Genomic DNA, 72,089 nt, shown 5'->3' on the forward strand with positions numbered 1-72,089 from the left:
AAAAATTTGCATGGTTCGTGTAAACTAAAAGTTTTAGAACCAACCAAATAAGGACTAAACTTATCTAAAGCATAAATGACAGCTAAGAATTTTTTAGTAGTTGTATAATTCCGTTGAGCATCGTTTAATGTTTTACTAGCATAATAAATAACTGTGGACTTATTATCTAGTTTCGTCCCAAGACAAACACCAACCGCATAGTCACTAGCATCACACATGAGTTCGAAAGGTTTAGACCAATCGAGGAGGCTGTATAATAGGTGCAGTGGTTAGCATGGCTTTTAAGGTTTCAAAAGCCTGTTTACAGTTAAAATTAAAATCAAAGATTGCATCCTTCAAAGCGGGGTTAGTTAAAGGCCTAGCTATTTTCGAAAAATCTTTAATGAAGCGCCTATAAAACCCCCAGATGGCCTAGAAAGGCTCTAATCTCGCGGACGGTCCACCGTGGTTTAGGTAGAATCGCTATCTTATCTAGTTTGGCTTTATCTACTTCGATGCCATCACTAGATACAATATGACCTAGTACTATGCCCTTTTGACCATGAAATGACACTTTTCCCAATTTAAAACGAGGCTCTTTTCTTCACACCGTGTCAAGACCTTAGACGGGTTAGACAAGCATTGCAGTAAAGGAGTCTCCATAGATAGAAAAATCATCCATGAACACTTCCATAAAGCTCTACCATGTCACTAAATATATGAAGCATACATCATTTGGAAGGTACGGGGGCATTACAAAGGCCAAAAGGCATGGATTTATAGGCATATGTTCCGAAGGGACATGTGAAGGTTGTCTTTTCTTGGTCATCAATATCAATAATAATCTGAAAATAGCGAGTAGCCATCCGTAAAACAATAAAAGGCATGACCAGACTAGACGCGTTCTAGCATCCGATCTATAAATGGTAAGGGGAAAGTGATCCTTTCGTGTCATAGCATTTAAAGCGTCAGAATCAATACTGATTCTCCATTTCATAGGACCTTGAGTGACAACATAGTCACCCTTCCCGCTACGCACCATGGTAACTCCCCGATTTCTTAGGAACTACATGAATGGGACTTACCCATTCGCTATCGGAGATTGGGTATATAATACCCGCGATCAGTAATCGCAAGACTTCTTCCCTAACCACCTCTTTCATGGCGGGGTTCAAAACGGCCGAGGTTCGCGAGCGAGAAGTCTTCGCGTTATCCTCCAAATGGATACGATGAGTGCAAACATTAGGGTCAATTCCCTTTAATGTCGGCTAGGGACCAACCAATCGCAGACCGATGTTCCCTAATCACCCTTATTAAACATGTCTCTTCATCCTTAGTTAACGCAGAGAAGATATAATTATCGGGTGACTACCATCCGGATCAAGTTGAATATATTTTAACTCCGGGGAAAGAGGTTTAAGCACTGGTGTGGACGGAATGTCCATTGATGTTTCATAAGTGTCCTTATCTTGCGTAATGAAGACTTGCTTAGGTAGCAAGTCTTCGTGAATCGATATATGGAGCAACCGCCAATTCTAATTGGTGTGGACTCCGGGATGGTGTTGACTTCCTCTAAGTAGGAGTCATTTACAAAATCTGAAGTTCCAAAAGAAAGGAATTTGTATATATTGTTTTCAGAAAACGTGTTGTTAAAATAATCTTGAGCTAAACTCGATCATGCTAACCTCCCCATCTGACCGAATCGGTAACTGTTTCATCATTTTAAAACATTTACCTCGGCACGTAAAAGATGGCAAAAAAGATAAGCGACAATTTATAAAGCGCATTGGCGGTTGCCAAGAAGGGCGCCCTAAGATGATGGGATCTGAGTCATTAGCGACTTCGTATCGAGGATAACAAAATCAGCGGGATAGTAGAATCCTCGAACCTTAACAAAGCACGTTTTCCACTACACCTTTAGGATACTTAATTGACATGTCGCTAATTGCAACGTTATTTTTGTAGGTTGCATTTCTGTAGACCTATTTGTTTATACAAGTAATACGGGAGTAAGTTAACACCCCCCGTGTCTAATAAAGGCGTCGTCGTAGTGGGAATCTCTAAGGTGCATTTTACGATGGGGCGACCCGGGGGTCCTTGTACTTAACAATTCCGTTATTTTCGGATAAAGTGGGAACTGCTTGGGTTAAAAAGCGTCTTTAGGTATGTTGGTTTTCGCCTAGTAGTGCACAACTCTTTAAGAAACTTAGCGTGGTTAGGTAGCTTTTTAATAGCCGAGAAAAGGAAGGTTTATCGTTAGATTCTTGAAAACGCGTTTCTAATTTCCTCAAAGTTTGTATCCACGGTTAGCATAGCTAATTTTTTGAGGAACGGTGGTTTAAGCTCTATATTTAGTGATATGGCTCTACTGGCGCGGTAACCTTGGCTTTCGGTTTCTTTGGTTGTGATTTAACTAGTACCTCTACCGTGGTAGGCTCCTCGATTTCTATTGCGGTATCTAGTTCGATATCCGGTGTAGGAGGAATGCTTGATGGGGTAACTATAAGTAGTTACTTTGTTATCAACCACTCTTCCGAACGGAGAGTGGTGATGGCATTTAGGTCACCTACGCATTGTAGTTTCGTTACTAGAATTACCGTTTACCTCAAAGGCTGTGTTTCTTTGTTTTAGGGTTTGATATTGCTTGTCCCGAAACACGCCTTTTGGTTGGGCTTTTCGCTTGGGCTAAGCTTGTTGTATGCCATGATTTATGGATTGTAAAATCTGTTGGTTGGTTTGATTGAGTCATTGTGCGGAAAAGTTGTTGGGTAACTTGTATAAAGGCGTCGATACGATCCGGTTGTGTAGGTGTAGTAGTCACGGGTGGTGCGACTAGAACTATCTCGTTGATTATTTATGGGTGGGTTGTGATAGTTATTATTATTAACCTAAACGATACCTCTATTGGTATTATAATTATTATAATTATTCGACCTTGTGCTTGACCTTGTCGGTGGTTAAGCTTTGGTTGTTATAATTATTATAATTCCCTTGACCTTGTCCTTGTCCTTGCCTAGGTGGAGCTTGGTTATAATTATTTGCTTGCCTAACGTTTTGATTATTGTACCTGGAGGTGTTACTTGTTGATTATTTCTCCAAGTGAAGTTGGGATGTTGTCTCCGCGGGCGTTAGGAATAGGATAGTTATTAATAGAGTAAACATTATCTTGTTCGGTGGTTGTTGTTCATAAGCTAGAGGACAATAATCGTCGGGGTGCTCTGGACTCAAACGAAATTACATGGGTTGGAGTTTACATTCATGACGAGGGATAGGCTTTTGTTGAGCGAAAATAGCTATTTTTAGTTAGAGATTGAGTAAATTTTAAGTTCGGATCGGTTTTCTTCTCAAACATACCCCGACTTTCTTGTTGAAGAAGAACTAACTTTGGGGGATATCATCACTACCCCCAATTATTATTCCGTTTAGTTTGGTCTTCTAAAATTTGTAAGCCTCAGGGCTCCTTTACTTAGGAAACTACCCCCATTCATTATGTCAAGGACTTCTTTATGGTGGTGTAGAAGACCTTTGAAAAAGGCGCGAACTAACGTGTCTTTCGCTAAGTTATGATGTGGACACTCTATAAGGAGATCGGTGAAGCGATTCCATGCCTCGTAAAATGATTCATGAGGATTACGCCGGAAAAATGAATCTTGGAAAGCATCTCATCCATCTTTAGGGGTGGTAAAAATGTTCCATAAACGGTGAACAAGTTTAGCCCACGAGTCCACGAGAATTAGGGCTTGGGCGGTTAACCAAGGCGCCTTTATCGGCTAATGTGAAAGGGAATACCCTCGGTTTAATTTGTTCGCACCTACCGTAGGATGATGGAATGTTGTAAGGACTTGTTCAATCCTACGCGTAATGGCGATAAGGTTTTCATGATCTAACCCATGAAAAGCGGGTAACAAATTAAATATGTTTGGGGATTCAAAAATCCCCGGTGGTCCGCTAGAGCGATGCAAGATTTAGGGCTATCGCTCAAGGCTTTGTAAAAGTCGGAGAGAGGTCTCTCTTTCTTGACCATTATGTCGGGTATGGTGTGTGTGATAGTAGCTAGAGGTGTCGTGGGTGGTGTACTAGATAGACTTGTTTGTTGCCGTGTAATTACGTTTGTTGTTTTGTTCGACCGGACCTTTAATCTCATGCAAGACTAAGTTGAGCTTAACTAAAGATGCAACACTCCAAACAATTACGATATACTAGTAGAAAACCTCTAACGGAAATGCGAGGTATGGAAGAAAGGAATACGATAGCGTCCTTGCTTCGGCTTATGAATAGCGTCTTGTGTAATGCGTGTTAGGTGTATATAAGAGATTAGAACACCGAAAAACTTGACAACTCGAAGTTGAATCAAACCCGAGGAAATACGGAATTTCAGCTAAAGGGGCTGGCGCTCGATCGAAGCGAAGTCGGCCTTCGGTGTAAAGTCGAAGTTCCGTGTTTGGCGGGCTGGTCGCTCTCTCCTTGAAGCGATGGCGCTTCGGTGGTAGATGAAATTCGGTAACTTAGCTGGTGGCTTATCCTGAAGCGTGCTGGCGCTCGTGTATTTTCTCGTGGAATTTGTCAAAGCTGAAATGGGCAACCACAATATGAAACAAACAAGGGTGGGTGGGTTTAATGGGACTTAAAATGACTACTTCTACTATGAAAACAATGCTAAAGTGTAACTAAGATGGTTTTAGCCATTTGATATCGTGAAATGAATAGTTTACCTACTGAAATGAGCGATGAATTCAAAACGTAAGTAAACTAAAACTATTCTTTTACACTCAATTATCAAAGCTTCTACTCGATCACATTGCACTAAGTGGAGTAGGAAGTTCGTTCCACTCCTAGTCCTTTAGCATGGATTGTTTTCTAAGTCTAAGAAATCAGTCTTAAGTCTAATGAGAGCTTTACGAAATGTTATGCTAACAAGACGCGTTAATTTAAATAACAAGATATAATATAAACTAAAGTTAATCTACGGAAGCTACGGGAATACGATTGTTTGAATCTAGATAAAGAAATAGAGGGGAATTAAATCCACCTCGAATCCAACTTAATAACCTAGTATAGATTGTCGTATCTCGATTCTTACGTTTTTCGGCGGCAAGAATTTCGAGTCTAATCCCTAGTGTTCATGGCATTCCTACGGATACTAACTAGCATGTGAGGTCGTCCACCCATTCTCATGGGCTTAAACACGACCTTCTAAAGTGGAATAGATTCTACAACCAATTCTATACTAACCACTAAGTTTTCATCAAGGCTTCATCAACCCCTCTAATGGAGGTTTTAGCCTTGAGTCATCAAACTAACATTTTCCATTGAATCTAAACTAAACATAATGTAAGAAATTGAGATTTACTTAATTAAACAACAATGAATCTAATTTAATGGCTGGAATGGAATAAGATCAAGAATTTAAATTAGATCTAGAATGGAAATGACAAAATTCGAAATTGACAACTAACTATTTTATTTATCTAATCACTCAAGAACAATGATTCAAAGATTTAATCTAAAAACAAGAATTGAAATAGAACTAAAACTTAATTAATTAATAAAACTAGATCTAGAATTCTATATATTAATTTAGGTCTAACTAGCTACTATTAACAAAGAGCTAAGCTTTTGTTTTTATACATCCAGATCTAAAAATCGTGCATGGGCTTGGAGCCATGTTTTGGGCGGAGAATCGTGCCCAAAACCCAATTCTTTCAAATTCAAAAAGGCCTCTTCAGCTGCAGTTGGCTTCTACAGACTTTTCGTCCACTTCTGCTCCTCTGATTGGGTCAAGGCTTGGACCATTGGAAAGCTCTTTCCGAGCCGGTCGTTTTGACATAAAGTAGGCCCAATTCGAGGTCCGAGTCCAAAGATATGGCATTCGGAAGTTCTCTGACTTTTTGCTCCTTTATCTCGCTAAAGTGGCACATTTCTGCACATAATGGACTTTGAAGCCCGAAATGCATAAAACACGTAATCAGTATTAACTCTTACTTATTATTCACATAATTGGTCTAACAAAGATGATTATTAAGGGGTTAAAACTACTGTTTTGGGCTCTTATCAATAATCCCATATAGTCTTCTTTGAGAATTGTATTTTTTTTCATTGTGTAGTATTGCAATCAATTATACTCTAATTTGATAGATATATCAATTTTTTTCTGTGCAAGTGTAATTGCATAATGTTGTAGTGGAGATTCACTTTTGATGATTGTGCTTCCGTTACAATTTCCATCGTCATCTAGACTATCCATGTAGTTGACCTGTAATAATTTTTTATTTAATTTTCTCAAACATAAAATGAATCAGAAGAGTAGGTGTAAACCAATAAAATAAAATATGAAAAATAAACAAAACAGCTTTGAGAAGGAAAATTCTATGTAGAAAATGTGATTGATCACAATTAAAAAAATAAAAAAATAAAAAATGATGGCATTATTTTGAAGTACTGCTCTTTTGTCGCTCCCTTTTTCTCTTCCTTCTTCCTTACTATGTTCCTTTATCGTTTGTTTCTTTGTTTTCAAATAGCTCATTGATTTTCAGAGTTGCTTTGTTTGTCCCTTGTTTAATGTATTCAAAGCGGATACTTGATAGTCCTTGTGTTGTTTATCTTGACTGTTGTACCTATAAAATTGAATGTATAAATTTGAATCCATATTGTAAATTTAAAAAATAAATTTTATTACCTTGAATTTCCTCAATATAGTATATGTTTCTACCAGACGGAATGATCTTTTTCTTTTTCCATATCTGAACATTTGAAAATATAATAATTGTTCGAGTCACAATTGAAGAGGTATTGAAAATATTAACATGTTTGAGAAGTTATTAATGAATATTTTTTTTACAAATAAACATGTAATATGTAAAATTAAATATCACAAACCTTATTATTGTTGTTCCAAACATATTGCGTTGGAAAGTGAACATACGAATATCCATCAATTTCATTGTCACTTTGATAATCTATTTTCTTTGCAATTATTTTTCAGCCTAAAAAGGAGTCCGAATTTAATAATAAGTACAAACGGATTAAAAATAAATCTATAAATAAGAAACAAATTTTGTTTGCAATAATAAATTAATCATAAATGTTGTATGAATTATCAATTATTTTCGTCAATGCATAAATCTATAACATATTGCTTCCTCTTCCTCGAGTCTTTTATCCCTTGACGGAGGTTTATCATTTCTTCTTGTTGTAGTTTTTCTTTCACCCATAATGATAGTATTAGTTTACGTAGTTCTGAGATTTCATTTTGTTGTTCTTCAATCTCTTGGCGTTTTTCATTGTAGTTGAAGTCTTCAATGTCAAAAAGGTTTTTGTCTTTTAGGTAATTGATTGCACTCCATGCTGCTGAGTTTTCAGACTTTTCTTTTGTTGTTGATGGAATTCCAGATATGGTTTCTGTTTTGGAGTCATCAAATATGGTAACCTGAGATATATATAGATTGTCTTCAAATTTTGAGGTGTAAGTTGCTTCTTCTATGTGAAGTGAATCAAGTATTTCCTCAAGCATTTTTTTTTGTGACGTAGAGTATTTATATTCGTAATCCATATCCTGCAATATTTAATAATAATAAATATCAAAAAAATATATATCAAGGGTGAAGTTATGATATTTAATATATGGTTCTTTAAATTTATGCACTTTACTAATTATGGTTACACCCTTACGATAAGACACAGACTTTTAATGTTAGCTAATGATAATTTACATTAATGTGTGATAAAAATGTATCAAGCGAAAGTAGTACCATAAGTTATATATAGTTTGATAGGGAGTAGGAGTATTTGACATATCATGTATAGAAAAGCCATGACATTAATGTGAGAGAGACATAACAGATTGTTCTCTTCTTGAACTTTAGTTGTGTCTATAAAAAAATGACATTCCCAATTGACAAACATGAAAGAATCAATCAACTAATTTTCTTAATTTAATATGATCTATTACTTTATAAATTTTGTAAATAAGAGGAAAATGTTGTACCTGTACGATTGCTTTACTGGAATAGAATTCAGAAACTATCAAAATATTTTGATAAATTGTAGAATTTATTATATGTATAGTAGTTGCGTTTTCTAATAATACCTTTGTTTGTAGGAGAGAAGGTTTGGAGATTAGTGGAGTACGGTGTTTGTTTGTGATTTATAGTTTTTTTGGATAAAGATTCGTAGGTATTGAGATAGTAATAGAGTTTTAAGATTTCTAAGTCTCTCAGTCTTGTGTTAGTTTTAGACTTTTAATTGTATAAGACTTTTAATTGTCTAAGAACTGAAGATAAGAGGATTATGATAGCTTTCAAAGGCTAGAGGTGGACAAATTCGAAATGCGTTAGATAAGGAGCTGTTGAGGCATTTTTTATGATGTAATCTTTTCATAATAACAATACGAATGCTGTAATTGTTCTTACAGAGTAGGCATTTTTAAAACCTTTCAGTAATATATGTGTGATTAAAGTTGAATGAGTTAACTTAGCTTGAACTCCTTTCGTGTCCAGGGCTGACTTGGACCTTGATATTCTTATTTGGCTGATTCAATTGACTTTAGTGAAAATTAAAGAACAACCCAAGCAACTGGGTGTTAAAAAACAGGATCGAGTCATATTAATCTGCTAGGGAAGACATAAATTTAGATTTTGTCCATTAACAGGGACTGAACAGGTAGAACCTTTGGACAATCTCATAAATTTCTTTCTAAATTGAATAAAGTATTTTATATCATAATCTCTTCCACGGCAGCATATATATATCAGTTACTTACATCTATACAATATCTTAAAATCAAATGAGAGTATAAAACGGTATTTTTTTATTTCTCAAGTTACATACCAGTGTGACTTTGATATTCCATTAGTTGTGGATGTTTTCTTCTATGCTCTTTTAACATTTTTTTCTCTATGGTTGCTCTTTGTATTTGCAGACATCATAATTCTTCTATGACGCATAAGGTTAGAACCTTCAATATATTCGCATAAGGTTAGACCCTTCAATATATTATTTTGTTAGAATATTTATAAAGTGTGTAAAATAAAAATTAACACTTCGTACCATTATTCCTTTTCAGTGCAAGAATACATCGCCTATTGTACCGAGCAATTCTGGAGGTATATATTTTTTCTTCATCCATAAGGTAAACCTGAACAACTCTTCCTCTCTTTGGCTAAAGCTTTAACTCTTCTTATAGCTGCTGCTCTTATTCACTGCAGCTGATAATGATTTAGAAATTGTCTTCTTGGACAGCACTTACTTGATTGTATCAGCAACCTTTGGGTCGTATAGGAAGTGCATTTGCATCGGAGTTGGGAACAATGCAGGTTTTGGAGCAGACTGATACATTGAGAGTTCTTGGTACTGACCCAGTGGATTACCTTGTCACGCCGAGAGTGTTTCACGTTTGGGTTGTCTTCCAGTGCCCTTCTTGGTGATGGGTTTTATCAGTGCTATTATTAAGTTGTAGGTGTTTGGGGGAATTATTTATATTGTCAGCTGTGCTTGGGGTGTTAAAACTCTTGGAGGTGCTAAGGGCGTTGGGGAGTTTACTACTTCGGCATGCACTTTGTTTATCGTAAGATATGTGACACTATAGGATTTGTAATTGTGTAAGAACTGAGTTAGCTTTAGAGTTTTAACTGTATAAGACTTCTTAAATTTATCCTTGGACATTTGAGTTGAATTTCTATGCAAGTAAGATAACATTATTTAATTTGTGTGTATTTAATTTAATCTTAACATTTGTAGTAAATTCCTAGTTTCGTCAAGATAAAACAGGATCATATTCCTAGATCCTACATCTGCGATGATATAGGTGCTGCAAGATAATGTCTAGATAATTATGGGGTGCAAGTATAAAGCTCAGCCCCATCAGTTGTTGTGGATAATATATAGGTGCTACAAGACAACATTTAGATAGTTTTGGGGCGTTAAGTATTGAGTTCGGCAAATCAGTTGTGAATATCTTTTGCTCCAATTTCAGAAGATTTAGAGTTCCTAAGATTCATTTCATCTTGAAATTCATCATCAGTTTCACTTTCTATTTAAAAGTGAACCTAACCAACTAACATCATAATAGAAATTACTGAGATATTAATCATCCTAGTTACAATTTAATCACGTATAGTTCGAACTGAAACAGGATAACAAATTAAGAAACGCACATCAAATAATTCGAATTAAGCATAACTATTACCAAAGTTTAGTACCACTTCAGAGAGGGAATCCAGTCATAGAGCTAGCAGACCCTCAAAAACGTCATTTCATTTTTACAATAAAGCTTAGTAATATATGGTAAGAAAGATTTAAAATATATTAATCACTTGTCTAGCAACCAATTCAATTCCTAACTGCATCGTATGAGACACTGAAGTGAAACTGACCAAAGCTTCAACTTGTATTTGTTGCGTTCCATGTTCTGGTTTCAAGAATCCAATCCCTTCCTTCTCGTCGTACCGTCTTCTTCTTTTCTGAGGCAATGGTTTCGCCGACAAAATACGCAACTCCGAATTGCTATCAATCTCCAACACCTAAGGCAATCCATCACCACACCCTTTGGACATACCAACATCAATTCGAATCGCCTTGTTATCGCAAACACCATTAATTCCCGTCTCTTGAATGGTACGACCCATTATCATTCTCTTCGCACCCCGTATAGTTTCCAGTACATGTTGTAAAGCCGAACGATCCAGCGGACTGATCGAGAAAATTTCCTCGACCAAATGACCGAATCACCCCCTTTAACAAATCCCGGAGCTACCCTCCTTTCTGACCCATTAATCCAATCACGACGATTAAAGTCGCAAACATCCATTGGCCTACCAAGAAGATTAAATTCCCACTTGAGCTGGGTGGTGTTGATATTTCTCTCCGTGCAAGAAACTTTTCCTCCATTGCTAGAGATAAAGGTGATGTCGTTGACCTTTCGGGTAACGGGGAAAGGCGAAGTGGACTTGAGGCCAGTGAATGGTGCAACCATGCTAGTTTGAGCAGGGGTGGCACAGTTATTGATGGATGCAAGTGGCATGCAACAGCTGCTGATGAGACCTCTCTCCTCATTTACCACGATGAATCCCTACAAATGCAGTCACATGTAAATATCCAACCAACTAAGGATCTGCCACAAAATTAAACAAATGGATCAGTTGCATAACAAAACAATAAGCATAAACAGAGGCTCAAATAAAGTGGTGAGATTCAATATTCATGTAGGCATGCTCAAAGTATGAATCCTTCGCAACATCTGAATGTCCACGGGTCAAGAAGAGTATTTTGAACCTTTTTAGCAATTCATAGTATGATTTGAGAAAGTCAAGCAAGTCCAAAGAAAAATTCTTAACAAAAGGCAGTAATTGAAACTATTAATTGCAACAAATTGGATCCATATTTGTTTTCCCTACAAAATCTACTCCAGAGTCCAGATGGATGCTCGGTGGAGGATAATTAGTATCCAAAAGTAAATGTAAGGCACGCATACGGTTAGTGACCATCCCTTGATTGGCATCCACTTTGGAACATTGATATTTCCTCATAGATGATGTAGCAGAGCCAATCATACTTTGCCGCCAATGCTCTCAACTTGAACATGTTATAGCTATAAGCATCAGGTTCGCAACCTCTACCCACCATCGAGTTGAAACTTTTAGCGCGTCTTCAACTTGACCTCGCAAGCAATACCGATCCATCGGTAGTATATGTGGATCGTGTCAAGTACCACATTTTTATGTACCATCAGCTTGAATAAGTCAATGGCATCTTCCATACTTTCTCTGCACACAACATCTATTAACATATTATACAATTGCAAATCTGCTGAGATTCCTCTACTAATCATATCATTGAACAAATCATTTGCTAATCTCCGTTGATTAGTGATATATATATGAAAACATCAGGTTCATCGCCTCTTTGAGACATCAATTCAAACAGCTCTAACGCCTCAATAAGTGACAACCAAAGGAGTTGAACCAACAAAAAAATAGAAATCCAATACACCCCCAATAATCTTATAAGTCAGTGAATTTCCTCTATAGACAACATCCATTCCATTACTATTAAGTAACAAAACTGCATGTACAGAACCTTCTCCACCCACATTTCTAAGGTCCATGTAAACAGGATGCGAACCATATAAATCAGTGTTAATAACACAAAAGATCACTCGCAAGGATGAAAGACTTGATGTCGTTTGTAGTCAATTTGAAACGCATTGCACAAATTTACTTACATTCACAAACAACAGTGTTGGGCAGTAAAAGAACAAAAGGAAGAAAAAACCAAAAATAATTGAAAAGTTCACCCTGTATGCTCAGAGCACAATTTAAATTCAGAATAGGCTGATTGTGTTCCACATCTGCAGGCTGCAACAAGAGAGCCAGTAATGGGAGATTAGTTTATTCATTAGTAACATTAGCATATAACACTACGCCCACCTCTAATCAATTACTGCAGAATGAACATACCTCTTGTTGCAATGGCATGACGATGAATGGTTGGATCAGACCACGCAAGTGGACCAAGGAAACCTTAACACAGTTCACCTGGGTCGCTCATAATGGATATGTCAAAGATCTTCTGGTCTAGTCCCATGCTTCCAATGAACATTCACAAAAGCCAAAAGGGAATCTACATCTCTGTTCTCTGATGGGTACTTGATGGCTTGGGAGGAATGAAATGGAGTTTAGCAACTAAAGAAGTTCATGATCTTCCCATTGCTCTGTTGTAACATACCGAGGGTAAGCCTTCTTGGCCTCTTCAAGCTCAGCCAAGACTTGTGATGCATCAGTACATCCGAACATGGGGAGCTTCTCTTCTTCGATCTCTTTTTGACATTTAAAGAAATTGAAATTATCGCCTATAGCTCGTCGTGAGAATCCTCATCTTCTCCTTCTCCCGATCCATTTTCTGACCCACGGATCTCGGTAAACGGCGATGATGATTGGGTTACATACGACTTCTACCTCCTTGAGCTTCTCATCATAATCATCCTTTTTTGGTGGTTTTCATCGAGCCACTTTCGAGAGCCTCCTTGACAGCCTCTCAATCTTTTCCTTCTCAGATTCAAGCTTGTCCGCAAGCTTATCCTTGTCGTTGATTTGGTTCTTCATGTTGTAGATATAAGTCTCCAAACTGTTTCGGGCATCAATCTTTTCCTTGACTTTCTTATCTTCCTCTGCAAATTCCTCTGCTTCTTGAACCATACGGTAAATCTCCTCCTGACTCAGACGACCCTTGTCGTTAGTGATGGTAATTTTCTCTGATTTGCCACCGGCCTTGTCCTCAGCCTTAACGTTCAGGACACCATTGGCATCAACCTCAAATGTCACTTCAATCTGTGGAGTTCCCCTGTTCAAATGAAAGGAAACTATTAATAGGTCATCATAGTACCTTGGTGTGTTACTGTACTCACGGGACACAAATCCTTTCTACAAACAGACAAAATTAAACAAATTTGTAAAAAGCTATCAAAGTTAATTAGCCTCATCCAGCTTACTGCAAAGAAAAAAAAATTATAAATAAGTATATACCAAGTCGAATTCCAAACAGGGAACCCAATTGTTCTAATAATTCCAGGCAGTTAACCGAAAAGCTGATATTCAAATGGCTAGAAACCTCATACCTTCTTGAGCCTTGCGTTCCCTTCTTCCATACATGATACCTTGTTCTCCAAAACTCATTTGTGTAAGCCTGTCAATAGAATTCAGCACGGTGACAATATTATCAAGCAACAATACAAAAACAAAGATCAACCTATATTCATTGCCATACTTTAAAACAGGTTAAGTGCATCATCAACTCTATTCTCCTTACAAAGGCGGTCAAGAATCATATTATAAATTTTCAAATCGGGCTTAATATAATCCTCCTTTTCCATTGTACTCATAACCTTAAGTGCAAGCATCGGCATTCATAGTTTTACAAATCCCATTTATCATAACACCATAAGTAACTTTGTCCCGCGTAAAACCATACCCAAAGATTTTTTCGAAACAAACTCACGACTTCTTCTACTTTACCTTGTAAAAAAACACGTGAAGTAAAGTACTAAAAGTAACACCATCTAGCTCTAGCCCAAGTTTTAAAACAACACCAAGTATCGAAAAACCGTAATCTACTCTCCCAACATGACAATAAACATTAATCAAGATACTATCGTAACAAATACTTTAATTAATGAAAGAACAAGATACAATAACGTTTCATTTTAATCACAGTTCCTAATAACTTATTAAATGGATAAATTGTAGGCAAAGATCGCAACAATAGTGTCTTTTTTCTGCAAAACCCACTACTTGGTGAAATGGAAACACAAAAGATCACTCATAATGATCCATGCGTGGAGAGTGCGTGTGTGAAAGATGTCGATTCAATGGCGATTTTGATGTAGAGAATCTTCATATAAAACAAACTGGTAGAACAAAATGTAAATATACTTCAAAGTTCAAACTGATGGCATGTAAATATATAATATCAAGATCTTGGTACTTTACAAAATGTTAGTCCTCAAATGGAAGAGATTTCATTATGAGAAAAAAGTAATTCTCGGGCAAACCCGAAATCAAATAGGCAATGAAGGTGGTGTACCGGTTCCCATATGAAGACAAATGGCGGGTTAACTAATCTTGGCTTGTGCTCTCTCTCTTCTATCAACATATATCTCTAGACCTCATCTCATAACCCGACCTCTCATGAATCCATGTGCATCCATGCATTTCCACCGAGTAGCACACATGTTCTGAAAAGCAGTAAAATCCATCAAACTTATTATGTTGTATATATTTGCATGTGTAACATAACAACTAACTACTTGTGAACACATAATGTGTGTATATCCAAATGGCTCGAGCCGGGAGTGGCAGGGAGTGCAAATTTGAGGGAAAAAAAAATCGATAACTTCGATCTATAATCAAACTTAAGGTGGTATGAATATTTGAAACTCTTGTATAAGGACAATTCCAAGATTTCAAGAAAATTTGACTTGTTTGCATCCACAGTCCTAACTTATATTCCTAGATCCATCAATCTATGCCTATATGAGTGTAAATTAATGCACGATCCAAATGGTTTGAAACCTCTTAGCAAGATATGCTTGTAGGCATGCCCATATCATCATCAAATGATTGAGCTATTTTGGTCCACAATATGTATTGGGTATATTTAATAAACAAAATTTTAAAAAGCTGAAAAGTAAAAAGTTTGATCAATGATGGAAGTGGTAAGTTATCTTGGTGTAGTCGTGTAGAGTGCTTAGATTCTATATACACTATAGACATATGCATACATTCCACGTGCAGCACATGAACCCATTTAGCATTACCTAATGAGCAAAGCGACCTTGTGAAACTGAAAAGGCAAAGTAGAAATTGTAAATCCGAGTATGAGTGAGACATATTCAGGGGAGCCTAATAATTATCTATTTATGCATACATTCCTTCTCAATCATTATCTATTTCTCTGTTTTTCCCAGGTTTTCTTTGAAAAAAGGTCTTCGCGAGCTTTATCGTAGGAAGACCCCGACTGGGAAATCTTCGAGAGTCATCTCACCGAGAGTGGGTGGCTTCATGGAGAATGGAGATATCCTCTTAATTACTGCTAGGCTTTCATTGTTAAGAGGGGTCTGGATTATTTTTCCAGAAACATCAGATGTCGTGTTTAAGGTTTCTTTTTGTTTAAGAATGGAGATAAGATTTAAGAATGGAGAATGGAGAATAGAGATAAGATTTAAGAATGGGGTTTTTATCTATTTTGAGTTACGAACAATTGAAATCTACAAAAAAGAGCATATATTTACTTTTTTTAAGAAAAATCTGATGTGTCAGTCTGAGAGAAAAAAAAAGGGAGCTGACGTGGGTCACTGGGAGCATTCTCAAGGTTTCATTTTTTTTGTTTAAGAATGGAGATAAGATTTAAGAATGGAGAATGGAGAATAGAGAATGGAGATAAGATTTAAGAATGGGGTTTTTATCTATTTTGAGTTACGAACAATTGAAATCTACAAAAAAAAACGTATATTTATTTTTTTTAAGAAAAATCTGATGTGTCAGTCTGAGAGAAAAAAAGGGGGCTGACGTGGGTCACTGGGAGCATTCTCAACTACTCAGTATTAATGGTCTTTGATATATATATATATATATCCTTCAGATGGTTGGAGCTCCGTCAAAACAAAACCATGCAGATACATGTTAATCAAACAACTAAGATGCTCTTAAGAAAACAATACTTGAATGTCGCCAACTAGCTAGGCAACTAGCTATAAGAAAACAATACTTGATTGACATATAATCTTTTCACTGAAGTGTGGCCACTTGATGAACATAGGTGTTTACATTACAACCTCACTTTATCTAAATTCGGTGGAAACTTACTCTGCCCGACCCGGTGAAGACAAAATCCATAACCGGTTCTTGGGGAATAATCGTAGGTCATTTGTGAATCACATTATTCATCTACTGATATGCTTGAATGGGTTGGGTATCTCCATTGAACATCTGCCCAAGTGCTCTGTCCTTCAGTCACCTTCTTCCTAGTTTGCCAGCCAAAGGCATTTTCGCATGCCAGATAGCAAATGACATGAGTTGTTTACTCTATCATTTTTTCAAAAAAATGAAAATATTCTATTGCCTCGCCTTTAGGTAGAGTCTAAGATATGAAATCCAGGTGGGCGGGGGAATTCAAAGGTTCATAACCATAAAGAAACCTATAAAAAAAATGATGGGAGTACATTTCTCTGTATTGCTGCTAGCCTGTTTCACAGTTTCAAAACTCTGATAGGCAAAACGCAAAGCAAAGGCTATTTCATGTGTTAGAGCAAAGGCAAAGGTAAAGCAAAGACAAAACGCAAAGCAAAGCAAAGCCTATACAACTATTTAAATACTTGATTATCAGAGTATGAATCCATGTGTCAGATGTCATGAGCTAACTTCATAAATAACCATTATAGACCACATCGCCCAATATATCAAGCTAAATAAAATACAGTACCCTAGCAACTTCTTCACGGCAGAGATATCAGCAAAATAAAAAACATATTTGAGTACATGTATTAAACTGAATCGACAATACCGAGTCATTGAATACTAATGAGGAACTTTTATGACTGCATGAAACGGTTCCTGTGCAAATAATGCAACAGCATGAGAATTGAAATCAACTGAAGTCAGTGGAGAAAAATTCCCAATATTAGTGTTGCGGTCTTCAGATTTAACTGTATCAATGAGGTGAATAAATATCCTTTCTAGCTCCTCTCCATCACTCCACTCATGAACACCTGCCTTGATAAGTGATGAATTAGTGTGTATCAGATCCCCTAATGGGTAATCTTTTCTTGGCATAATATGGTCGTCTTCTTTCAGCTTTAAACATGAACAACAGTCTCCCTTTCCATCACCAATGTAGGTAATTCAATTATTTCCTTTTGTGAAAGGAGAAGCTCTTATCCTCTCTATTACCAGACCCTAAAACAAACCAAAATAACTCAGAAGGGTGATCCGATAGAAATTTATGATACATGAATTCTCTGGAAGAAAATTACACATCGATCATATAACTAAGGGCCTCAGCTGATGTCCCATGCTCATTTTGTAGGTATACTCTCCAACCCCTACAAATCCAAGAAAAGATTGGAATCAATATACCATGTTTGACATAATTTAATCAAGACAGCACTAAACAAAAGTATTCAACAATCACATAGGGGAAATCAAGAGACACAGAACAACACTTGACCCAGCATGAACACCTTTAACATGGGACATCTTTATAATTATTGCTAGTAAACAAACTCAATATTGCATTGTTCACAAATATGTTATTTTCTCCACTCAAGTTTCTTAAATTGTAACCATGTACAACTTTTCCAAATTTAAGTAAGAGCTCTTAAGTTAGAAAAAGCTGATAAACCTGTAACAAGTGTTACCGAACTAGGCCTAACATCCATAGACATGAAAGTTACCAAGGCTGCCATATCTAAACCACTCTTAACACGTCCAGACATCAATGAAGTCCATGACACAACATCTGGGACCAATATAGAATCAAATATTCGACGTGCAGATAAAATATCATTAGAACTAGTGAGCAAATGAATCAAAGATTTTTGAATAAAGCTATACTTACATTTCACAGATTACGTATTATTTTTCTCTGAACAATTTCTCGAGTCATGGTTAGCAATCTGTCCATATCTGTGACACTTTCTTCCTGAATTGTTTAGGGCTATCTCTCTAGGGGATTTCCATCTATCCGCTTTCTTCTTCCCCCTCCCTTTTGTTTGAGAAATGTTGGGATTCAAAATCAATAGCTGAAATAAAGATTTGAAAGTCAAAATAAACCGCAAATTAAAATAAATATTTATATCAAATTAAACACTGAATCAAACACTAAATTTATATATATCAAATTAAACATTCAAATAAAAAAATACATGTGATGTATTAACCGAAGGTATCGAAGGCTCTGCAACTGGAGGCTCTTCATCATCTGCGTCTCCTTCGTAGGAAGTTTCATTAAACTTTGAAATTCCAATAGCCATTTCACCAATCTTTTCAATAAAATATGAATAACCCTCAAAAGTATGCAACGCAACGTAAGCCACTTAATAAGCAACCTTGATACAATGAGCCACTCTCAAAGGTTCATTTGTGACATTCCCGACCACAAATCCAGTATCAAACTCCGCTCTATAAGTGTTAGCCTTTTGCATCCACCGCGTCAATCTAAAATGGCTTGGAATCTCTTCAATGTCGTAACGAATAAAAACCTTCAAGATGTGACTACAAAGTATCCCAATAAACTGAAAATACTTGCATTCGCAGTCTGCCTCTAAGGTTCCGCTATCGAAATTCACTTTCCAAACGGACTTCTTCTGCGGTTCTTTGAACTTCAACATGTAGCTTCCGGTTCCATTGGTGTCCATCTGTTGCCCATCAATTTTGTACTCCATCTTTGCCTTTTCTAGTTGCTCCTTAAATTTATTAAATATTGAGATCGTATAGACTTTCGCAGCATGCATAAGGAGGAAAACATCGTTAGGCACAATTCGTGAACTATGCTCGGTGTGGTAATCAAAATCTCTTTCTTTCCTAGCAAACAAAGCCAAAGACTTCTCATTACCATGTATAAACTGCATAAGCGTAGTGGTCGAATTGACAAACTGGTCATAATGATCATTCATCGATTCATTTCGACCAGTCGTGTGCATACCAGCAAAAAAGGTGTCACTGAGATAACAAGGAACCCATTTCTCCCACATTGAATATATCTCTGTCAACCAAGGATTTTCAGAAAACTCATACTTCTCAATGATTATACACCATCTTCTCTCAAAATCAACAATCCTATACGAAAAAGAAATAGTGTTCTTCAACTCAGTTACCAATGTCTCAAATTTGGTAAATGACATCTTCTATTGGAATTTCTGCATAATATGCCAAAGACAGTAACGATGACGAGTATTAGGGAACACTTTGGCAATGGCTGCAATCATCGCTCTATCCTGGTCAGTGATGATTGCAATTGCTGCACGACCACCCATGGCTGCAAGCCAGGCCTTAAATATTCATATGAATGTATCTTCTGTCTCATCAAGCAACAATGCGCAACCAAACTGAATTGACTGATAATGATGGATGACTCCAGTAAAAGGGGCAAAAGACATGGAATATGCATTGGTACGATATGTGGTATCAAAAGACACAACATCCCCAAAATAGTCATACTGGCATCGAGACCTCCCATCAACCCAGAAAAAGTTCACCGCATTCCCATTTTCATCTAAATCAATAACGTAGTAGAACCAAGGATCCTCGGCACTCTTCTGCATAAAATATTTCAGCACGGTAGTTGCATCACCTTCTTTAGGCATCTTTCTGGTCAAACCATAATGATGGTTCCAACAATCCTTCTGTGTAAACCCAACTTCCTCTCCATGGAAAACAGATGCCACTTTTCCAACAGGTAAATTGTTATCACTAAACATCTCGGTCAAGCACCCACCGCGCCCGGGCATATGTTTGTTAGTTTTCATGCAAATTCTCTTCGATGTTGTCACCAAACCGTGACTATGGTCATTCTGAGCAACATTTACCTCGTATATCTCTTCATGTATTCTTTTCTTAATACGAATTTTAGCTTCGCAACCACACTGGATAGTTGATGTATTTCTTAATCGGACTTGATATCTTTTGTTAGAAACCCCTTCATGTGACCAAACCAGTAAACAACCACTAACCAAATCCACATTATTTTGTTTCTTAATCGTCGTCCGAACACGAGTCTCAAATCCCTCTTGTTGACCATACTCTTTGTAGTAAGTCTTTGCTTCGCCAACACTTGTAAAAGTCATTCTTATATAAGGAGCAGCTAATGTTTGCGTGCCTTGAACATGGGATTTAGTAGACGAAGACCCAACTACGTCTTCTTCGATATTGATTGATGTCTCTGTCTCCATTTCTATAAATTGAAAAAATTAAAAATATAAATAACTTAAATAAACAAAAATCCTAATGTACATAAACAGTGTAAATAACTTAAACAGAAAAACTCTGACAGAGTTCACCGAATATGCTAGTTCAAAACTCTGACAGAGTTCACCGAAAATGCTAGTTAAAACTCTGACAGAGTTCACCGAAAATGCTAGTTAAAATAATATTATAGACAATATTTGTGTATGTCATATATTCAAACAATATTAAGTAATGTTTAAACAATATTTGAGCATATCATATTCAAGGTAATTACTCAAAACAAGCTTATGTTTTTAAACAAATTGATTTTGCCAATATTTTTGGCTTATGCTTTTGTATATTATCAATGATCTATGGACAACTGAAAAACCAATTTTTGCCAAACCAGTTAAAAACCATCGTGAAATTATGTACTTACAATTCCTTTTCCAAATTTGTTTTCGATGAACTCCTTGGTGTCTTGAATACTTTATCAGTTTTTGAATCAAACTCGAAATCAAAATGTGAATCAAACTCAAAATCAATTCGTGGGTTTCAAAATTTTGGGTTATGAATTATAGCTATTGTTGTTGATTTAGGGTTATGAATTTTGGGAGAAGAAGAACTCAATTTCGTGTTTTTTCCTTTTTTCGTTTTTTTGTTTTTGAAATTTTGAAATTTCGCGATTTTTAAGTGAATTAGATTTGATGATCTTGAGAAGAGATATGAGGGACCAGGAGGGGTGTGAGATAAGAGTGGCACTATAAGGGTGGCACTATAGCCTAACCGATGATATATATATATATATATATATATATATAGGGAGGGATCAATATACTATGGTTTTCATACCATGGTTTATACCATGGCCCACAACTTCATCCACAAGATGAACTAGAACCTAATTTTTTGTGGATATGTCCAACAAACCTTGACGATCACCTCCACAAAATTTTAGTTCATTTGATGATGTTTAACAATGTCAAAAGATGATTGCAAAATCAAAAAATCGTGGTCGTTAAAAAAAAATTAAATTTGTCAACAATTTTTAATTAGGTTAGAGATTTCCAAATGAGCCGAATTTTTTGTGGAAAATCTATCCATAGTTAGGAGATCATATCCACAAAATATTAGCTTTTAACTCATCTTGTAAAGGGGTGTGATATAAACCACGGTATAAAAAACCATGGTAAACATATCCCTCCCCTATATATATATATATACATCCAATGGTTCAAGCCCATAGCAAAGATGTGGCTTCGATAGCAATTCCTAATTAAAAAAGTGTATATAAAAATGATTATTTGAAGTTTTGAGTAAAAATGAAAAATAAAAGTAAAATGGCATTAAAATATTAACACAGGGACCTTAAATGAACGCAATTGTGTTGGAGGCGTAAGACTATTGATTATCTTATCCTCAGTGATTGTGTGTTTTAACAATTATATCTATTATGAATATTATCTAACAATTTTGGAATAGCATTAAAGTCAGAAGATTTTCAAAGAATCTTCACATATGCTATTTCTTGCTATTTTAAATGTGTATTGATTCAACGAGTAAAAACAATATATATTTTCGATGTGAATATTGAATTACGTATATATTAGCACAACTCCAACCTTGGTTTTTCTTATAAATAATGCCCAAATTGCCATGAAATCATTTGTAACAACTCAAGAAATTAGAAAAATAAAGTATGGAGAACGTTTTTTTCAAGTTGAGTTTTGTAATAGTTTTTTTGCTTGGTGCAAGTCTATTACCATCTTCTATAACAGCAGCAAATATGCAACTTGAAGATGATGCTAAAGTGATCGATCCAACTCTACAACCTGGTCCAGCATGCAGATTTGGTAATGACTGCAAATCTTACTGCGATTCTCGTTGTGGCCCTGGCTGTCGCTTAAATTGCCTTGATAGTCATTGTTATTGTAGGTGCTAAGAGAAGAATAAAAATAATATATATATATATATATTTACATTAGACAATTTCAATTACATTAATCTCCAATTTATTCATTTTCATGTTCAATTGGTTCTTCTAACATCATATAATCTACAATTTCTTTGAAATTGAGATATGGGTATTTGTATTTAAATCGCCTATTTGAGAGTTGGTAATGATACATACTCTATTATTTGAGAGTTGGAATGTGGAGGTATTAAGAGTTGAAAAGTGGAGGAAAATTGAGTTGAAAAGTGGAAAATTGAGTTACGTTGGATGCAGATAGTTGATAAGAAAGAGAGTGTATTTTGATAGTATATAGAGTTGCATAATGAGAATTAGTTAGTTAAGGGCAATAAGAAGTTACAACTATTTTTTATATTTTTTATGCAACTCTATATACTATCAAAATACACTCTCTTTCTTCTCAATTATCTACATCCAACGTAACTTAATTTTCCTCTACTTTTCAACTCTTAATACCACCACATTCTAACTCTCAAATAATGGAGTATGTATCATACCCCAACTCTCAAATAGGCGACTTAAATACAACTACCCATATCTCAATTTCAAAGAAATTGTAGATTATATGATGTTAGAAAAACCAATTGAACATGAAAATGAAGAAATTGGAGATTAATGTAATTGAAATTGTCTAATGTAATTGAAAGTAAATGGATTACAATAGTTTGAATCACATCATAGATTTCAAAATGGATTTTGTGTAATCTCGATATATGTACTATTTTGAGGAGCAGTAGCACATTACCATAAAATATCATAAACCACGGTAACGGGTTGCCGAAACATAATTGTAAATTACAATGACAGGTTACCATTGTAAATTACAGCATCAGGTTACCATTTAATTACCAAGTAAAGATACATCAAATAGATACTGAAAAAGCTTAAAACATTTGGTACCTTGTTGTTGTGTTGTCAAATTCTAATATTTAAATATTTCATCATCTATTTGATAATAATTTGATTAATAATTAGCATACTTTAACTTATTTGTAGTTGTTTTAGATGATAAATTAGCTCCAACAAGTAGAAAACATTAATGTTATAATTTTTTATTTTCGAATTGGTAGCAATTGTACTTATGTCTATAATAAAACGGGTTTAAATTTTTACCAACAAATTAAAATTGGATTAGATTATATAATTTAAATCCGTTTTCCAATATATAATAAAACATTTAGGTTATAATTTTTTATTTCGAAATTGGTAGCAATTGTACTTATGTCTAGGGTTTTGAATTAGCTAGTACAGTTATAACTACACTTTAAATCTAACATCTAAATTTTTACCAACATATGAAAATTAGATTAGACGATATAATTTAAACCTGCTCTCTAATCTATAATAAAACGTTTGGGTTATATTTTTTTATTTCAGAATTAATTAGTAGCAATTTTACTTATGTCTAGGTTTAGGGTTTGAATCAGTACAGTTCTAACTAAGGTTGGAAATGGAGCGGGTTCGGGTCAAATTCTCACTCAAAACTCTTTACCATATTAGGATCCATCCGGATTCAGATCGGATTTCGGATATTCATATCCATTAAAAAAATACAAAAAATACACTATTTTAATGATTTTCATATATAAATATACGATATAAATTAATTTGTCGACATCAAAATATAAATCTTGTTAAAATGGTTCGGGTCAAATTCTAGTCACAAACATATGAACTATATCCGGTAAAATGGATTCAGATATGGTCGGATTCGAGTTGAAACCCGTACCATTTCCAGCCCTATAGTTCTAACTAGACTTTATTTAAATCTAACATCTAAATTTTTACCAACAAATTAAAGTTGGATTAGATGATATAATTTAAACCCATTTTTCATTCCATAATAAAATATTTTGGTTATTGATAAGCACCCAAAACTGTAGTTTAAAGCCCTTAATAGTATTCTATTTAGGCTAATTATGTTTATAATTAAGTAATGCACAGATTGTGTTTTGAATTTCTTGATTTGCATTGATTTTTTTAATATTATTTTTCTTTTTATTTATTGTTTATTGTTTTTTTTCTTATTTAGATTCATTGGTTTTTTCTCCTACCCACAATTTTAACAAACATCATCTCTTTGTTCGTCTCTTATTTAAATAATAATTATTGATATATTATTTGATGATTTTGGTACAGTATTTTGTCTTAGATACATATATTTTAATTAATGTATTTTTCACAATTTCAAGAAATAAAACAAAAACAAAAAGTACTTGTGAAAAATTCATCCCGTCGAAACAATTTTGACTAATATGATACATTAAACGTGCTTGTCTACAAACTTTATACATCACACATGTTGTGGCAATATGTATCTCTAACATGTATATACACCCTCCTAATGATTTAGTTTCCGATATTGAAAAAAAAAAACATTGATTACAAAACATGAATATGAAATGCTCCAACTAGCTATGAAGGCACAACTTACACTACAAGAAAAAGGGACTTATATCACTGTTAAAAACAGTGACAAAAAGTCTTTTGTCACTGTTTTTTTTTTTTCCAAAACCGTGACGGAGTGAGAGTCATTTATTTTTTTCCCAAAACCGTCACAAATATTTGTTCCAGACTAGCCTCTCTCAGCCATTAAAAACGGTAACAACTGCTCAAAAACCGTCACAAAAAAACGTATCTTTTGTGACAGTTCTAGCAAAACCGTGATAAATGTTAAAATTTTTTAAAAAAAAAAAAAAAAACTGTATATATTTGAAAACAGACATTTCACATTAAATTGGACCTGTAACAAATATACACCTGAAATATAATCCATTAAAATTCAAATAGCATTCATAAATGCTAACTCCATTGAACATTCCAATAGCAAAAATAAACATAAGACTTAGGTAATCAATAAATAAGTACTTAATAATATACAAATGAATGGATTAGGAAAGAATTGTGACCAAGTCACATTCACGTCAAATACTCGTGATTAGTCTTCATCATAGTTCGAAAGACATTCTTAGAGGCACCGAACAAACTAAGAGCTTTGACATCTATCCGAGGTAGAAGTCTTCTTGCTGGCCAGAAAGTTTCTTGAGAATGAAGCTCTTCATGCTTCTCCTCTTCATTCGCCAAGTATCTACTTTACCCCGACAGATGAGACGATGGGGCAATTGATGGTATCAACGAAACATCAAAGATCCATAAACTTCTCGCACAACTAATGCATACAATATCTCTTTAACGCCTTCTTCCTCTCATTTGCCTTAACCTCAACAATTCTCCTAAAGTTTTCACAATAAATATATAACAACTTTCAAGTAAACCCCCAACTACTCTATCAATTCAACTATTGCAAATTTAAAAGTAAAACTAACTCAGTACAAAACGAGGCTCGTGCGGGAGAGGGCTCTTCTTTGGGTGTAACTTTTCGGCATCACGATGGGTTTAGAATTTGTTCAAATTTGTTGATTAACAGCCAGCAGGAACAAGATGGGGATGACTTTTCAATATCTGAGATAAAACTGTCCAATGGGAGACTCTAATCGAAGAGGCACAATTGGCTTAATCAAAAAAAGCGCCCAATAGAGACTCTAATCAAAGAGGCTTAATTGGCGATCACCGAAGCGGATGAAGCTCTAACAACAAAGCTTCTTCTACCTCCAAATGCAAATCTCCTCTACCCATTCTTGGGACCTAATCGAACCACAATATTGCTGTCCATCCATCAAAATAACAAACTCAATACAATAAATCTCAAGTAAACAATAATAATAATAGTAATTAAACCATCGACCTTCATTTTTTTTTTTTTGCACATACAAAGTGTGGGGAAAGGGAAATCTAATAAAATAACATTAAATAAACATTCAAATGAAATAAGAGTACATTTCCCCAAAATGGAAATCAACAATGTTCAACTATCAAAATAGAACATTAAAACACATGAAATACCATATTAAACTTCAATGTAAATTCTACTTCTCTCAAGCAAAAAGTTCAGAAACCAACAAATCTACAATGCCCGCTAATAGACCCCAGCCAGATAGCCCGGTACTAGTATCAAAGTCTACAGGGAGAGGGATATCATATTATAAGCACAAAGAGATCAATCAAGAAGGACGAGAGAATCAAGTGTATCAGAGCAAACCAGAGAAACTTACTTGGCTTCACCGATATAGCCGATATAAGAGGTCCATATATACCTCTTCGTGGAACAGCTTATAGTCCCTTTTCCTGCCCAAGACAAGTGAATTTCCAGAGTACTCCCGGTAACATTAGCATTGTATTCCTTAATAATGCTCTTACCAACACCCCGACTTCTTCAACTATATTAAAATCCTTCCAAATTCTCTCACCCTACAGAAGTTGGAGCAAATTGATAAAAATGTCATGGGAATATACTATTAATAACAACGAGAACTACCTAACGCTTTATTCATTTGCATGACTTATGATGAATCGAAAAGTAAGAATGTAGGTAGAAGTTGAATTAAAGTTGAAATTAGTAATAAAATTGACCACTCACTTGGATATATATGTCAAATATTCGCCTCCCTAGAGTGTTATTTCTCGATCCGTGTGAACATTATTTCAAAGCAAAATGAAGCTTCACGTTATAACTTCCGCCGTAGCAGCGCCATAGTACTTGAGTGAGAATGGAGCAATGCGGGCAGTTGAATACTGTGTCTCCAACTGAATTGCTTGTAGTTGTTTGTACTTTCGGCTTAGCTAAGGTTCGCCCACAAAATCCCCGTACTACTACAACCCCATTTGTCGGTAAAGAAGAATGATGCCGCACTCCATCACATTCAAGTCCTCGCTTCATATCGCTTCTTCATCGAAGAACAACCCGAACCTCCATGATTCACCTAACAAGTTATAGTCCGCAACAACAATGATACAATATTTATTCAGAGAAAGAAATTTTTACCGGGATCCCCGGTAGATCATAAGCCAAATTGTATCGGTGTGACTAATACCAAGTTCGTGAACTTACACTTGGATTTTCCAGACGGGGAAGGTTCTTCTTCAAGCACCAATCAACTCGCAAAATAAAAAATTCTGCTTGTTTATTTCTCTTGGCATCTTTTATGAATAGGAAATACGATTTGGATGATCGGGGACACTTACAAGTTGGTTGGTTGGGTGGGAAAACTAGAAATTGCGTTCCTATTATACCACGTAAAGAAGGTCATTTACATAAGAAACCCAACGTATTCTAAAAAGAATGGAGCATTGAATATAAAGAACTAACAATTTAGTTCCCCGACTTTTGCTTCAGATGTCCCATTAAAATTGTTATAAGATATGTCACCGCAAGACACATTAGCACCAAGTTAATTTAGGAATTTTTAGATGGATAACCCACATGCATTTTACGAAAAATACATACAAGTTGTATCCGGTTTTCGATAACCATGGGGATATTTGTCCGATTAAAGTGTTATTTGTCGATACCTACATTCATAAACTTCATCGGTCTAGCGATTGATTGAAAAGAAAAAAATGAAGGGTAAACAAAGACCATTACTTTGTAAGTATGTAATAAATGGAATTTTATTTGAAAAAAAACTCAAAACGTAATTATAATCTATATAGATGCTATTTAATTACAAGAATCGCAGATTTGAATAATGGATCAAGGGATTCGGAATAACACCGGTCGGTCTGTTGAAACTCGAGTCCCTACAAAAGAAAAGGACGTTCATAAGAAAAGATGGGATAACATAAAACCAGAGTTGCATCCCCGCTTAATATTTATGTCTCCATCGGTGTCTTTAAGGGACTATAATAAAATGTATATCTAATGGCTTGACAAATGATTATCAAAGATAAACCAGAATGACAAATGAGAATCCAACAAAGTAAAAATATAATACTACTTACCTGCAGACTTAGGCTTTAACATCTAAACACCCAAAATGACCAAGCTTCAGAAAACCACAGCTAATAGAAGAAACCAAGCACTTTACCACCAACGTTCTTCCTCCTAGCTTCCTCATGATCCATGATCCCAGCAGAAGTTGTCAGCACAATATACCCAAACTGTCTTGATGGAAGCAACCTGCAGTCCACGGCTCAATATCTTTGACTCCAACATCAAAACGAGGGCTGATAACTCCACACTTGTTCAGCCTACCATTCAGTTCAATGACAATTTTGCCTGATCTATGATCATCAACATACTCGAACTCCCCAATGTAACCATGCTTCTCGCATAACCAAGAGAAACTTGATTATCACTTTTGCATGACTGCCGCTTCCTCGCTTCTCAAAGATTGACGCTCTCAAATCAAACACAGCCACCAACCTCCCACCGTGGCAACTAGTAGAGTGACTCCTCCTCCTTAATCAAAGGTGGCGATCTTGATGTCGCTTCGCTATAGTTACGGGCCGTCTTGTCTCGGGACCCGCAATCTCCTCTTGCGTAGGTCGGTACCAAGATCGTGACGCTTTTCAACTTCATTTTCAACGAACAAGAGTAGTTGGCTCCCGATCCTAAAAATCTACAAGATCCTATACAAGACTTATTGTGACCTTAACGCCCGGATGATGCTCTTCGTTTCTTCAAGAACGTTCACTATGGTTTTGACCTTGATGCAAGCAAATGAATCTGTGGTTGCCGCTATGAACGATTAGGGTTTTGGAGTACTACCGACCTTCATTAATCCATTAGAAAGATTGGCTTTTGAGCCAAAAAGAAACAGAATATGTTCGGGTGATTAGCCGGGAGTAAAGGCATTGATGATTCAACCAACCTCCTATTCCCGAAGAAAAATCGCGATAGAACTCAAAATACGAAAACTTTTTAGTTCAAAATCAAGAGAGAGATGAGAAGGAAGAGCCAATGAACATCGATTAAGGACTTTGACACAGTTATTGAAACCTAACGCCAAAGTTAAGAGAGAGAGAGAGTCGTGGGGAGATCGGCTTTTGGCAGTAGAGGCACGCACTAAGAGAGAGAGAGAGTCGGGAGATCGAAAGTGTTTTTTTGGGTAGAGGCACGCGTGCTTGGAAATGTTTCGAGGTGTTGGAAGAATGGAGAAACCGAGCCCGGGTTTCTAAGTTCTAACTACTTTTAATTAGTGGGCTCTTGCAGTTTTTTTTTTGGTAACTTAGGCTCTTGCAGTTGGGGGCGAAAAAATACTCGGTCTTAAGGATCTGTCACATAAAGTTCGGAAATATGTAACCATTTTTGAAGACCACCACAAATTATACTCCACAACCTAGAAAAAGCCATTTGTCACACTTCTAGATATGACAATCACAAATAGTTCTCCACACATATACACCTTCTTTAGAAAAAAAAACCATTTGTGACCGTTTCGAAAACGCACGTCACAAAAAACTTTTTAAAACAGTCACAAAAACCCTTTTCTACCATTTGTGACCGTTTCAAATATAACAGTCACAAATAACATTTTAAAACAGTCACAAAAAGCCTTTTTTCTACTAGTGTTATGTTGTCGTCTTTTATCTTTGGTGCCATCTCTACACACCCATGAACGCCATGTCGTCGCAACGAATTTTGGCAAAACTTCCATTGTGTTTGTTACTTTTGAATGAAGCAACACAGCCAATGTTGACACTAAAAATGTAAACAAAACACCTATGCAAATTGTAAATATACAAAAGTTACCAGCCAGGTAATTGAACCATGCTATACAATATAATTGAGAATATTCACTGCAATAGTTAACTACACTTTGAACTATCTTTTGCACATTGTAAGGATATATCAACAAATGTTAATTTGCTCTTGTTCAACTCGTGATGGCACACCTGACTCATCTCTTACTTCAGCGTAACCGGTGAAGTATAAGACATGAATTTAAAAATAGAAAAAGATTTGTGTCAAATTCACTCTACAAAAAAAAAATTTGAACATACTTCAACGGACTGAATATGAAATTTTGTAGCTCAAAAGAAACTTAATTCATATATATATATATATATTAATATTAATATATGGAGCCCCTATATATATAAAAAAAACAAAAAACGGTGACTACATGCACTGGAGGTACGTACTTTTCCTAAATTTCATAATTTGATTTGATTTTATGGTTTTAAATTGTTTTTTTTTTTGTTTATTTCATTTTCGTTAACTCATAGTTTTTCTATAATTCCAACTGTTCATCGAGACGATGTAAACCAACTATCCATTTTAAAGTGTTGCATAATGGTTTTGTTGTCCTCATATTTTAACGCCTCGCAAGTTATTGACTAAGATTGAAATCCTACTATTTTAGAGTATGTCTCATCCCATGTTTTAACCAGTTAACTCTGTATTAATATCAAATACGTACTTATCATAACTTTCCGATCATTTTTAAAATTTTTGTAAGCTATCAATTAAGAAATTAAAATATTATGAAAAAAGTATTATTAAACCGTTGATCATCTCTATAAGAAATTCTCAATAAACTTCTTGTTTTTTATTTTTTATTTTGATTTTTTCGTAGACTTGTCTTTTAGTAAATTGCTTTTGGAAAAATGGTAGAAACCTTAAATAATTTATTAATTTTATTTTAGTATTTTAGATAATCTAAAAATGGTTACGTAAGACTAAAACGTCTGTCCAACTGGCCAAGTACGTAAATGTTCCCAGGGCCGTCCCTGAGATTTCAATGCCCTATGCAAACGACAAATGTGGCCCTCTTCCATCAACACTAAATTTCTTTCTAAACCTTGTGGTTCTTTAAGAATGAATTTATCAAGTGATACTTTCTGTTATTTAGTTAGTTTTACAAGTCTTTTCATCTTTTTGCGCTTTTCTTTTCCACATTGATACTTTATAGGAAGCATTTTTTTTTAATGAAGTCATTATATAAGGATCGAGTTGGAATAATATAACCTGATATGCTTAAATGAATAAAGATAGTGGTCTGCTTGATGAGAAAAGAATGATTGATCACTGTGTCCTTATTGCTAATTAAGCTAAATGAGCCGTTCAAGCTATTATTGCTTCTAGTCGTTGAGACAATGGCGGAAAAAAAATGTAGTCATTGATATACTAAATGTTATAAACTATGGACTTATTTTTATCCAAAAAAAAAACTATAGATCGAGTTATGGAGGGGCCTTATCTCATTTATTTATTCTTATGACATTGTGGCCTAGTGGGTCCCATAATGGGTCCTCGATTTCTATTGTCTGGGCCAAAATTGTTCACTTTGTTTTGGGTAGCTTCAAAATATTAGGCTTTTGGCGATAAAAGTATAAAACTAAATGTATTTTGGTCCCGCACATCGTGGGCTCCTGCTCGCCCACAATGCACCTAGTCAGGGCCAGTATAAAATTCTCAATCCTTCCTAAAAAAATACAATAGTAACTTTCAAAGGGAGTAAGAGCTAGAAAAAGTCATTTATCTAATAAAATATCTAGTATCATATCCCTGAAGGGGTGTAAAACCACTATGACTATTTCATTTTCAATTTTGGACATAGTAGCCTAATTTGCAATATTTATTTGTCGGAGATTCATAACACTCTATCTGGAAAGAAATTTATCTTCTAAACTAACATGTTGATGAAATTATTGCCTAACACAGAAAACTATATTAGGAGAACAATTGAGAAACACTTGAAAAATCAACAAAAGAATATTCTAAACTTTCTTTTTCTCTACCAATTTTAAGAACTATTCAACTATAATACCCAAAAGAATACAATGACATCTCACAACTAAAACAACAAAGCAGTTGCAATTGAATTGAGTGTCATGTTGTTAAACTTAAAATCTTTGTAGAAAAAAATGATGATTTTTTGTTTTTTTCATATAGGGCGCACCCTGCGCTCCCTTTTGCCTTGACAAGGGCGCAGGTCGTGCTCATGCCTTGTGGTCGACTTCTCTTCTTCAACAAGACTCCTCGCTTAAAAGCCTTTACATGAAGGCGGTGGTCACTTCCACAATATTTCAAAAGATTTGGCGGTCGCGGAAACAACGTTACCCACAACAAATAGATCAATCATTCTCACTAGACAAGACTTCAATACCCTCCAAAGTATTCCCAACACTTCTCAATATCAAATAAACAAGTATCTAAAGTAAAACAATTAATGTAAAAGAAGAACAAACCATAAAACGAGATATATCATGGTTCGGCAATTTACCTACGTCCACACTGCGAATTCCAAACTTTACTAGATGTCCAGAGTAACAGATTACAAGTCTCTCAATTCACTCACAAAAAATGAACACTCAACTCACAAAGAATTGCTCACTTATAATCTCTCTCTTTATTGGTTTTGGAAAAATTAGATTTCTATAGAAAAAACCTATATTTATACTATTTCAGAAAACTTCCGAAATAAGTCAAATTCGTCTTTGAAAATCTGGTGGAGGCCGATCCGCCTTCCATGTGAAGGCAAAAAGGAGTGCAGGGTCTTACCAAGAGCCGGAAGTCAACTAAGGCATGAAGACGAATTCGCCTTGTCAAGGCAAAAGGGAGCGCATGGTGCGCCCTATATGAAAAAAACAAAAAATCATCCTTTTTCTCTACAATCTTGTTCCCCTAACTCATGTTTAATAGATGAGTTGTTGATGTCGGGGAATAACAACTTATGCTCAGATACTACTAACCCCTAATAGACTGGTTAAATAATCCCATTCACTATGTGCAACCACCAAAGTGAAAACAACCGCAATCCGGTAGGGCTAAACAAGTTATAATCTAGAGAGAACAAAAACCTTTGTCGTGTACCACATCCTTTCATTGTTTTTAGTCTACCAAGTGATTCTCTGTATAGATTAAGGGGATTAAGCTATTAGCAAACCCATTCAATTTGAAACCCGTTCAATTTGAAAACACGTAATTTGCATCACTTTAGATATCTAAGAATACGCATTTTCTAATTTTTCTAGAGGAAGGAATAAAGTAGCATGATGATATACAACTTCCTTGCCTTAAAAAATAACAAATTAAGCCTGCGAAATTAGGTTATAACACATCAACCACCAAAAGCAACAAAACATTGATAGAAAACTCTTCCTTCCAATGTTTCACCTTTAATAACTATTCCTCATATCATATATTTACAATATATCAGTTAATTATGCAAGGCTCCATCAAGAACAAAACTATGCATCAATAAATAGAATTAAACAAAAAAATAATAAAATAAAAAGGAAAAAACAGTAACCCTAGAAAAAAAAAAAAAAAAAAAAAAAAACCTAATTTAGAACGGATTCAAATACCTTGAAGAAGACTTGAAATTCTTCAAGCAAACCAATTCCCGACGCTTTCGAAGATTCGGATGTTCTACTAATGTGATCGAAGCCAAATCTTTACACATTTTTTATAAGTTGCAGTAATTTTTTTTTTGGTTTTTGGTTTTGGGTTAAGTTCGTTTGTTAGGAGGGAGAATCATATGTTTTTTTATGCCGGTGTCAACTGACTGTATTGAAAGAGAATAGAGAAGGCGGCGAACCTATGAAAACAGCCACCAAAAACCAATACAACAACAAGTCACCCGGTTACAAGGAGCTGCCTCTCTAATTATTTTGTGAACCGGTTTTTGGGTCAGGAGAGTGCCCTCCTAGGCTGAGTCTAATAACTCTCTATCTCCTTAAAAGTAGAGCTAAAGTTAACATATTTTACTCTCATATAGAAAGTAAAATAAGGATAGAGAGTAAAATCATTTGTATATATGCAGAGGGAATTAATGATAGTGAATAAAATATGTTGATTTTAGCTCTACTTTTAAGGGGATATGGAGCCATTGGATGAGGCCTTAGAAACCGGAGCGTGTGACGACCCACCCTTACATTCTAAAATGCAAATATGCAGCCTCCAAAAACACATGGGGTTGCACGGATGCATCTCTTTAAGTAAATATAATTTTGTCTCGTCGTTCCAGTACCAACAAAAGCTAAAAACTACAAACAACAGTCGCATCTCGCACCTCTTTTTCTTTCTGTCTTCGCTATCGTCAAAGAGCCGGTGAGTTAATTTGTAGACGTTATATTCTCTAGGATTTCAATAAGTGTGCTTAAATTTGGTGTCCACGATTAAGTTACATTGGCATGTTCTCTCAGAAGAATTTTATTTCCATTTATTTAATAATTGGGAGCACCAAACCAAAATTCCTCATTGTTATTATATGGGAAAGTTACTACTCATTAACCAATTGTGTTGTTTGTTTTTCACTGTGCAAACTTAAGTCATTTATCATTTTTATTCATCTATTGTTGCTGTTTCAGAGCGTTCAACCTTTGTCTCAATTCTCAATGCCATCTTTGTCTAAATGTTTATGTTCTAGAAAATATACTAGTGACATTTTTAAGCTTTTTTCCCCCCGTTGATTTATATGTGATGATATTCTCATAATTCTGTGGTTTTGTTTGGGACAATTTTCAGAAAAAGAGTATGATGAATCTTGCAGCTTCGCTTTGTAGACGAGTCAACCTTAGAGAGCTGGTTACTAATGTTCCTGTATACAGTGGTTTTATTAGTGGTAAATTTTGTGTTTTGTTGGATGCTTAAGTTTTACGAATAACATGGGTTGGTTGTTTAATGATTCTCATTGAAATGTAGATGCGGAAGGAGGACTAAGCTTGATGATTAGGCGTTGGGCCACAAAGAAGACTGCTGGATCAACAAAGAATGGTCGAGACTCAAATCCCAAATTTCTGGGTGTTAAAAAATTTGGAGGCGAGGTAATTTTGTCTTATGTATAGAGAAGTCCTTTCCCTTGTCAGTAGTTACTTCTTTAGGGCATCTCCAATGGGGGGTGTAAAATTAAACCTCCACCTAGGCTCCACATAGTTGTCATTAGGATTTTACACCTCTAATTGTATACTATTGTATAAACTATAAATATCCACACTCTATGCTCCCCAATAGAGAAGTGTAAAAAAAAATAGATTTTAAACTCGGGCCGAGTTAAAAAATTACTTTAGAATTAGAAAGAGACGTTACTTAAAGTGACGTCCGAAATATTTTTTGTTCGGACGTTGGTTAAAGTGTCGCCCGAGCTATTTATCAACTGATAGCGAGATGGGGAATTCCCCACCTCCTCTATCAATTAATACTCTATTATCTACGGTATACCACCTCCATTGGAAAGAGTTTTTTAATATTTGGAGTGTAAACTTTACACTATACGGTTTACACCTTCTATTGGAGATGCCCTTATAACCAACAGTTGGTTGTTTATTTGATTTGCAGAGGGTGATACCTGGAAACATAATAGTAAGACAACGAGGCACTCGTTTCCATCCTGGGAATTATGTCGGGATTGGGAAGGACCATACCCTATATGCTTTGAAAGAGGGGTCTGTCAAATTTGAGCGTCACAAGTTGAGTGGTCGCAAGTGGGTGCATGTTGAACTGAAGGAAGGTCATATACTTCATCCTATTTACACAGATTGTTCTGCCTCTAAGCTAAAGACAGCCGCTTGAATTTGATCTTGTTGACATTGTTGAAGTCTTGCTGCTGGTTAGAGACAAGCCTTCTTCAGTTTGTTGGGTATTGACCTTCAATGTTGTTGAATTAGTAACCTGTGATGTTTTAGGGGTCATGGCTGCATGGTCTAGAATTTGAAGTTTGAACATGGCGCATGTCTTACCCCTGTATACTTTTTTTCGCTAGCAATGCTTTTGTTTCTGTTTTACTGTTTAGCAGGAAAAGTAACTTAATTCTTCTCACATTTATGGTTCCTGAATCATGAGATCAATTTGTTAACTTAACGAGTGGTTTTTATTTACTGGACACAAATTTGAAGAGCTGCTACAATGTAATCTTAGGCCAAAATGCAGCCGCGGTCACATATACCGATATTGAAAGCCACTTACGCTAAATTTTTTACATTTTAGCTAACTTTTGAGTAACATAGATTTTTGTAATTGATAGAAACAAGTAATGAGATTGTTTTTAAGAATTCCGCAGATATAAATGGACATATGTCTATCGTCAAGTGAGCAGAGTTTTAACGTTTTGGGTAGAAGAGGGGTACGCGGGACAAAAATGTGTTTGGTTGGTTTCTGTATGTTCTCATCATCTCTCTCCCTCTTTGTCCCTCTCTTTCCTTCTCTACGCACTCTCAATCTCCACTCTTCCCTCTCCACTCACGCCTCACTGCTTAGCTGTATACTAGTTATTTGCGGAACTTTAGCCATTTTTTCTTCAAGGAAATCAAACAGTGGAGCTAGGCAACAAGTGTTAGTACTAATGTGTTCCGTTAATGACGTCTATCGTCAGGAAAATGACCTCACATTTTAATATCCGGGCTTCATATTACTGACCCAATGGATCATACCCGCCATAAAATAAGTCGGTACCCATTAACCCGAACCATATAAGCAAAAAACCTAGATAAAACTCACCCAACTCTCAAGTTTTTTAACCCTTCATTCGCTCTCCCCCTTTTCAGTGGGACTCGAAATAAAAACCACCTCTGTGACTACTAACATTCCCCGTACCAAAAAAAACCCTAAAACGAGATGTGGAACAACGGGGGAGCACCCGTGGCGCCACCTGGCACGGGTGGGTCATCAATAGCACCACCAGTAGCTATGCAACCTTCTTACTCAATCCCACTGTCACCGGCTGAAGCGGAAGCTCGTTTAGAAGAGAAAGCTAGAAAATGGATGCAGCTTAACTCGAAACGATATGGGGATAAAAGAAAGTTTGGATTTGTTGAAACTCAGAAAGAAGATATGCCTCCTGAACATGTCAGGAAAATTATAAGGTCCGTTTTACTTTGGGATCTGCCCTTGTTTTTTTTTGTATATATTGTATACCATTTTAGAGCGCGATATATTAACTTATTATAAATATAAGCTGACATTGAAGTTGTTTCTGTTTGACTTATGTGTTTGGTGTCTGGCTTGTTTTCAACATTATGTGAAGAATCGTGTTTTGAGTATTTTTATTAGATATCGGTAACCTATCAACATGTTATGAGAGGCGAGCAAAATATAACTAATGGAAAAAATGACACTAGAGGTACTGTTCTTTCGAGTGTAAGTTGTTTGTATGTATTGCTATGATTAAGGTATTTATAAAGAAAATATCGTGCTTTCCTTTCTGGATTTTGAAATTAGACTTGGAAGTGTAAAGAGTGAGTTATAACCCTGAGTTAGTATCAGTGTTTTGTTTTTCTTATACTTGATATGGCTATTAATTACTATTACAGAGACCATGGGGACATGTCCTCAAAAAAGTATCGACATGACAAACGTGTCTATCTGGGAGCCCTGAAATTCATTCCTCATGCGGTATATAAGCTGCTTGAGAACATGCCGATGCCTTGGGAACAGGTATGGTTCTACAATCCTCTATTCTTCTTCTTTTTTGTTTAATTTTTAATTTGATCACTACGTTGCATTTTTGGATTTTTCTTCGTGGAAGTATATGTTTTTAATTAGAGTGTAAAATTCTTGTGGTTAGGTAAGAGATGTGAAAATTTTATATCACATAACTGGAGCAATCACATTTGTAAACGAGATACCATGGGTCGTCGAACCTATATACATGGCGCAGGTATTATTTCTATTACTCAACTCTTTAACTTATTAGTTATTGCAATTGATCATTGTTTTAGTCTTTGACCTGACAACAAATTATAAAATCAAGCATTTTTACTGTGTTTCTCATATTTAACCAAATGATGCAGTGGGGTACCATGTGGATTATGATGAGGAGGGAGAAGAGGGACCGTCGGCACTTCAAGAGGATGCGCTTCCCACCTTTTGATGATGAAGAGCCTCCTTTAGATTATGCTGATAACCTGCTTGATGTTGATCCTTTAGAACCAATCCAATTGGAAATGGACGAAGAAGAAGATTCAGCCGTTTATACATGGTTCTATGATCATAAACCCCTTGTCAAGACGAAACTCATTAATGGTCCTAGTTATAGGAGATGGCATCTGTCTCTCCCGATAATGGCAACTCTACATCGTCTTGCTGGGCAGCTACTGTCCGATCTGATTGACCGTAATTACTTTTATTTGTTTGACATGGAGTCGTTTTTCACTGCCAAAGCATTGAATATGTGCATTCCTGGTAAGTTTCTTTTCTTTTCAATCTATATGTAATTGCAGTTGATTTTTTTTTTTGGTTGTTTGACTCTATTTGTAAGACTTCATCTAATAATCTTCTTTCTCAATTGTAAATTATAGTAGGATATATATGCTTCAGTAGCTTGCATCAGGTTAGTTTATCTTACTCCCATTGATATATTTCAGGGGGTCCCAAGTTTGAACCTTTGTATCGTGACATGGAGAAAGGCGATGAGGACTGGAATGAATTCAATGACATTAACAAACTTATCATCCGATCACCTCTGAGGACAGAGTATAGAATTGCTTTTCCTCATCTTTACAACAACAGACCCAGGAAAGTAAAGCTTTGTATATACCACACCCCCATGATAATGTACATTAAATCTGAGGACCCTGATTTACCTGCATTCTACTATGATCCTTTGATCCATCCCATAGTCTCTGATAACAAGAAAGTTCATGAAGAAGTTGATGATGATTTTTCTTTGCCGGAAGGGGTGGAACCTTTGCTGCAAAGCACCCAACTCTATACGGACACTACAGCTGCGGGAATTTCTCTGTTGTTTGCCCCCCGCCCTTTTAATATGAGATCTGGTCGGATGCGACGCGCTGAAGATATACCGCTTGTTTCAGAGTGGTACAAAGAGCACTGGTATGTTTCACTTACCTACTTCACACCTTTATTAAGATTTCTCTAAAAAGGCATGTTTGAAGCTCCGGCTAAGCTAACCGTCTTTTCAATTTGCAGCCCTCCATCATATCCTGTTAAAGTTCGAGTCAGTTACCAGAAACTGTTGAAATGCTTTGTTTTAAATGAGCTTCATCACAGACCACCTAAGGCTCAGAAAAAGAAACACTTGTTCCGCTCACTTCAAGCTACTAAGTTTTTCCAAACTACACAGCTGGATTGGGCGGAAGCTGGTCTTCAAGTTTGTAAGCAAGGGTACAATATGCTGAATCTTTTGATTCACAGGAAGAATCTGAATTATCTGCATCTGGATTACAATTTTAATCTTAAGCCTGTGAAAACTCTCACTACAAAGGAGCGCAAAAAGTCCCGTTTTGGTAATGCCTTTCATCTATGCCGTGAAATCCTCCGGTTGACGAAGCTGGTGGTGGATGCCAATATCCAGTTTCGCTTGGGAAATGTTGATGCATTCCAGTTGGCAGATGGTTTGCAATACACATTTTCGCATGTTGGCCAGTTGACTGGTATGTACAGGTACAAATATCGACTCATCGCGCAGATTAGAATGTGCAAGGACTTGAAGCACCTTATCTACTACCGATTCAATACTGGACCTGTTGGGAAAGGGCCAGGATGTGGATTTTGGGCACCAATGTGGAGAGTGTGGCTTTTCTTCCTTCGTGGTATTGTGCCTTTGTTGGAAAGATGGTTGGGTAATCTACTAGCAAGACAATTTGAGGGACGACATTCAAAGGGTGTTGCCAAGACTGTTACCAAACAACGGTTGAAAGCCATTTTGACTTGGAACTTCGTGCTGCTGTTATGCATGACGACTTGATGCAATGCCTGGTAATTAATGCTATGCATATGTACTTTTTTATCTGTCCAAATTGAATACCATCAATATTTCCATTTGTTGTCAACTTGTCTGACGTTTTCATAATTATGTTGCAGAGGGCATCAAGCAAAACAAGGCCAGGACAATCTTACAGCATCTTAGTGAAGCATGGCGTTGTTGGAAAGCCAACATTCCTTGGAAGGTAATTCATTGTAAATTATCAGGTGCCATATATTTTTAATTTATATAATTTGTATGCCATGCTCAGCAGGAACTCCAAAACTTAAGACCGAATGCATGATATTACTTATAAACATCACACTTTTATGAATGATCAGGTGCCTGGTCTACCGGTACCCATTGAAAACATGATACTTCGTTACGTGAAGTCAAAAGCGGATTGGTGGACGAACGTTGCTCATTATAACCGTGAACGTATAAGAAGGGGTGCAACAGTTGATAAGACAGTTTGTCGGAAGAATCTAGGAAGATTAACTCGCTTATGGTTGAAGGCAGAACAGGTAAAAATTTGCCACCATTGTTAATTTCCACTCATACAAGTGTGTACAGCCTTCTTTTGTTTTTTTTTTGTTGGTTGGTTCTATATAATGTGATTTCATATGCTTGTTCCCCCTATGCCTTTCAGGAGCGTCAACACAATTATTTGAAAGATGGCCCATATGTCACTCCCGAAGAGGCAGTTGCTATTTACACGACCACTGTGCATTGGCTGGAATCGAGGAAATTCTCTCCTATTCCCTTTCCCCCACTGTCCTATAAACATGATACCAAACTCCTTATTCTTGCACTTGAGAGGCTCAAGGAGTCTTATAGTGTAGCAGTGAGGTTAAACCAGCTGCAAAGGGAAGAGTTGGGTCTTATTGAACAAGCTTATGATAATCCACACGAGGCTTTGTCCCGGATCAAACGTCACCTGCTTACACAGCGTGCTTTCAAAGAGGTGAGTTCCTTCAGTGTCCGATTTGACTTTTTCAGCTTTGAACATTGCCTACGTAGTAAGTTGTGTCTCACGGTCAATTCTAACATGTAATTATTCTTCCGAGGCAGGTTGGCATTGAGTTCATGGACTTGTACAGCTATCTAATTCCTGTCTATGAGATTGAACCTCTCGAGAAGATCACAGATGCTTATCTTGACCAATATCTGTGGTACGAGGGTGACAAGCGCCATCTTTTTCCAAATTGGATCAAGCCTGCTGATTCTGAACCGCCTCCGCTTTTAGTCTATAAATGGTGCCAAGGAATCAACAATTTACAAGGTATATGGGACACAAGTGATGGTCAGTGTGTTGTGATGCTTCAAACGAAGTTTGAGAAGTTTTTTGAAAAAATAGACCTGACGATGCTCAACAGGTAACAATCCTATCATCTTTTAATTATTATGTGCGTTTCTGACATCCTGTAGGATGTGAAGTTGATTTTGACTGTTCTACTCTTTTGCAGGCTGCTGCGTTTGGTTCTTGACCACAACATTGCTGATTATGTTACTGCTAAGAATAATGTTGTGTTGTCTTACAAGGATATGAGTCACACAAACTCATATGGATTGATACGTGGACTTCAGTTTGCTTCATTTGTTGTCCAGTATTATGGACTTGTGCTGGACCTTTTGATACTGGGTTTGACTCGAGCTAGTGAAATTGCTGGTCCTCCTCAGATGCCCAATGAATTCATTACCTATTGGGACACCAAGGTTGAAACACGGCATCCGATTAGGTTGTATTCTAGGTACATAGACAGGGTACACATATTGTTCCGTTTTACACATGAGGAGGCACGAGACCTTATTCAGCGGTATCTTACAGAACATCCTGATCCAAACAATGAGAATATGGTTGGATACAACAACAAGAAGTGCTGGCCTAGAGATGCAAGGATGAGACTTATGAAGCATGATGGTAATATTCGTTATTATTATTATTATTATTATCTTTTAATTTCTTAAATGCCTTTTAGGATGTTTACTTTTTTAATTATGTGCTACTGTTTCTCTTTTCAGTCAATCTTGGGAGAAGTGTTTTCTGGGATATGAAAAATCGGCTTCCTCGAAGCATCACAACATTGGAGTGGGAGAACAGCTTTGTCTCTGTTTACAGCAAGGACAATCCTAACTTACTTTTCAGCATGTATGTAGACCCATTTCCTATTATCACTTTTACGCAGATTATATCCGTCTTATTAGTTGTCTGCAGCAAGTAACAGAGTAACTTCATGGCCAATTTGATTCTGACTTGGGTTAACTGTTCTTTAAAATGTGTAATCTTCACCTTATAGTCTTGAAGGGAAGTTCCCATGTCACCTATATGCTGACATGCAGTGATGTTAAAATTGAGTGGAGTTAGTGGAAAGCATTATCTTCTTTCTTCTATGTTCTAATTACTGTTAGTATGTGTGTTAGGTTTTGTAGTGTATGCTAGCATTACAACTGTATACCATGTTAGTTGTGCTTCACCTTTTATTTATTTCTTGCTAGATCTCCTTTCTCATGACATCTAGGTGTCTGGTGGTTTACAGTCTGTTTTCATTTGAATGTTTCCTGATTCAACTGTTTCTTAACTATTAGATCTGTTTCTTCAATATAGGTGTGGGTTTGAGATTCGGATATTGCCCAAGATAAGAATGACTCAAGAGGCATTCAGCAACACAAAAGATGGGGTTTGGAACTTGCAGAATGAGCAGACAAAAGAGCGTACTGCAGTGGCCCATTTAAGAGTTGATGATGAACACATGAAAGTATTTGAAAATCGTGTCAGGCAGATTCTTATGTCGTCAGGGTCAACAACATTTACAAAGATCGTCAACAAATGGAATACAGCTCTCATAGGTAACATTGTTACCTTTGGTTTTCATTTAATTTTCAGTTTTCTTTTCTTGTATTTTCTTTCTTTTTTGATTTGTAGATGTAGAATTTGTGACACCACAGTGACTCAAGTACTTTTGATTGCCTTTGGCAGGTCTTATGACATACTTCCGCGAGGCAACTGTACATACGCAAGAACTGTTAGATTTACTGGTCAAATGTGAAAATAAAATCCAAACACGTATTAAAATTGGATTGAATTCAAAGATGCCTAGCAGGTAGGAAATATGGTTACCTTCTTACCAATTGAATTTCTTGAATTTTTAGGAAGGTCCTAATTAATAATCTGTTATGTAGGTTCCCTCCTGTCATTTTCTATACACCAAAGGAAATTGGAGGACTGGGCATGCTGTCAATGGGTCACATATTGATTCCACAAAGTGACCTCAGATACAGCCAACAGACAGATGTTGGAGTAACCCATTTCCGAAGTGGTATGAGTCATGAAGAGGACCAGCTCATCCCGAATCTCTATCGTTACATACAGGTATTTCCTGGAGCCCCTGATTCACAATTTTATGCGTATCTAAAGTTGAAACCTGTATATTAATATTCATATATACTAATATCCTATCATATTTCTCGACAGCCATGGGAAAGTGAATTTGTAGATTCTCAGCGTGTCTGGGCTGAGTATGCGTTAAAGAGGCAGGAGGCACAATCCCAAAACAGGCGCTTAACTCTCGAGGATCTTGAGGTAATATTATTTTCACATGAACTCACATCTGTATAAAATACTGAAAATTGGACATAGCTGCCATCGCTGGTTGCGGTGGTGTTGAACTCAGGCTTAGGCGGACGCAAGTCCTTTGTAGTCTCGATAGTGTGCATATGGCTTGAATGTGTGCTTCCATCAGAACTTTGTTGGTTAGCATGGAGCATTTTACAGATGTGAGCACTGCACTTCTAGCAGTCAAAATGAATTCCCAAATGTTACAATATACTGATATGACTGGAAGAGTTTCTAGTTCTCTTGTTTTGCATAAATTAATTGCTTCCTGTGTAAGGGGGAAAAGAAACTCTGACATGTTAATTTATTTGTAGGATTCTTGGGATAGGGGTATACCACGTATCAACACTTTGTTCCAGAAGGACCGCCATACTCTAGCTTATGACAAGGGATGGAGAGTGCGAACTGATTTTAAGCAGTATCAAGTTCTAAAACAGAATCCCTTTTGGTGGACCCATCAGCGGCATGATGGAAAATTGTGGAATCTGAATAACTATCGCACTGATGTCATCCAAGCGCTTGGAGGAGTTGAGGGAATCCTTGAGCACACATTATTTAAGGGAACATAGTAAGTTTTCTGGCTCTTATATTGGATATAGGCATATAGCTATGTGAATTTCATTTGAGGCTCAAAGGACTTGAAATAGTAGCAGTTTAAATCTGCAGTATTGTTTAGGACAAAAATTTGGTACTATGAATTAATGTCATTAATTTTCAAATTGTTTTCTGACATTTCAGCTTCCCAACTTGGGAAGGACTTTTCTGGGAGAAGGCATCAGGCTTTGAGGAATCCATGAAGTATAAAAAGTTGACTAATGCACAAAGATCTGGGCTTAACCAAATCCCCAACCGTAGATTTACACTTTGGTGGTCACCTACGATTAATAGAGCCAATGTTTACGTGGGATTTCAAGTCCAGTTAGATCTGACTGGCATATTCATGCATGGCAAGATTCCTACCTTGAAGATATCATTGATTCAGATATTCCGTGCTCATTTGTGGCAGAAGGTACATGAGAGTGTGGTCATGGATCTCTGTCAGGTGTTGGATCAAGAGCTGGATGCTTTGGAAATTGAGACCGTGCAGAAAGAGACGATACATCCCAGAAAGAGTTACAAGATGAACAGCTCCTGTGCAGATATTCTTCTCTTTGCTGCCCATAGGTGGCCCATGTCGAAGCCTAGCCTTGTTGCCGAATCAAAGGATGTGTTTGATCAGAAAGCAAGCAACAAATACTGGATTGATGTGCAACTTCGCTGGGGAGACTATGACTCTCATGATATTGAGCGCTATACTCGTGCCAAATTTATGGATTACACGACGGATAACATGTCCATATATCCGTCTCCAACTGGTATGTTTTTTTTTTTATTTCAACACTTTGTTCTTGTTTCCTTTTATTTTGGAATAACATTCCTCTGTTTCGATAGGTGTGATGATTGGTCTTGATTTGGCATACAACTTGCATTCTGCTTTTGGAAACTGGTTTCCTGGGTCAAAACCGCTACTTGCTCAGGCAATGAATAAAATCATGAAGGTATCAAATACTGATATGAACAAATTCATTTATATCTTGATTGTTTTTTTTACTATTCACAGAAGATAAAACATTAGCTGACAAATATAATGTTTGTGCAGTCAAACCCGGCCCTTTACGTGCTCAGGGAGCGTATACGAAAAGGTTTACAGTTGTACTCATCTGAGCCCACAGAACCCTATTTATCTTCCCAAAATTATGGAGAGATCTTCAGCAATCAAATAATATGGTTTGTTGATGATACAAATGTGTATCGTGTTACGATTCACAAGACATTCGAAGGAAATCTCACGACAAAACCCATAAATGGTGCTATTTTCATATTTAATCCAAGAACAGGGCAGCTGTTTCTAAAGGTTTGTCTCTACATTTGAAAAACTGAAACTTGAATTTTGTACAAAGTTTACATTATTCTGTTGTATGTACTAAACCACGGTTATGTTTGCAGATCATCCACACCAGTGTTTGGGCTGGTCAAAAGCGTTTGGGTCAACTAGCAAAGTGGAAAACAGCAGAAGAAGTGGCCGCTCTGGTGCGCTCCTTGCCAGTTGAAGAGCAACCAAAGCAAATCATTGTTACTCGCAAAGGAATGCTCGATCCTTTAGAAGTACATTTGCTTGATTTCCCTAACATTGTCATTAAGGGAAGTGAGCTCCAGCTCCCATTTCAGGCTTGCTTGAAGATTGAGAAATTTGGTGATATGATTCTGAAGGCAACAGAGCCACAAATGCTTCTGTTCAACCTTTATGATGATTGGTTAAAGAGCATATCATCATATACTGCATTTTCACGTTTGATATTGATTTTGCGGGCGCTTCATGTGAACAATGAGAAAGCTAAAATGCTATTGAAGCCTGACAAATCTATCACTACTGAGTCACACCATATCTGGCCATCTCTTACGGATGATCAGTGGATGAAGGTAACTTTTACCTTGTATATTTTATGTATGTAGAGTGTAGTGCAGTGGAGCATGTACATTCTCCTTATGTATAGGTTCCTAACTTTTTCTTCTACGCAGGTTGAGGTTGCTTTGAGAGATCTTATACTATCAGATTATGCGAAGAAGAACAATGTGAACACATCTGCTCTAACCCAATCTGAGATCCGTGATATAATACTTGGAGCTGAAATTACTCCTCCATCCCAACAGAGACAACAGATTGCGGAGATAGAGAAACAAGTAAGATTAGCTGTTCTTGTTTTGCGTGTAGTTTATATATTGGATTTCGTCCTTCTTACTCACAGCGGATCGTGGTTCCTTTCTACCCGATGCAGGCTTAAAGAAGCAAATCAGCTGACAGCAGTGACGACCAGGACAACAAATGTGCATGGTGAGGAACTCATTGTCTCCACGACAAGTCCATATGAGCAAAATGCTTTTGGCTCTAAAACAGATTGGCGTGTGAGAGCAATCTCAGCCACGAACCTGTATCTTCGAGTGAACCACATTTATGTGAACTCCGAAGACATCAAGGTAACTTGGTGGTGATATATTTGTATTGAATTGCCAAACATAGATTTTTTGTCTTTCTCGGATCTTGGTGACAGTTCCTGTTGAAATTTACTAATCTGCAAGTACGAATTGTGTGTACAGGAAACAGGCTTCACCTACATTATGCCCAAAAACATTTTGAAGAAGTTTATCTGCGTAGCAGATCTGCGGACCCAAATTGCAGGATACCTGTATGGAATAAGTCCCCCAGACAACCCTCAAGTCAAGGAAATCCGCTGCATTGCTATGCCGCCGCAGTGGGGAACTCACCAGCAAGTCCATCTTCCATCTGCTCTACCTGAGCATGAGTTCTTAAATGATCTCGAGCCGTTGGGGTGGATGCATACCCAACCAAATGAGCTTCCTCAGCTTTCTCCACAGGTATTGGTTCTCATTGTTTTTGTGCTTTCTTTCTTCATTTTTTTTTCATCTTCCGATTAGATGTTTGTGACGGTCCAAACCGTCCAATGCATAATCAATTTTTGCTGGACAGTGAAGTTTCTCGGACATAAGAGTATAAGACATGGTCCTTGGCTATGTTGTATAGCCAGAGCATTAAAATTGATTGCTGAAGTGGTGATTGTCTTTTACAGGATTTGACGAACCATGCCCGAATTCTAGAGAATAATAAACAGTGGGATGGAGACAAATGCATTATCCTGACCTGCAGTTTTACTCCAGGGTCTTGCTCACTAACTGCTTATAAGCTCACACCAACAGGTTATGAGTGGGGACGTGCCAACAAAGATACTGGAGGCAATCCTCACGGGTACCTTCCGACTCACTACGAGAAAGTCCAGATGCTCCTCAGTGACCGATTCTTGGGATTTTACATGGTAATAATCGTCTCAATTTTTATTTATTTATTGTTAATTGATTTTGTTTTCTATCAATCCATCTTCAACCATCAAGAGACTAATGTGGTCTCTTTGTTTTATGTGTTCCACAGATTCCAGATAATGGCCCTTGGAACTACAATTTCATGGAATGCCAAACATAACGGAGAGCATGAAGTATGGGATCAAGCTTGGAACACCTCGTGAGTATTATAATGAAGACCACAGACCGACTCATTACCTAGAGTTCAGTCATATAGAGGAGGGGGGAGACACACAGGCAGGAGATCGCGAGGACACTTTTTCTTAGTTTGGAGATACTGACAACATTGAATATAAACTAGTCAGTGCTAGCATCCCAACATAGTCGGAAGAGTTGATAACAAAGCACAGTGCAACTTTTCATGTTGTAATATACTGTTCCTCACTTGGTTTAATCTGCATACTTGCTGTACTACTAATATTGTAGCGATAATGTTGTACATATATGTTTTTGGCGAACATACATTTGTGGATTTATGTAGTTGTCACTCCACCATGAATGACCAAAAGAGTTGTTTTTTCTGGTAGTCTGAGCTCAAAGTTGGGGCAACAGTTGGCTGGCCACAGTTACAGGTCATCGTGCTAGTGAAAATAACGGATCATTGAACCAAAAAATAATTAGAAAGAGTAGATCATGCTGGCTTCTTGTGGTTTTCAATTTTTCATCATAATTCTGTGTTAGAATATGATCAACCATATCAAGTGTAACAGGTTTCCCAAATGCCAACGTATTATGGTTGCCTCCCAGGACATGCAGGGAATAACTTTTAGAAGGTCGGTGACAATTATTATTATCTAAAGGAATGATCCGTATATCAGATCTCTAGAGTCTAGACAACGTTCTTACTAATTTCAGTCATTTTGCTGCTTTTAGTTTTAGAATTATTCTAAAGCAGTGAAGTCCTACAACTTGTGTAGGTGGGCAGTGGGCTAAACAGTATGACAGTATGGAGTTGAATTTGGGATAAGTAAAAGTGTAAAACTAACATAATCCAACAATTAAGCACCCCAAAAACAAAAACAAGAGAATAAGATGGAACATGTTTCAGATCAATTTGTCCTTTGACACGAAAGTAAAAATTGCATAAGAACGAAGTTTCTGCTATACCATCATTACTCTAGTTCCAAGATCACCCTTCACAGAAACAACGGCCACCAATGCAGTTGGCAATGGGATGACCTTCGCACATGGCCGTGCAGTCGCTATCAATCTTACAAACGGTTTTGATTTTACAGTTTTCTAGTTTATTCCTCATCTTATTCTGTTGTACTCTTGCAGCTGTTACACTCACAGTCATGGATGCAATAAGTAAAAGAGTGACCAAGAAACACAACTTGATGGAAGCCTTCTCCATTTTTCGGATGTTAGATGATTCGAAATATATTTTAGCGCTCTTGTATCAGTTATCCGATATTGTATTGGGCTACAGTTATATAGGAAGAGCAAGCTTTGTACAATTTGTCTATTAAATGTTGCGATCACAATATTTTTTATATTAAATGTTGCGATTACAGTATCAGATTTTTGTATGCTCAGTAGAGTAAGAAATCTGATTTTCTTCAATTTAGGGCCGGTTTTTTAAATGTCGTAGATTACAAATCAGATTTTGCCAGCTAACATCATAATAAGTTTATTCCTTGTCCATTTTTGCTTGAAAAAATTATGGAAGTGGGTATAATGAACTCTAGGTGTTTTTTTTTCCAATAGTACTGTATTATTATTTTTTTTGCAAAAATGGGCACCGTATTTAGTGTATATTGCAAATACGCTGAATTGGCAAACAGGGTGATGATTTGGCTTACAGAAAATGTGAGGAATACCCAAAATTGCAATATCTATCTAATAAATTGGCAAACAGGGTGATGATTTGGCCCCATCCGACGGCTAATATTGTATTTTATAAATTGTGACATGACACTTTCAAGTGAGCTCAAATAGTGTGATGGTTAGCTAAAAATTGTAAAGGCTGCTGGGTGACACTGGATCAAATTTACAAGTCAACAAAAGTTGTTGGGTTTGGGCCTCTGGGTAAAAGGCTTAAAGAGTATGTGCCTTGACTGTTCATCACCGGGCCGTAAGCACAAACAACCCCTAGCTAGTATACTATAAATACAAACATACAACACCCATATTATTATGAATTATGAAATTGAAAAAAAATTTGGAGAAATTGGAGAAGATTCAGAGAAATGGGGTTTCTTCTTTCTTCCCCAAACTTTTTAAATCAGACCGTTGTTGAACACAAATTGGAGAAGAATCAGAGAAAATTTGAGGTTGTTCACACAGTTGTGGTTGTTCTTAGTTTTTTTAAATGAATTGGAGAAGACTAAATACACAATATACACTAAATACAGTACCCATTTTTGCAAAAAAAAAAATAATAATGTAAAAAACACTAAAGTTCAGTACCGACATTTTTTTTCTTTTTGCTTTTGTTAAATTCTCGAAGTAGTTGTTGGAAAGCTTGAAGTATACGATTCTAGGGACAATGTCTTTAGGGGCCATTTGGCGGCAAAATATTGTAACACGCTATAACCCTTTAGTGGCCCCTTAATCAATTCTCTCTTGATTACTAGAAAAGGAAGTCAAATTACTCTTAAGACCCAATAACCCTTTTTTCACCATTGTCTTTTTTCGCTTCTGAATACTGTTCTTGTAAATTTGTTACTAAAAATGTATTAACAACTAACAAATACATTCCTCATAAAACTAATTTTACTGGTAATCGGGAGGTAAAATGTATACAAAAAACTTATCTCAAACTAAAAAAAGTTGTAAGGAAACTTACAATTTGTTAACTCGTTCAAGGATAGCCGGAAAGGTTTTCGGCTTAGCTTTTTCATTTTTGGATTGTAAGCCTGGACTTCAAGTTTTATTTAATTATAGCTTACTCCCCTTTCTTTCAGAAATCGGAAGTTTGTGCTATCATGGTTTTACTGGCAAATTAAGTATAACAAAAATAATTTGGAATTCATTGCAAAATGCAAAGTATTAGAGATTTCTCTAAGAAAGAACTTAACATATTACAAAAGATAATGCAACCCGGCTCGACTAATCGTACTCATGAACGCCAACCAATTTCAAATTTTGATTCAGTGTAGTTGCATGTTAGTTGCATTTCACGTTGTGCTCGTTTTAGATCATATCATTTAGACCCGATTTGAAATCGAGTGACTACATAGGATTAGAAGCGACTGTATATGCAGCTAGACATAGTGTATTGCATGTATTGAAGATTAAGTAATTTTGGGAAATACTCTAATCATAAAATAAGTAAAACTCGGAACCGCAGCAAATTTTAGCTGATCATTTTTTTTCTCATTCAACAAAGAGCATCGAAAATTGCATTAGAGGATTAACAGCCTAGTTTATTCTAGATTATTACAACTAAACCAACTACATTAAGTTCTTCAAAATATATAGGCCACAAACACAACGGCCATTGATGCATTTGGCATGAGGAAGACCACGTCCTGGGGATGAGTCGTGGCAGTCCCTGATATCATGACAAGGTTCACCACTTTGTGGATCCATGCACCTCGACTTGAGCCCTTGCATACATATATTATACTCACATTCAAAGACAAAACAAGTAAAAGAACAACTATCAAACTCAACTTTGGTGAAGCCTTCTCCATATCTTATGTTGTTGCTTGAAATTTCTTATTGATATGTTTTTAGTTTGCATGTGTTAAAAGTTTATGTGGAGCTATATATTTAAAGAGCAAAAGCAAACTTCTGTAATAAAGTTTGTAAATCCCAATGTCAGATTTCGTAATCTTAAATTCTTAATAGTAAATACAGTAAAAAATCACATGTTAGTCGGAGGAAGAATCTTTGAATTTAGATTTTGTGAAGGCTTGTTCAGGTTGTGATTGTTGACAACAGAAAAATTATTACCCGAAGAGGGGAGGGAGCGTAGAGAATGTGAAGCATAAGATGAGGATTGACTCTCAATTTTGTTTAGTAAGTATTTCTGGGGATTTGTAGGGGAGCGATATATTATCATGCACGCGTGCAACGTAAGTGAACTCAGGACGCCGACCCTCGAGACCGAACTGTGAGCAGCTCCCTCAGGAACACCCCGGTACAGCGACCTCCAAGAGCGACCTACGAGAAAGGAGGACGAAGATATTTCAGTACGAGCACATGGCAGAACGCCTCGTGTAATGATAACCATCAGGGGTAATCATTACCCATCCCCGGGAAATAGGGGTAACCTCGTCAGCACCCAATCAGTACATGACTTATAATATAACCAGCTCAACACTCATTCACGATCTCCACCTTACACGTGTACCATATACACACGTGTCTTCTAGATTGATACTTCCCTAAGCCTATAAATACCACCTGATTGAACTACGTCGGGCCCGATTCCTAAAAAAAAAAAAGAAAGGAAAGGAAAAACTAAGAAGAGGATCGTGGTAGGTTAAGTTAAACCCGGTCCCGGTCCCACAAGAAATCCAAAACACCCCTTTACATTGGCGCCGTCTATGGTTTCGATTACTTGAGAGCCACTTTAAATCAGTTCATCCATCTCTAACTCTCAAGCCCACGAAGCATGGTTAGCCTAGAAGCTCAAGTCCAGCACCTTGCCCACCAGTTGGAAATAACGAATGAGAGCATTTCCTTGCTCAGGGAGGAAAATGCTACTTTACGTGCTCAGGTGGATAGTTACCAACAACAACAAGTCGGCAACGGAGCAGAGAACAGCATCAACGACGTTAATCAACAGATTAATGAGTTATCCCAAAGGATTGGCCAGAACGCCGCAAAGAAGGAGGATTCGACACAGATTGTGCACAAGATGCTTAAGGCGTGATCGTAAGATCTCCGATTCAGCCAGAGAGGTCCTCAATAAACCCTCTCCACAAGACTTTATCCAGCCCACGCTTTCCCATGTACGACGGCAAAGACGCGCATCGCGTGTTGGAAAGATGTGGCTCGCTATATTCGAGTTTGGCACTTTTACACCACTCACGAGTTTGATCATCTCCATTGCAGATTATTTCCGGCCCAGCCTCAAGGATGGCGCTCTCGATGGTTCTTCTCAATCGGAATCGATTCTATAAAACCTTCGACTTTCATCGATTTGTTCGCCGGCCCAAGACGTCCACAATAGGCGGAAGAAGGCAGATCTTGATTCTTTGTTTCAGTTATCATTCAAGGAGGACGAAACTATTCGTGAATTCCTAGGACGGTTCAAGGCCGAACTGTTGTGCATGGAAAGTGGCTTGAAAGAATCTTTTCGCCATTAATCGCCTTTTCCAATGCTTGCCGAGTCGAAAAACACCGACCTCTCAGTGTCGTTGATGAAGGAACGCCACCGATGACAATCGTCCGAAGCTCTACGCCAAGCGTGGACAAGTACATCAAGTTGCGAGGAAACTTTAAAACTCCACGGCTTAGAAGAGAACCGAGGAGGTCGCAGATCTCGGTCGTTACACCACGGGCAAAGAAGCTTAGGTCGCTTTGCACCAAAGGCCAAACACCGATCGAAAACGGTAGAGAGTTAAGCTATCTCCGACGCTCCCCGGCTACATTCTGGGTAAAATTAAGCGAGCCCCATTCTTCCGGCCCGAAGTGAGGCAGCCAGTAGATCGGCCTGACAAGCCATTTTGCGCATTTCACAACGCCAAATGCCATGAAACTGATGCTTGCTGGGGGCTTAAACACTATCTCCAGGACCTAGTGGAAGTCGGCCACATCAAACAGTACACTAGCATTCCTGACGGCGATTTGCGACACAAACTGATGGCTCGCCGAGTCCGTAGTCGATCTCCATCTCGCCGTCACTCCCAAGAGTGTCAAGGTCGTCCACGCAGCGAGGGCGCCCACGAGATCGTTCAGCGCCACGGCTTAGCAACACTCATCCGATCGTGACAATGATCGAACTATTCACGTGATTACTTTTTAGGATGATTCCGTAGAACCTCATCCAGAGAAAAGGCGCCGGTCGGCGCTCTTCGGGGAAGTCTATCATTTCACCTCCCAGCAGCTCACGCGCCCGTGGTTCAGTCGCGCAGCAGCGATATCACTTTTTTACGGAGGCCGATTTAAGCAAAGTCCGCCTTCCTCATAATGATGCATTGGTTGTCCATGTCAAAATTAGCGGCCCCGACCGGTCAAAGCGCCGTTCGATCGACCGGCAGTTCTGTGACATCTTGTTCTACCACACCATGCAAGAGATGAGCCTTCCTAAGTCCGTCCTCGTCGACCCGATCGCCCCTTTATGGGTTCAATGGATCCGGGGCCGATCCCATTGGTGATATTACTTCCGATTGTCGGTGGGATCTAGAGAGGACAAGATCACCCGCCATACACGGTTCTGCGTTCTAGACAAGAAGTCGCCATACAATGCCATCCCGGACGACGTATTTGGATTCATCGATGCAAAGCAGATCATCAACTTTACATCAAGTTCTCCGTTTCCCAGGACCTCGAGGAATGATGGACCTTAGAAGCAATCAACTTGAAGCGTACCATTGTAACCAGGTCAAATCAACAAATGAGACCGCCCGTGAATCGCCTCCCCGCCACGGGGAACCCTCCGGCCTACACAATGGCACGTGACTTAGTCGCAGAATTCCAACCCCGAATCGCCAAGCGAGCGGCTGGGGGGCTCTTACAAGCAGAAGTTCTCTCCAATGCCGATACCCGCACTCGCTCCCTGAGTCCTTAATGCGCCAGCGAAGACCTCTAGCATTGATCCAACGGCGGTAGCCGTCGATTAAAGTTTGAGATCGCCCAGCTCATCGGGCCACCACGGTTGGCCAGCAAAGACCGCATCATCAATGTGCTTGCAGCCAGGTCCCACTCCCAGTGTGGATACCCGGCGGCGTTTGAAACAAGTCGCTCCACCTCGGCGACCGGTCGGCCGTCCCACGGTGTTGGACCTCCTCCGATGGCGAAGTCGCCAAGCGGTGCCGCCATCGGTTGTAAAACCTCCCGGCCGCGAGAAAAAAGAAAAAAGTGAATCTTGGCACCGAAGACGACCCCAAGTTTGTATATGTAGGGGCTAACCTAGACCCCACACTCAGATCCTACCTTGTAAATTTCTTATCTATGAATAAAGATGTTTTTGCTTGGTTGTATATCGATGTGCCCGGAATCGATCCTAAACTCGCATGCCACAAATTAAATGTAAACCCCAATGCTAGACCAGTCCGCCAGCGACCTCGTCGACTATCCCTGCGGTTTCAAAAAGCCATCAACGACGAGGTCGAAAAACTCAAGAAAGTCGGTTTCATCAGAAAGGTAGACTACCCCGAGTGGATTGCAAATATTGTTGCAGTCCCCAAAAAGAATGGCACAGTTCGTCTGTGCGTCGATTTCACGAATGTCAATCAAGCCACGCCAAAAGACAGTTTTTTCCCCTCCCTCGCATCGACCGACTTGTCGACCAGACCTGTGGTCATGAGCTTCTCCCCTTCATGGACGCGTACAGTGGGTACAACCAAATCCCACTCGCAGAGGAGGATCAAGAGAAGACCTCTTTCATAACAGAGCAAGGGATCTATTGCTACAACGTTCTCCCATTCGGCTTGAAAACGCGGAGCAACGATCAACGCTGGTCACCGACATGTTCCAAGACATGTTGGCGACACCATGGAGGTCTACATCGATGATATGGTCGTCAAAAACAAAAAGCCGGCGATCACCTCGCCCACCGCCGAACAAGCGTTCTCTCGATTACGCGAAATGCGGGCATGAAACTCAATCCAGGAGAAATGCCTTTTGGGCGTCCTCCGCAAGTTTTAGGGTATCAAGTGTCTCGGCAAGGGATCGGGCGAATCCATACCAGATCCGGCGTTCTTAGACATGCCCGATCCGCGCACGAAGAAACAAATACAGAAATTGTCGGGCATGGTCATTTTGCGACTCAACCGATTCATATCAAGGGCATCCGATAAGTGTAGACCGTTCTTGCAACTCCTTAAAAGGCGGCGGTTCTCATGGAGCGATCGGTGCCATCAAGCATTCGCCACTCTCAAAAGTAGTACCTCACCACGCCCCCCGTCTTAGCTAAACCTGTAGATGGAGAGACTCTGGGGCTCTATCTGGCAGTATCCGATTTTGCAATCAGCTCAGTTCTCTTCAATGAGGAAAACAATTCAGAAAAACCGATCTACTTCACAAGCAAGACGCTCACGACAGCGGAAAAGAATTACTCCTTCCTGGAAAGAGCAGTACTTGCTTTGTTATATTCGGCACGGAAGTTCAGGCCTTACTTTCAGGCACACCAAATCAAAGTTCTTACCGACCTTCCATTGAAGAAAATCCTCCACAAAGACAACAAGACTACTCAAATGGCAGTTTGGGCCGAAGAACTCGGCGAACACCACATAGAGTTCGTACCCCGCACTTCTCAGAAAGGTCAAGTCGTCGCAGATTTCCTAGTGGATTTCCCAGTCGAGGACCTCAAATGGGAGCAAGAAACTGAGCTCCCAGACACAAAACCGAGGGTCAACTCGACCTGGTCTCTCTTTGTGGATGGTTCGAGTAATCTCGGTGGAAGTGGTATTGGAGTCGTCTTAGTCTCCCCTGATGGAAATATGATCGAAAAGTCAGTCCGCATTGACTTTGCAACTTCCAATAATGAGGCAGAGTACGAAGCGTTAATTAAGGGACTAAGGATTATTGCTATGATTTCGGCGTCGAAGAGATCCAAGTCTTTAGTGACTCGCAACTGGTCGTTCGCCAGGTTGCAAAAGAGTATACTACCCACGAAGGTAACCTTTCCAAGTATCTTCAGGTCGTTCATCAGTTATTGCCTTCTTTTAAGCGGTAGACATACATCATTTCTTGCGTGAGGAGAACCACCTTGAGACGGTTTAGCTTACTTGGCTACCCAGACCCCGAGCTGCGTTCCCCGACAAATTCTCATAGAAGTCGTCGATCGACCTGCATACCAAGTCGACCACACCTTGATGATAAGCGACCTATTTCCTCTCTCCGCCAGTCAGTTGAGTCAAACATGGATGCAACCCATCATTGATTATATCCGGCCGCGACGCCCACGAGGGCGTGCAGGCTAAGCGGATCCCCTACCAAGCACGACGTTATTGTTTGGTTCATAACAAATTGTTCAGAAAATCCGCTGGTGGCCCGCACTTACGGTGCATTACCCCAGAACAGGGTCAGTTGATTTTTGCAGAAATCCACGAAGGAGAATGTGGAAATCACGCCGGCGGTCGCTCGTTAGCCCACAAGGCCATCTCTCAAGGATATTTTTGGCCCCGGATGCAGATCGATGCCAAAGCATACGTCCTCAAATGTCTCAAATGCCAAACGTTTGGCCACAATATCATCCAACCTGCTTTCGCTAACCGACAAGATAGCGAGAGCGGTAGCCATTCCACATGTGGGGCATGGACATTATGGGCCCATTCATCCCACAGAAGAGTACTGGCTTCCGCTTTGTCCTAGCTGCAACCGACTACTTCACCAAGTGGGTCGAGGCTATTCCTTTAGCACACGTCAAGGAGTTACATGTCAGAAACTTCATTTGGACCCACATCATCACCAGATTCGGTTTGCCACACACATTAGTAATGGATAATGGGCCTCAGTTCAAAGGCAGAACGGTTAAAGAGTTTCTAGCCAAGTGGAAGATCGTTCACGCCTTTTCTACTCCACAGTACGCTCAGAGTAATGGTCAGGCAGAAGCCAGTAACAAAGCAATCTTGGAAAACTTGAAGAAAAAGATTGAAAAGAATAAAAGCCAATGGCCAAATCAATTGGAGAATATTTTATGGGCCCCCGCCGCACTATTTCGATCCGACCGGGCGAAGTCTCCATTCTCCTTATGTTATGGCACAGAAGCCGTAATTCCCACCGAGCTGACAGTCACTACGACTTGATCTGAACTTGTCGAATCAGGACATAACGACTCCGTGTTAGCATGAGAAGTCGACCTGTTGGAAGAAAAGCGGGACTTAGCTACCATCAGAGTCGCATCTTATCAGCAAACTCTGAAGAACTCCTACAACAAGCGAGTTCATCCTAGGTCTTTTCAACCTGGAGACCTAGTGCTAAAAAAGACGCAAGACGATTCCAAGTTAGCACCCACATAGGAAGGCCCCTACATCGTGGAACGCGTCGTCGGCAATGGAGCATACTGGCTAAGAACCCAAGAGGGGAAGATATTGCCTCGCCCTTGGAATACTTATCTACTTAAAAAATTTTACCAGTAGCGATATTCACGTTGTATATCTTTATGTTCACATTAATGAAAACTACGTTTCTTGGGTTAGCTAGTACGGTATAATCTACTTACTTGTATTGACAAGTCAACCAGTTTACACAGCATAGATAAACAACACGCTTACTGGGTCCACCATTCTCAGCCAGCAGCCCGCTGTCGCATACAAGAACGCTCTCCGCGAGCATACAGCTCTCTGGAGCTTATAGGCTCTATAGCCTTTCCATGTCTTGTTACGTCGAGGACCTATATTTCTAGGATCGACCACACGAGAACGCTTTCCGCGAGCATACAGCTCTCTGGAGCTTACAGGCTCTGCAGCCTTTCCAAGTCTTGTTATGTCAAGGACCTATAGTTCTAGGATCGACCACACGAGAACGCTCTCCGAAATCTGACTCTCCGGAGCTTCTGGCTCTGACCTTTCCAAGTCTTGTTACGTCGAGGACCTATATTTCTAGGATCGACCACACGAACGCTCTCCGAAAGCATCTGACTCTTCCTCGGAGCTTCTGTGCTCTCTGACCTTTCCAAGTCTTGTTACGTCGAGGACCTATATTTCTAGGATCGACCACACGAGAACGGCTCTCGCGAGCATCTGACTCTCGGGGCTTCACGAGGCTCTACAGCCTTTCCAAGTCTTGTTACGCCGAGGACCTATATTTCTAGGATCGACCACACGAGAACGCTCTCGCGAAAGCATCTGACTCTACGGAGCTTATAGGCTCTCTGACCTTTCCAAGTCTTGTTACGTCGAGGACCTATATTTCTAGGATCGACCACACGAGAACGCTCTCCGCGAGCATCTGACTCTCTGCGGAGCTTCACAGGGCTCTGACCTTTTTCAAGTCTTGTTATGTCGAGGACCTATATTTCTAGGATCGACCACACGAGAACGCTCTCGCATGAAATCAACTCTACGGAGCTTCACGGGCTCTCTACAAAGCCTTTTGGTCTTGTTATCTTTGATGACTTATATTTCTACGATTGACTACACGAGCGCTCTCCATGAGCGGATCGCCCTGGAGCCCGCGATGATCCATTGAACCCTCCAATTCTGTCGCGTCGGCGACCTATATTTCTAGGGTTGACCTCAAGGCGGGGACGATATTACTAGAATCCTAAGCGAGCGCTAATTACACACCGGTCCACGGCAATATACATACGGAACATCTCAATCAGATTATATAACGGCTACATCCACCGGTCTGGGGATTGATTACCAGAAAATCGGATCGATGATCATTACAAAATTAACCAAGTCCGGAGGCGCCACTTTCATGGAAACCGGTTCCTTGAATAAAATGGCGAATCGCTTTCGAGGCAAGCACGAAAACACACTCTATTGTTGACTCTCATTATAAGAGAGAAAATGTGAACGAAACTTACAACTCAAGACCAACAGAGTCAAATGAAGATCACCTTATCGATTCTCGGTGATGACATGCTTATCTTCGGGGCTGCGCTTAGTCGGCGGTATCGGTGAGCTTCGGCATCACACGATCTCATTCCCTCCTTCATCGCTGCAATCGTTTTCCTCGGCGTGTCATACTTTTTCGTCGGTAGCGGCATAGCGATACAGGCTTCGATATCGCCTTCGCCTTCTTCGGCACCGGCGCCACCTTCCGACATTTCTTCGCATAAGCAGTCACCACCGCGGCTAGTTCCTTTCTAACTCCGTCCGTCGATCACTAACGCGGCATTCTCGCAGCATGGCGTTCGATACTTGGTCGTCATCACCTCCGGCTTTCTCTTTGCCCCCCCCGCCGCTCGCGATACACCATTTCGGCGTGAGGGTTATCGGCAAACCGGTGTTTTGAACAACTTCTTTCAATTTATCATATCCCGCAAGAAGCGCACAAAGCGAAGTCCAAAGAATCGGTGTGCGCAAATCGACATAACTACATAGTGCATCATGAACTTACCAAACACGCGGCCATATCCATTGTCCCCAGTAGCGTTTCCATGTCCTCATCCTTCATTTTACGCCTTTTGTCGCCATCCAAAGACGATCCCGCTTTAACGTTGGTTGCTATGGGCGCCGAGTGGAAGCTACAGTCTGACCGTTTCACCATACGCTTCTTCCCAGTCTTCCCCACGTAGTAGAACTTCGCCCCACATCGCGGTCGCGGGGGCGAGCTCTCACCAAATGACCGCTGGCCTTGCCCCAGTCGCTACTCCTCCGGCGTGGCGACCGATTGTCGCCTACCCGTTGCGGCGACCTAAAGACAATGCCGCCCGATGGGGCTTGACCTCCTAGAACGCTTTTATGACTCTTCGTTTCTAAAGATCGGCTTTCCTCTTCCCCAGCGATCACCATGCGCGTGGTTGAAACTCCATCTTTTCCATTATCGGCCGGAGAAGTTTCCCTCATCTTTGTTCCTTCCCCTCGTGATCTGGGACGACATCTCGCCATGATAACAACCTAGAGCACAAAGCGTCTTCGTCACACGCGAGCTATAGTTTTTATCAACAAGAGAATCCTCACGAAGAGAATAAACGTGCACGGATAAGCGGCAATGGAGGAGAGGCCGCGACAAATGAAAGCAGAGCAAGTAAGCGGTGAAGCTTTGGGAAGAAGGCAAGCAAATACTTGTCTTGGTATGTGATAAGCCGTTTTATTCAAAAGGAAACGTCTTTTCCTAAAGCGCCTCTTAATTACCTTGAGGCGCCAAACGCCATCTGCGCCGCCATCATTACGTTCCTTGAACCGCCAGATCCTCCACGTGTCGCACGCGAGGGAACACCTTGTTAGCGGTAACGAACACGGCGTTTTCGACTTGCATCACAGAAGCCCGGCCGCCGACCTGGTCCCCATACATTACGAGCACCACCTCAGAGCTGCAGATAATTTAACAACACGACGCTCATGCAAACATCTCAGCCAGACGTCGAGAAGTTGTCATTACAACATACCTACCATTCTTCGCCACACGCACCGTGATCACACACAATGATAGTTGAGCAAGCAGTAATAAAGAAATAAGCAGCAATCATGGCATACACACAAGCACCGATCTATATTAGCAAGATAGCACAATAATACGTTAACCGGGTTGCTGAGATTACTCGGGAAATCCAACCCGGCTAAATAACTTTCGTTATCACCTGAGTACCCCAACACAGAACGGAGCACCAGGTCGCTCTTCGTACTTAAGCATACAGGTAACAAGACGAACTTCCCAGGTTACCCCAGGAAACCAGCTCTAATGTATCACAGCCTATAAGCTGACCGATTATCATAACAAATTTACAACTCGCCACCTCTGGGCTCAACAATTAAACCTCCGGGCACAAGTGCTTCGTCAATCTCCGCCTCCCTCCCATCTACCACAACAGATACTCCATCCAAATCTAGACTCAGCAGCAAGTCAGGCGCAGTGGCTTCAATTCGCGGTACCGTAGTCGTGGGAACGACCTCTGCAGTAGGGGGCTCACCACTCATTCCTCCAAACACCTGGTCTAGCCTTCGATGCGATAATGCGGCGTGCGCATGTTACGTCTTCAAAGCGTTGTAGTCCGCCTCCAGTTCAACGAAATCACCGTCCAGACATCATAGGCTTTGGTAGCGTCCTGAGCAACCTTCTTGCAGTGTAAGGCATAATCGTTCAACCTACCAATCTCCCCAGTCGTTGCCAGGACGTTCTCTTCAGCTCCCTGAAGTTTTTGCCTCGGCTCTTCCGCTTCCGTGTCTTTCAGCATCTTGGCCAAACTCAGCGCTTCATGAGCTTTCTTCAGATCTTCCAGTTCCTCGCGTTCCATCTTCGAGGCCTCCTGGACGTTCTTCAGCTCATCCGACAGCTTCACCACCGTCTCCCTATCTGCCTCCGCGAACTGCGCAATCTCCTTCAACTTCTGAAACCCGCTTACCAGCTACAAATACACACGCATGGTTAATAGCCACTAACCAACAGCGTCTATGCAAAGGCAGATACATAAGATGAAGATTAGAACCACGTACCAAACATTGTGCAATTTCCATTCGCCTCAGGTTATCAGCCAGACCCTTCTCATCCAGCTCCCTGCGGTTGCCATCTAGAGCTATCTGTTCTAACAGGCAACCCGCTATCTTCTTTCGACCGAAGCTACAATCACTCCTTTTACGATGCAGCTGCGCCCATGCTCATCTAGGAACACAAAATGTCCTTCCAAGTCGTCAGACCCCATCACCGCCTTTCCACTCGCCTTACGCGGAGCTTTCGCTTTTGGCAGCGGACTAGGTTCACGCCCCCGTCGGGCCGCGCTAGAACCCGCCCCGAAGGTGGCCAAGTCCATGACCTGCTCAGGTCGCGCTCCACTCCGGCGCGAAACCATAGCCCCAGCCGGGCCACTATCAGAACCGCCCCCGGCGCTAGAGCTCTCCCCAAGAGCATGTCGTTCTACTTTCGTAACTCGGACAGCGTCTTGATCCGAGACCTCACGTGGCCTCTTCTCCGGCCGCCTTCGCCGAGGATTGAAAACCACCGTTTCCAACTCCGCGGCGCATCAATCGAACCTCCCCCGTATGGAAGCTTGATCCTCCACCCATCGAGGTTCCACCTCTAGCAGGTCGCCTTACACCGCGCCCGTTGCCTCTCTTTCAGCGTCACTAAATTAAACCGGTCGGTGCCTCCATCACTTATGCCCTTATCTGACCTCGAGCTCGGTCTTTTTGCGCCTTCCTTTTTTCCCGGATCGCAGGCCCACCATTTTCTACAAAAAAGTGTGCAACTTCAGGCAGCTTCGCTCGCTTCTCTTCACGAGTCAACCGCGCGAACCTTTCTATTTCCCCACGATCAGTTCGCTTCTTCACGGAAAACTCTGCAGTCAAAACATAACAACGACCTGTTAGAACAACTATCAAACGTTCTGAAAAATAACAACAGAAAAGTGTTCCTACCCACCGGATATGTTACAAATCCTAGTTCGCAGTATACACCCGCTCACACAGTAATTGCCAACTAGCAACAACGGTCTCTTAGTCCAGGCCTCATTGCTTACTCCATCGATCCGCAGTAACAGCGTCGTCATGGTTTGCAAGCTAAAGTTCATGTTCCCCGATCGTACCACATAGTGCTCCACTATGTCGGCTACCTTATGTCATATTCCCCTCGCGTTCAATGTGTCGAACACCTTAAATAATCGCCGGTGTTACCCATTTAACCGATTGGGGAGACTTCAACAAAGCGCCAAGAAGTCGCATACCAGTTTCGAGAACGGTATGTGCATATGCGCTCTCAGCTGGCCCTCACAGATTATAACTCCACCGTTCGGCGGGTTATACTCCTCACTACGAACATTTTCACTCAATCGTGGCTCGTATATCTCCAGGTCAGGGACCTTAATCCCATATGCTGCCCTCAGTTCGGGGAAAGAGTTAGCAGCACAACAGTTCACACTTCTAGGGGGCACGTCGCTTGATGACGACATCTCCCCCCGACCTGACGTACTGGCCACGTCATCTCCTGACCTAGATCGGGCATTACCCTCGCCTATCCTATCCTCTTCTTCCAACTCAACCTCCACGCCGACACTTACTGTTTCTTCATCCTCGTACTCTCCACAACTCAAAGATATCTCTCGGACCTCCTCCGATCGAGTATCGTCAGATTCAGACATTATAACAAGCCTTTTCTATCAACTACTCAAGCTTAAATCCTATAATCTTACGATGATCTATTTAGCAAAACGCACTGACAGAGAGGAAAGCAAATTGAAAATGGAAAGGTAACAGCAGCAGAAGCACTCACCTGAGGAACCCTAGCTTGCGGAAGCTGAAAACACGCAATGCCTTTTCGCGGTCCCAAATTTGATTTTGTATCAACCGCCTGTTCAGTAACCAAGAAGTTATGATTACAGCCTACGCTATAGCCCGCACACGTGTCCCAAGGTACTGTCTTTTCAGCAGTTCCGAATAATGCGGCGACACGTTTCTCTCTCAACTGCTACGATTCTGTCACGTGCATGTTACGACATAACTGCCCTTTCCCGCCAAAGCTTCAGCATGAGTGAATTCAAAAGTCATGTCGCCCCGGTCGAAGTCGTCTCCACCACGGCTCGCTTCACGTTCCACACATTCTTTCTCTCAAAGATAATGTTTTCGTGGGCATAAACACTCTACCGAGGGGGCCGTGGTAGGGGAGCGATATCTTATCATGCACGCTGCGTAACGTAGTTTTCGGGGCCGACCCTCGAGACCGAATGGCGTGAGCGGCTCCCTCAGAACACCCCGGCATAACGACCTCCAAGAGCGACCTCTAACGAAAGGAGGGCGAAGATATTTCAAGACGAGCACATGGCGAGCGCCTCGCGTGTAATGATAACCATCGAGGGGTAATCATTACCCATCCCCGAGAAATAGGAGTAACCTCGCCAAGACTCCAATCAGTACATGACTTATAATATAACCAGCTCAACACTCATTCACGATCTCCACCTTACACGTGTACCATATACACACGTGTCTTCTAGATTGATACTTCCCTAAGCCTATAAATATCACCTGATTGAACTACGTCGGGCCTAATTCCTCTCTCCCGAAAAAGAAAGGAAAGGAGAAAAACTAAGAAGAGGATACGTAGGCAGTTCGCTCAGAAGCGAACCCGGTCCCAACAAGAAATCCAAAACACCCCTTTACAGGATTTGCTTGGGCTATACTGCTTGCCTGTTTCTAGTAGTTTTGGAAAATAATCAGACAATACGTATTTATCAAAACTGCAGCCAATTTGCATTGATTATTTTCTTTTTTTCTCAACAATCTCATAATTTAAAATTTCATAAGAGCCTAACTTTACTCTATAACATTTAGCCAAGTTCTTTTTCAACCACACTCACAACGATTCGATACACATCTAACATATTTAAGAGCAGGACCTAAATACTTGCACGAGGGGTAGCAGTCGCTGAGATGAGTACAATATACACCTGTTGCTGCATCCCCCTCGCCTTGAGCCGTTACGTCCATCATACTCGCACTCATGATGAACGCAACAAATAAAAGAACAATTGCGAATGTCAACTTTAGCGAAGCCTTCTCCATTTCTTTCCTTTGCATTTATTTCAAGTCTGTTTAGAGCTAATATTTATAGAGCAAAAGCAAATGAAGTTTTAAATTTAATGTCTGATTTTTGTAAGCTAAATAGGGGAAGGAATTAGATTCTTTTCGATATAGATCAAATTTTCATTTTTTTTATGTGAAATGTTAAGAAATTAACTAATTAACTTGCTATTGTGAGACAAATTACGGATCAGATTTTCTAAATAATGTATAAGAAATTAACTAATTAACTTGCTATTGTGAGACCAAGCTTTTTGGCAAGCTAAATTAGACCTTGAAATTTCCAAATCAAAACCCAAACCACTTAAATGATTGGTCTCATTCCTCCACTCAATCCAAAATCAACTAAACACACATTAACTTTTTTTTTTATTATTATTATGTTCATTTTAGAGTTTTCATAAAGGCACCACTTATTTTACCGAGAGTTGTTCACACCTAAAACGAAACCAAATGGGCACCACTTAAGATTTTTATTTTATTTTTATAAAAAAAAATGTTTAATTTTGATTAGTTTGGTTTTATCTTACATTCCATTGAATTAATGTGCACCTTTTCAATGTTGACAAAATTCAAAATTTTAATCATCTTCCATAAAATATAATTGAACAAATGGGTATATTCAAATGTGTGATTGACTAATTTCATTAAAGTTTTGCTTTGATTTCAAATGTAATAATGGCTTAAAAAGAATATGGATTTGATTAAGTAAATTATTTTCAGACTTATTTGTTTTCATTTACAATTTAATCATTTTTAAAAAAAAAAATAAAAAATAAAAAAATCAATGAGTATCTTCAATTAGTGATAAATTTTATAAATTTTTCTTGTTTGATTTTAAATATTGTAAAATTTTGTAAAAGAAAATTTGTGTTTTGATTATTAATAAACTATTTTTAAAAAATTATTCTTTTCAGTCCTAATTTTATGACGACCCGTTTGTTTTGTGGTTAGTATGTGGTGCCCTTGGTAAAATCAGTGGTGTGTATATGAAAACCCTTATTTTAACTTGCCAAGATAATTAGAACCCAACTAACTACAAATATCTCTACACAATTAGATTGCCAAACTTTCCGGCATCCAATCTAACCGGCCGGCAAATAGTACATTTTTTTTCTCATGTTTTTCATTATTTAGTAATACCTCCCCGCATAATTGTAAGCACTAAAACACCTCTTTCCTTTAGTAATACCTCTTCGAATACTTATAATCACCTCCTTCCTATTTCATTATTGTAAGCCATCTCCCTCTAATTTATTCTCCACACTTTATTTGCAAAGTAGTAACAAATTTACTCAAACGAGAAACATCAAATAAAGCTATATTTGATTTTTCTGATTTTTTTTTTATCGCTATTGTTGTTGCGACAACTCGACATGGATCTAAAAATAATATGTACAAAGTATCATTTTATGTAAAACCTTACAAAAATTGGTGCTTAGTGAGTGCGGATCAACATGCTATTGAGATAACAATAGCTATGCTTAAGAATCACCTCAATTTCAAGGGTGCTAATATTCTCCCCACCATACTCTTTAAATTCAACTTCCTAAAATGAGAAAGCCCGATATGCATGCCCCTCTCACTAGCATGGTCCATTCGTCCAAACAGCTTTTTCTCATTTTCTGTGTTTAATCATTTTCTCTCTATTTTTCTTAAATGAAGCATAATCATTTTCTCTCTATTTTTCTTAAATGAAGCACTCTGTCTCTTATACTTTGAACCATTTCTTTTTTTGTTGATTTTGACCCCACTTTGTAGCAATACAAAAAACTTGTTGATGGGAAGAACTATAAAAACTCCTCCATTGATGATCTCTTGTAAATAACAATCGCTCACTCGTCAATCACTTCTCTAAGTCAGCGGTCCCAACCACCATTGGTTATTAATATTATGTTATATGCTTTGAGAAATTGGAATTCAGGACTTCTGTCTTAAACATTAAAATCAATTTAGTCATAAATCAATACCCAATCAAAATCTTCATTTATCATGTCAAAACTGACTTTGGCATTTGGCAAAAATATGGTGTATTCTTTGATGATTTAGATTGTGATTGGCATTTGGCAAATTCACCAATTCATTATCTCTACATGTTAACCTCTATACATTCTACAAGTATTTAGTTGATACAGCTGATAGACATTTTTGTATATAATTTGAGTAGGTTGCAATTTACCCAAGAGGATAATGTGAAGTTCAAGAGGACGTTAGCTTTTATGTTGTTGAAAATATGTGAATTTCGAAGAAAAACATATAGTTGCTATGTTGTCGAATAGAGGGTATCTTCGGTATTTTTGCTTGTGGGCGGGGAGGTAATTAAATTGAGAGGTAAGAATATTAACACCCTTTTATAATAGACTTAATTGTAAATCTGTGGGATTAGGCCCAATCCAATTTGTGGAATTCTTTTTTTTAATCCTAGCCGGATCCAAAAATGAAAATGTAAGCCCAATCCAATTTGTGGCATTCTTTTTTTTAATCCTAGCCGGATCCAAAAATGAAAATGTAAGCCCAATCCAACTTGTGGCATTCTTTTTTTTAATCCTAGCCGGATCCAAAAATGAAAATGTAAGTCCAATCCCATCCAAGAAATTGTGGTTGATTTATGGACTTTCTTTGGAATTCATGTAAACAAGAAATGGGCCTTAGCCCCTGGTTCTATTATGGTTGTATATAAACACCCTCCCATCGGCTCATACCTCATAACCTCCATGTTTTATAATATCTCATCAAATAACCTCCCCGTTTTTTCAGTTGAGAAAAAATCACGGCTTTTTTTTTATTTTCCCAATTTTTTTTGCTTCATTTTTTACCCTTTTAGATAAACATGTCATATTCATGACCATTTCAAAGAAAAAACACTTATTCAACTTCAATAACATGATTCAAACATTGATTCAACTTCGATAACACGATTCAACTTGGAAATTAAGGGAATAAGGTTCGATAATGAAGAAATCAGGTTCAACAATGCAGAAATCAGGTTCAAACAACGAAGAAACAAAGTTTCATGATGAATAAGTGAAATAATCACTTATTCCCTCAACTGTTGTTAGTCGTGTCTCTGGTATCTGTTTTATTTATTCTTCATCTTCTCCTTCTTCGATCTATTTTGAACATTTTCCATCACTATGTAAATTGTTTTTGCATACAAATTTTAGTATGCAAATATATTTTTAGATAATGATGTTTTCTTTGCAAATCCCATCAAGATGTAAATATGTTTTGCATAGAAATTTATTTATGCAATTTTATTTTCGTGAAGTGATTTTTTTTCTACGAATTTAATTTACATAGTGATTTTCTATGAACATTTATTTTTACATATTAATTTTTTTATTTGTCTTCTTCATCTATTCTGAACAAATTGGCTCCCGTCACGATGTAAAATTGTTTTTGCATACAAATTTGAGTATGCAAATTTATTTTTACATAGTGATTTTTCCATACAAATCCAATCACTATGAAATTTATTTTTGCATAGAAATTCCACTATGCAAATTTTGCAAATTTATTTTTACACAATAATGTTTCTTTGTAAATCTCATCAGTATGTAAATATGTTTTTGCATAGAAATTTCACTATGCAATTTTATTTTTACGTAGTGATTTTTCTATTTTTCTTCTTCATCTATTCTGAACAAATTGGCTCCCGTCACTATGTAAAATTGTTTTTGCACACAAATTTAAGTATACAAATTTATTTTTACATAATGATTTTTCCATGCAAATCCAATCACTATAGCGGTATTTCACTATAGTGATTTTGCATACAAAAAAAAAACGGGAGTTTTCATGTTAAAAATTGAAAAGAGAGGAAAGAAGAAGACATTATAGGAGTATTTCCATTTTTATCCTATTTTTTTTTTCTGAAAATAGGGGAGTTTCATGGGTTGGTTCGTTTTTGAAGGGTGTTTTATGGAACCATTTACAGGGAAATTTATCTTAAAACCTGTTCATACAAGTGGAGTTAATACAATGGGTTGGATTTTTTAATGCCAAATTGTTAGCGAATGTTTGTTGATGACCTTGAATTATATACAAATACGTTTCTGCGTCAAATTTTTGCCGTAGCCCGTACCACGAATTACTAACTATGGTCCTAGGTATGTTTGCTCTACGCGCAAATTAAGTTGAGAGTTCAATGCAACGTATTAGAGCTTCCACCTAAGACAAAATGCAACTTGACTAAAGCTACTAAACCCAAACCAAGTACAATGTTGGGCTTAGTGTACTTGAAGTCTTGAACTTTGCACTGCAGGTTGGGCTCGTGTTAGATCATTTTGACCCGAGTTGAGATCAGGCAACTACTAATTTTAGGAAAAAATTAGAAAATGAATAAAACTCAAATTTGCAGCCAATTTTCATTATCATTTTTTCATTCAACAAAGAACAAATAGATTATATTGGCATATAAGAGCCTAAATTTATTTTAAAACATCTGGACTTGTTCCTCTTCAACCACAAACACAAAGGTTGTTTGTGCATCTGACATAGCTAATATCACGACCTTGGCAAAACGGGTAGCAGTCCCTGATATCACTACAAGCTGCTTCATTTGGTGCATACACCTCGACTTGAGCTGGTACAGCCATTATACTCGCACTCATGCACACAAGAAGCAAAAGAACAACTACCAAACTCAACTTTAATGAAGCCTTCTCCATTTCTTTTCTTACAACTTGAAATTTCTGAATGTTGTATTTTTATCTATGCATGTATTAAGTTTATGTAGAGCTCTATTTATAGAGCAAAACCAATGTTATGTACATTTCGTAATAAATTTTGTAGATCTTAGTATCAGATTTGTTGATTTAGGATAGTAAGAAAATCACGTGTTAATTGGAGGAAAAATATTTCATTTTGGATTATGTAAAGGTTTGTTGATTGATGATCTTGTTATTCTTCACATTAATTTGTATAGATTAAGCTTTTAAATAATGTACTAATATTTGGTGAAATTCTATTTAAAATATTTTACATAAAATCATTTGACTGAGTAATATCGGTTAGGCTATAGTGACACCCTTATCTCACACTCTTCCTGGTCCGTCAGATCGGTTTCTTCTGAGATCATCAGATCTAATTCGAAATAAAAATTGTGAAATTTAAAAATTTCAAATTATTTCAAAAACTAAAAAACGAAAAACGCGAAATTCTCGCTGAAACCCAATTCCATCTCTCAACTCTTAATAGAGAGCTCTCTATTAACGACCACCTGAGCTATAATAACAGCACTCAACCAACGACCAGACCCCACTGAAACTGCTCGGTTTTAATCCCTAACAAAAACCCAACATTATGGTATAGTCAAAACTCAAAACTCGATTTTCCCACTCCTCACAAATCACAATATAAACTGGTGAGATGGACAGTTTTGCTTATAAAATGGTACAGCATATGGTATATATCCTGTCTTCTACTCGCATACCTCTCTTTATCATGCGTAAGTTAAAGATTTACTGCTTTACAAATATCTGGATATATTGGCATGTCACAGATGATATAGCTGCACTCAGGGGTGGTTCTGCACACCATGTGTGAGTGATCCTAGTTTAAGGTCAGTCTTCTTCTCACGAGTTGTTTGTTTTTCTTGTTTTTTTAATTGATAGTACGAACTTATGTACTTTTTTTTTAGGGAAAAAAATAATAATTCTCCTTCAAAAACTTCTTTAGTATTTTGTCATCGTATGTGGTCTAAAATCAGTAATTCCATATCGACGTAAGCAACTTAATTCCTAGAATGACTGTGATCACTTAGTTATCATCCAGCTATCGAGAATGATATCCTAGGTTCAGAAATGTTAAGTGTACATCTCTCCCCAACCTGAGGTTACCGCGTTCTAGAATTATTTAACTTGTCATTTGGATAACTATACACCCAGTAGTTTGGTTAGTCATGAACCCACACTCGTCTATTTGTGTCTTTGTCTATCAAGAGTTTCTCATAAGTTGTTGTATCACTTTGAATGGTGGCATAATATTAGAAAAGTGTTCGGAATTGGTATTATTTTTAGTTTGGAGGTTGATGCACGTCAAAGATTTGAAATGAATTGATAGTGCAATCACACTTGCATGATTACTGCTTGGATAGTAATGTTTCGCAGATTCTCCCACTGCCACTGCAATTTTTATTGAGAATTGGGATAACATGGGAAGTGTGTAACTAGATTTTGAGATTCAAAACTGCAAGAATATAAGATTAAAATGGCATCGGTTGGCTGGGAACATTTGTACCTACAATATTGTGCTTATCTTATATGCATTCACAAAATCAATGCTCACATGGGACTCAAAAATATTATAAGGATGCATATTAAGAAGCTCAATAGCTTTCGAGTGTGGGAGCAAGTTCATATTCCTTCAAGGTGAGCTGCAATACTTCCACCTTTTTATTTTACATAATCTGAAAACTTTGATTTTTTTTTTTTTCATTTTGTTGTATAAATATCCATAATGGGATGGTAGCCGGACATATGAGATCTTAAGGCCTATGCATTTTATATTTTCCTTGATGGTTATCTAAATTCCCGGCGTGGTTCTTAGAACAAATAGAAATAGCGTGAACTATGCTGTTTTTAATATGCAATTTTGAATTTTGATACTTCGCTGTATTGATTTGTCTTTAATCAGGTGATCTGACAAAGGTTATGTACTTGCAGTGTAAGGTCTATAGTGGCTTTAAATCTTCATAACTATGGAAGTGGAAGGAATCCATGGGGTAAGTTGAAGCCAGAGTATCTAGAAAAGGTACGTTCTGTTGGCTAGCAATCTAACTAGACATAATGATATTCCCTCAAATGTGAATGCCATGTGTTGTATTTTCCATAGTGTGACTGAAGTTAGTCGAAGTTAGTTAGAGACAATGTTTTAGGTGTGGACTGTAGAAGCGTGCAACCAAACACCTTCCATGGGTTAAAACGTAACTTGTGAGTTATGAACCAACCATTTTGAATGGATATTGAAAATGCATAGTAATAAATCTTAGGATGGATGTATTGGAAGAAGAAAATTATTGGGAGTCACTTATTCATGAATTGAAGTAAAAATAACTAATTCCTTCAGTACGTGTAAATAGATGGTCTTTGAGTCTTATAGTTTAGTAATTCAATTTTCCTAATAGACTTTCCAATGGCATCAATAATTTAGTATATATAATTTTCTTTTAAGTTACGAGACAGTGGTGGCAAAAATGTTGATTCGATTGAAATTCTTAAACCTCTGTAACCTGTGGTCACAGCATATACTCATAAGGTGCAAACATAGTTGGCAAGAAGGGTAAAAAACGAGGCACCCTCCTTTTTTATGCCATGATGGATAGACCAATTGCTTAACATTATTTCATGTTGCTCAAGTGCGTGCTGTATTGCTTGAAGGAAGCCTCAAGGCATAAGCCTCCATGCGCGGTGTATCGTTTGAAGGAAACCTAGGCATAAGCCTCATGCTATCGTT

The 72,089-nt window shown here is 38.3% G+C and overlaps 3 protein-coding genes, 1 long non-coding RNA gene and 1 pseudogene across 14 annotated transcripts in view; 4 read left to right on the forward strand and 1 right to left on the reverse strand.

The window, feature by feature from the left end:
* The first annotated feature begins 8,871 nt into the window (after positions 1-8,871).
* On the forward strand, positions 8,872-9,427 carry LOC147521737 (uncharacterized). The gene is made up of 3 exons (XR_015194407.1): positions 8,872-8,952; positions 9,041-9,106; positions 9,217-9,427. It is a non-coding gene; the product is annotated as an uncharacterized LOC147521737 (long non-coding RNA).
* A 3,396-nt stretch (positions 9,428-12,823) lies between these two features.
* LOC147521738 (luminal-binding protein 3-like) lies at positions 12,824-18,910 on the reverse strand (annotated as a pseudogene).
* Positions 18,911-34,161: 15,251 nt separating this feature from the next.
* LOC147521739 (uncharacterized) lies at positions 34,162-36,028 on the forward strand. Its single transcript, XM_086585133.1, has 4 exons — positions 34,162-34,279; positions 34,697-34,793; positions 34,874-34,995; positions 35,507-36,028. The coding sequence occupies exons 2-4, from the start codon at positions 34,706-34,708 to the stop codon at positions 35,738-35,740; spliced, it is 444 nt and encodes a 147-aa protein (XP_086441259.1). The 5' UTR covers positions 34,162-34,279; positions 34,697-34,705; the 3' UTR covers positions 35,741-36,028.
* A 653-nt stretch (positions 36,029-36,681) lies between these two features.
* Positions 36,682-47,920, forward strand: LOC147521740 (pre-mRNA-processing-splicing factor 8A-like). The gene is given in 28 exon segments (XM_086585184.1): positions 36,682-37,029; positions 37,477-37,600; positions 37,731-37,823; positions 37,957-38,347; positions 38,530-38,998; positions 39,095-39,816; positions 39,819-39,863; positions 39,866-39,883; positions 39,989-40,074; positions 40,211-40,393; positions 40,519-40,833; positions 40,941-41,245; positions 41,336-41,790; positions 41,892-42,018; positions 42,475-42,716; positions 42,847-42,970; positions 43,050-43,239; positions 43,342-43,449; positions 43,797-44,050; positions 44,221-44,837; positions 44,914-45,020; positions 45,122-45,376; positions 45,469-45,942; positions 46,042-46,497; positions 46,618-46,896; positions 47,109-47,351; positions 47,465-47,495; positions 47,498-47,920. Coding segments are annotated over 28 exon segments (7,125 nt in total). The 5' UTR covers positions 36,682-36,781; the 3' UTR covers positions 47,662-47,920.
* A 21,866-nt stretch (positions 47,921-69,786) lies between these two features.
* The window catches only part of LOC147521741 (diacylglycerol kinase 7-like), a 2,703-nt gene continuing 400 nt past the window's right edge, over positions 69,787-72,089 (forward strand). Inside the window, exons 1-5 of one of the 11 annotated variants that reach the window (XR_015194450.1) lie at positions 69,787-70,028; positions 70,138-70,197; positions 70,946-71,005; positions 71,300-71,387; positions 71,878-72,089. The exon at positions 71,878-72,089 is cut by the window's right edge and continues 400 nt beyond it. Coding sequence is in view for 3 of the 11 variants with exons in the window: in XM_086559106.1 (XP_086415232.1) it covers positions 70,845-71,005; positions 71,300-71,387; positions 72,014-72,067 (303 nt within the window). In the remaining 8 variants the exon portion in view is untranslated. The other 10 variants (XR_015194456.1, XR_015194435.1, XR_015194434.1 and 7 more) reach the window with 10 other exon arrangements.

Source organism: Coptis chinensis, chromosome 1, assembly GCF_015680905.1.
Source record: "Coptis chinensis isolate HL-2020 chromosome 1, ASM1568090v1, whole genome shotgun sequence".
NCBI classification, from domain to species: Eukaryota; Viridiplantae; Streptophyta; class Magnoliopsida; order Ranunculales; family Ranunculaceae; genus Coptis; species Coptis chinensis.

Coding starts and splice junctions, on each gene's coding strand:
- LOC147521739 (XM_086585133.1), top strand. CDS start 34,706: ATGATGAATCTTGCAGCTTCGCTTTGTAGACGAGTCAACCTTAGAGAG. Junction 34,794..34,873: donor ATACAGTGGTTTTATTAGTG/GTAAATTTTGTG, acceptor ATTGAAATGTAG/ATGCGGAAGGAGGACTAAGC. Junction 34,996..35,506: donor TTAAAAAATTTGGAGGCGAG/GTAATTTTGTCT, acceptor TTTGATTTGCAG/AGGGTGATACCTGGAAACAT.